The following is a 72,089-nucleotide window of genomic DNA, read 5'->3' as shown; positions in this document are numbered from 1 at the left end:
TGCTTTGGGTGTAAGGTTTAAGAAGTGACCTCCTAATGCTAGGTCTTAAAGATGTTTCCCTATATTATCTTCTAGGATTTTTATGGTACTGTCTCTTATATTGAGTCTTTGACCTACTTTGAGTTAATTTTTGTATAGGGTGTGATAGGGGTCCTCTTTCATTCTTTTGGATATTGATACCCAGTTCTCCCAGCCTCATTTGTTGAAGAGATGGTCTGCCCCAGTTCAGCGGAGTTGGGGGCTTTATCGAAAATCAGTTGACCGTAGATCTGGGGGTCTATTTCTGAATTCTCATGTTTGTTATGTTTTATCTATAGTTTCTATGTGGTTGTAGGGATTAGTAGCTCTCCTTTGACTCACCCCACCAGGCTGCGGGACTATTCTGTGATTTCCACAGCATACTTTCTCCTCCTTCTGCCTCTACTCTTGAATTTGTTCAGGTCTGCTTGTTTCTGTACCTCCTCAGATCTAGATACTTCATTATTTACACAAAATTTTCAATCACACCAATTACATCTATATTTTTAATAATTTTCTGAAGTTCTATGGCACCATAGATGTAAGAGAATCTCATTGTAGTGCTCATTGCCATGTTGTTTCCTCCAACCTCTTTCATCTTTCTCCCTCTCAGCCACTCCCCCTATGCTCTTACTTCTCCAGAAGCTCATACTCCCCTCATATCTTTTTCTATACCAGGCATGGAGAGATTGAGTCTCTTAGTTGAAAGTAGACCTCACCTCCCAAAAGTGGATCTGTTCTCCAATTCCATGGAAATTCTGGGTGGACAAGATTTTCTCTGTCTTTAAACTTTTATAAATCATACAGAGGAGGGAAAAGGCAACAGCAAACATTGTTAAAAGATTTTTTTATTGAGAAAGCTGCAATGAGTCCATAAACAATAAAGAGAATAAGTTATTATCAGCTTTAAGGACTATTTTGACATGCTTTTTCACACACAGACACACATACAAACCATAGAATGTATTTATTCATTTAACAAATACTTATTAAGCATTTAATAAGCAATGTGCTGGCCTCTGGGGATATAATTAAAAACACAACTATTTAATTTTCTCCCTTCCCTAATAAACTACAAATCTTGGTAGGGCAGTGACTGTGTTTTGCTTATTCACCTCTGGAACCCAAATCTTAGCAATGTGCTAGCACTTAATATTTATTGAGTGAATAAATGACTGATTATATGACTAAATGAGGTATGTTGAAAAGAGAAAATAATACAAAATTGTTCCTTGATCCAGCATTTATAAAAAACTAATAAAATATGGGTAACTTCTACTTGCACAGTCATAATAACTTCTATTTGTTTCCTCTACTTTCCCCCAGTCACTTTGTCCACTCTTGGCTTTGTTTCATTGCCTGCCCATCCTGAGCTTATTGACTACCTTTCTGAAATAGTCTCTTGCCAGTGTACATTGGACAGTGATCATTGGATGTGATCAAAATCCAACATATTTTTGCCTCCTAGAGACCCTTTAAAATTATTTAGGGGAGGTAGATCTTTCTCTGACACTGAAAAGAAAACTTCACAGACCCTATAACTATTTCTTAGTTTAGGTAACAGACAGTCCTATGGTTATTTAAAGTCACAAACCATAGTCTCAATTCAGAAAGTAAAATTGTGCAGTCCAAGATATTTAACGTCACTTCAACCCTCATTTAAAAGTAAGGCTTCTGCTTAGTCAATGTAGTAGCAGGCCATATGCCCTTGTGAAATGGATGGGTCTCTTTCTCTCCTTTTGCTTTCACCCTCCAACTAGCTGCTGGATGGCTTTTTTAAAGTGTAATTTACATACAGTAAAATTCATCAATTTTTAAGTGTACAATTAATGTTTTTTGACAAATGTGTAGTCATTTGAATACCATCACAAAAATGATATAGAATATTTTCATCATACTAAAATGTTTCCTCACTCTCCTTTGCAGTCAATCCCTCCTGGCCCCTGGCAATCACTGATCTGATTTCTGTCCCTACACTTTTGCCTTTTGTAGACTTTCATATACATGGAATCATATAGCATGTGGTCTGTTGTATCTGGCTTCTTTCAGGTAGTATACTGCTTTTGAAGGTCATATATGTTGTTGAGTATCTTAGTTTTCCAGGCTGCTATGACAAATATTACACAATGGGTTACCTTAAACAAGGAAATTATTGTCTCACAGTTTCGGGGACTAGAAGGCTTGCCTCCTCGCAGGGATGGTAGCATTCTCATGCTGGCTTATTGCTATACTTGTCATTCCTTGGCTTGAATTTCTCCCCTCTGTCACATGGTGATAATCTCTCCTTTCTCTTCCAGTTTCCACTGACTTTTGGCTTCCAGTACCACTTGTTGAAAATATTACCCTTTCCCATTAATTAACATGGCACCTTTGATAAAAATCAACCAGCCTTTAAGCGTGGGTCCATTTCCTAACTTTCTATTCTGTTTTAGCAATCTATATGTCTATCCTTATTCCAATAACAGACTGTCTTAATTACTATAGCCCTACAGGAAGTCTGGAAATCAGAATTTTCCAAAATTGTTTGGTTGTTTGTATTTCTGTGTAGATTTTAGATTCAGATTGTCCATTTTTAAAATAATGAAAACTTGCTGACTTTAATTAGGGTGGCAATGAATCTATAGATTAATTTGGAGAGAACTGACATCTTAATAATAACTGAATATTTTAAAACATAAACTTAGTATCTCTCCATTTATTTAGCTCTTCTTTGATTATTTTCATGAGACTTTTGTGCCTGTGAGTACAAAAGCTTGCACATATTTTCTTGAATTTATCTTTAAGTATCACATATTTTTTGATGCTCTTGCAAATGGTATTGGTTTTGGTTTTTTTAACCTTTTGTTTTGAAATAATTAAAACTTACAGAAAGTTGCAAGGATAATGCAAACTCTATACAAAAGAATTCCAACACACCCCTACCTCCCTCAAATATCCATTTCCACCAACTTCAATATTTTGCTACCACTGATGCACCATTCCGTCTATCCATCTGTGGTGGTTTGAGCTGTATGTACGTCAAAAATACATGTTCTTAAAGTTAATCCAATCCTGTGGCTGTAAACCGGTAAGTAGGACCTCTTGATGAGGTTACTTCAGTTATGGTGTGTCCCACTTCAGTCAGGGTGGGTCTTAATCCTATTCCTGGAGTCCTTTATAAACAGAATGAATTCAGACATGAGAGAAAGAAAGCCAGGGAAGCAAGAAGCTGAAATCAGTGAAACCTGGAAGAAGGGAGAGACCAGCAGACACCATCATGTGCCTTGCCATGTGACAGAGGAGCCAAGGATCATCAGCAACCAGTCTTCGGAAAGAAAGCATCACCTTGATGATGCCTTGATTTGGACATTTTTTCAGCTCAAAACTGTGAATGAATAAATTTCCCTTGTTTAAGCCCATATCATGGTATTTGCTTTGAGTAGCCTAGGAAACCATCCATCATCTATTCATCTATCATCCATCCATCCATGTCTCCCCATGCCAAACACTTGAGACAGGCTACACACATTATACTCCTTGAACACATACTACCTTCATGCACATTTCCAATGAACAAGGAAACCCACACATGCAATCACTGTAGGGATAGTTATCAAGTTAAATAATTTTTTCATATAAGGTTAACATCCTATATTTCAATTTTTTCTTATGTCCCAATAATATCTGTTTGAGCCTTTTCTCCTCCATTCTTAGATCCCATCCAGTATCATATATTGCATCTAACTGTCTTTATCTCTTTTTAGTTTTTTTTCTTTCTTTTTTAATTATAGAAACATATACACAACATAAATCTTCCCATCCCAAACCCTTCCAAGCATATCATTCAGTGGGATTATTCATGTTCACAATGTTGCCATACCCTCACCACCATCCATTACTATACCTTTCCCTTCACCCATCCCAAAAAGAAACCCTATGCTCATTTGCATTAACTCCCTATTGCCCTTGCCCTTCATTCCTGGTAACCTGTACTTTACTTTCTCTATGAATCTGCATATACTCTGATGTTTTCTTTGTGATTACCATGGAGCTTCAATTTAACATCCTAAATCTGTAACTTTCTTGCTACTCTGATACCAACTTAACTTCAATAGCAAACATACACTGTTTTTCCCTACCCCTGCATCCCCTCACATTTATGTATTTCTTGTCCCAAATTAGATATTTATAAACAATGAACCAAAAACCATTGATTTATCCATACATTTTGTACATTTTACTTTTAGATTCTGTAGGAAGTAAAAAGTAGAATTACAAATCAAATTAAAATAGCACTTGTTTATATACATATAGTATGTCATTATCTTACTGGAGATATTTGTTTTTTTTTCATGTGGTTTCAGTCAATTGTCTAGTGTCCTTTATTTCAACCTGCAGAACTCCCTTTAGTATTTCTCGTAGGGCTGGTATAGCAGTGACAAAGTCCTTCAGCTTTTGTTTATCTGGGAATGTCTTAATACCGCCTTCATTTTTGAAAGACAGTTTTGCCAGATACAGAATTCTTGGTTGGCAATTTTTTGCTTTCAGCACTTTAAATATGTCTTCTTGCCTCCATGGTTTCCAGTGAGAAATAGGCACTTAATCTTATTGAGGCTCCGTTTATGTGACACGTTGCTTCTTTCTTGTGGTTTTCAGAAGTCTCTCTTTATATATGGCATTTGATAGTTTGCCTATAACATGGTGAGTTGGGTTTATCTTGTTTGGAGTTCATTGAGCATTTTGAATGCATATATTCATGTGTTTCATTAAATTTGTAAAATTTTCAGCCATTATTTCTTTGAATATACTCTGTCCCTTTCTCTCTTTCTTCTCCTGCTGGGACTCCAAAAATGCATATATTGGTATGATTAATGCTGCTCCACAGGTTCCTCAAGCTCTGTTCACATTTTTCACTCATTCCTGTTTCTGTTCCCCACACTGATTATTTCACTTGTCTTCTCTTCAGGTGAACTGATTCTTCTTTCTGCCAGCTCCTATCTGCTATTGAACCCCTCAAGGAAATTTTTAATTTCTGTTACTCTGGTCTTCAACTCTGGTTCTTTTTCATAATTTCTCTCTCTCTACTGATGTTCCCTTGGTGTTCATCCATTTTCCTGATTTCCTTTAGTTCTTTGTCCAGGTTTTCCTTTAGCTCTTTGACCATATTTAGGACCATATTTTTCAAGTCCTTATCTGGTATGTCCCAGGTCTGACTCTTCTCACTGATGGCTTCTAATGCTTTAATCTTCTGGGAGGCCACCATTTCCTGTTTCTTTGTATGTTTTGTAATTTTTTTGAAACCTAAACATTTTGATTTTAAGGTGTTATCACTGGAATTTAGGCTCTGAGATGTCCACTCCTTCAGCTTGTATCCAGCTAGTGTTATGACAGAGCTTTCCTTGAATGTCAGGAGCTAGCAAAAGAAAAAGGAGGAGGAGGAGGAGGAGAGGGCAGAAGAGGAGGAGGGGAAAGGCGGAGGGGAGGAGGAGCAGGAGGGGAAGGGCAAGGGGAAGCAAAAAAAAAGAAAATATCTTTCCCAGTCTGTGTATATTGACCTTTGTGAGTGCTCTCCTTCAGAGCTCATCCATGCAATTAATTTGGAGAATGCTCACTCACAGACCAAAATTTTATGGCCCAGGGACACAGTGTATTAGTGTAATGAATCAGTACTATCACCATATCATTTGGGTGGGGGGAAGGCAGCCCAGAAAAACAATGGAAGGGGGCAGGGCAGATGAAGGAATACATCCAGGGCATTCCTAATTATCGTTTCTGACTTAGCTCAGGTGACCCTCCTCTAGAAGGCATTACAGACTCCCCTACTGGGTTGGTTGCCTGTCATCTATGCCCCCATACTGCCCCACACATACGTCTCACATTGATGCTAAAATGTTCAGGGATCTGTTTCTGTGTCAGTATCTTACGAACGTGAAAGGCGAATTGTATCATATTCATTTTTTTAATTTAATAAATTTTATTTTGAAATAAATTCAATCTTACAGGAACAGTTGCAAAAACAGTACAAACCCCATACATAGAACTCCATCACACCCCGACCCCCTCCCTCGATATCCCGATCCACCACCTTTAACATCCTGTCACACCATTTCTTTCTTTCCCCTCCCTCCCTCTCTCCCTCCCTCCCTATCATCCATCATCTATTGCTCTGTCTTCTGAACATATGAGAGCAAACTGCACATATCTTTGAATAAACAATATAATTCACATATAACTTCCCCATGGACAAGAACATTCTTTTATGCAATCTCACTAAGCGCAGCTAAGAAGTTCAAGAAATTCAACACTGATATAAAGCTTACATTCTATATTTCCTTTTTTTTTTTTTTTTTTTTTGTATCCCATCTGTGTCCTTTTGAGCCTCCTCTCCTCCATCCTCAGATTCCATCCAGGATCATCGTTGGCATTTGTCATCTATTTAGACTGTCTTTTTTTTTTTTTTCCAATTGTGGAAACATATATATAACCTAAATCTTCCCATTCCACCCCCTCCCTACCATTCCATTAGTGGGATTAATCACATTTAGAATGTTGCAATGCTATCACCTTCCCACCATCCATTTCTAGAAGCTTCCCTTCACCCCAAATAGAAACCCTACTCTCATTTCTTAACTCCCCATTGCCTCTCCCCCCACTTCTCAAAACCCTTACTCTACTTTTCATCTCTATAGTCATATTCTCTGATACTTTGTGTTTACCATGGGGCATAAATTTAACATCTTAAATCTATAACACTCTTGTTTTCTTTGGTACCAACTTAACTTCAATATGACACATAAACTATGTTCCTATACTCCATCATTCCCCCACCTTTATGTTGTTCTTGTCAAAAATGACATATTTTACATTGAGTCAAAAACCACTGAGTTATCATTATAGTTTATGTATTTTAGATCCTGTAGGAAGTAAACAGTGGAGTTATAAGTTCAAAAATACAGTAGTATTGGTATTTATATTTACCATGTGATCTTTACTGGAAATTTTTATTTCTTCATGTAGTTTCAGTCGATTGTTTAGTGTCCCTTCTTTTCAGCCTGCTTAACTCCCTTTAGCATTTCTTATAGGACTGATTACTGGTGTTGAAGTCCCTCAGCTTTTGATTATCCGTGAATGTTTTCATCTCCCCCTCATTTTTATCCTCCAGGTGTTTCTGAATTCTCCAAGTCTCTGATGGTTATTGACTTCTATTTGTATTCCATTGTGGTCAGACAATGTGCTTTGAACAAATTCATTTTTTTTATTTTATTGAGGCTTGTTTTTATGTCCCAGCATACGGTCCATTCTGGAGAAAGATCTGTGATCACTAGAGAAGAATGTGTGTCCCGGTGACCTGGGATGTAATATTCTATATATGTCTGTTAAAATTCTCTGTATCTCTCTCTTCTTTCTTTATTTCTCTGTCAGTAAGGCTCCCTTTAGTATCTGAAGTAAAGCAGGTCTTTTATTAGCAAAATCTCTCAGCATTTGTTTGTCTGTGAAAAAATTAAGCTGTCCCTCAAATTTGAAGGAGAGTTTTGCTGGATAAAGTATTCTTGGTTGGAAAGTTTCCTCTCTCAGAATTTTAAATATGTCATGCCACTGCCTTCTCACCTCCATGGTTGCCGCTGAGCAGTCACTACTTAGTCTTATGTTGTTTCCTTTGTATGTGGTGAATTGCTTTTCTCTTGCTGCTTTCAGAACTTGCTCCTTCTCTTCAGTATTTGACAGTCTAATCAGAATATGTCATAGAGTGGGTTTATTTGGATTTATTCGTTTTGGAGTTCGCTGGGCATTTATGCTTTGTGTATTTATATTGTGTAGAAGGTTTGGGAAGTTTTCCCCAACAATTTCTTTGAATACTCTTTCTAGACCTTTACCCTTCTCTTCCCCTTCTGGGACACCAATGAGTCTTAAATTTGGATGTTTTATGTTATCTATCATATCCCTGAGATCCATTTTGATTTTTTCAATTTTTTCCCCATTCTTTCTTTTGTTCTTTCATTTTCTATTCTGTGGTCCTCCAGGAGGCTGAGTTGTTGTTCAACTTCCTCTAATCTTGTATTAGGAGTATCCAGAGTCTTTTTAATTTGGCCTATAGTTTCTTTAATTTCCATAAGATCTTCTATTTTTTTATTTACTCTTGCAATATCTTCTTTATGCTCTTCTAGGGTCTACTTTATGTCTTTTACATCCTGTGCCACGCTCTTCTTCATGTCCTTTATATCCTGTGCCATGCTCTCGTTGCCTGTCTGTAGTTCTTTGATTAACTGCGCCAAGTACTGTGTGTCTTCTGATCTTTTTACTTGGGTGTTTGGGTTTGGGTTCTCCATAATGTCCAGTTTTATCATATGCTTTAAGATTTTCTGTTGTTTTTGGCCTCTTGGCATTTGCTTTACTTGATCTCTGTCAGTACACTTTATCTATCTAACCAGCAGATGGCATCCGTGAGTCACCTATTCCCCTCAGATCAGTTCTCCCCCATTTGTCTTTGTGGTGTGTGGGGATCTGATTCTTGTGGGGTCCAATTGGTGCACTTAATTTGGGTGTGTTGTTGGTGCTGTCCACCCTGAATGAGGGGCGTGTGTCTGAGCAGTTAGGGAGGCAGGGCAGCTTTAATAATCAAACCTCCCAGGTGTTCCTGGAGATTTAAAGCTGTTCTTTAAAGTCCTTGGTATTGGCGTAGGTTCGCTGGGATTTCTAAGTGGTTCCCCGTTCCCTGCTGTGCTCTTCCAGGATCTCTGCTGAGGGAGGGAGGGCCATGCCACGTCAGAAGTGTGTGCTGGCCTCCAGGGAAGCCCTGGGATGCCAGGCTGTACAGGGGCGTTCCCAGCCTGCTTCAAAGATGGTTGAATGGGACGCGTTAACTTCCCCCTTTCCGCACAGCTCCGCCCTCCCAGCTCTGAGACAATCAGCCGTGGGCGTACTAAAGGCCACTGTCCACAGTGGATATTGTGGCATGTGTGCGGTGCTGCAGGAAAGACTCCCTGTCACACTGGGTTTCTTGGCGTGGCTCTGTGCTGTGGGTTCGGCCCCAGGCAGGAGTGCCCCTGCCCACCAGGGAGATGGCTGCAAGTCATGTGTTTTTTTCTCCTTTTGGCTCCCCTTTGCTCCCCTGGGCCCGATACAATCAGCAGTGGGTGTGGGAAGGGGTATCCTCCATGCCAGACACTGAGGTGTCAGCCCAGCCCGCTCCCGTCGTATCTGCAGCTGCTCCCAGGCTTTTAGTTATTTATTTTTTTGAAGAACTAGTCCATCTCCAAACGCCAACCCACCGTTTCCCCACACCACACCATGGCCAAGGGACTTTCAGCCAACTCACTCACTCGTTTCAGAATGCAGACTCCTGGTTTCACCAAATGCATGGTCCCTGTAGATTTAGCAGACCTTGTCTGGCTGGTGCTACTCTGGAAGTGGTGTTCTGGGTCACTTTCTGGTTTTTATCTAGTATTTTTCATGGAGGTGTTTTTTTGCCCTGTCTCACCTAGCCGCCATCTTAGGTTCTCCCCCATATTCATTTTTATAAACAAACAAACCAATAAGGAATGGGTAAATTTATATAAGATTTTTAGAAAATTAATAGGTGATTACTTCAAATAACTGACAAGTGAATTTTATTTCTAAAACTCTAGGTATAAAATTCACCATTTCAAACTTTCTTTGGAGGCAGTATACTTAGCCTAATACATAAGAAATTCATAATCACTAATGAGATAATACACTGCTAGTTTCTCTTAGAAGTGATTATTTGAGGTGAGAACATCTATATAACTGATCTGAATGTATGTAATATTTAAAATCACTTAACTGACTCAATATTATGAAGAAAAGCATGTGAAAGAGTTACAAACAAACTCCCAAATTCCTATTATGCCTAAGAATTTTCTATACTCAGTCCATTTGATGGCATGTTAACGAAGAAAATAAATAAAATTCCAGTTCAATGATAAAGGCATTGTCTGCCCTCCACAAAAGTGCAGGATAGGGTTGTACTTTTCCCATCACTGTCAAGGAATATATCAAATACATAGAAAAGATGAACAAAAGGTAAAACAGAATGAAGAGAAACTTGGTAAAATTGAAAAACAATGTGCAGTTCTCCCTCTGCTGGCTCCTGGCAGTATCACTTTTCAAAGGTCTGTTCAAAGGCCCAAATAATTGTTCTTAACATGGAATTCTAAAAATCTTTAGAATTGTGAATCTAAATAAGCCCCCAAAGCCAAGGCACCATCACCAAAGCCATCAATACCTTCTCTCCCTATCACTAATAGTGACTAATAAAGACAAGACAGAACCAGTAGAATCTAGCGGCTTGACTCCCAATTTTCCTGGAGAGCAGTCAAAAGAAGAGTGATATATACTATATTTTTTTCTGGTTTTCTGGGAATTTGATCCTAACTTATAGATTGATAGGCAGCCTGTCATACCTGTGGCAACATGCATTTAGGGTTGGAAGACCTGGGTCTGAGTCTTGGGTTTCCCAATTACATTCTAGTTGTGCAATCTTTACCAATGGTGGCTTACATATTAGTTGTGTAGTATTACGCATTCTAGAAATGAATTTTATCAACTTCTAAATGAAGAGACAATGCAACAGAATTGCTAGATCCTTTTCTAGTTCTAATATTTTATGATTCTAAGTGCTGTTGAATTAAAAAAATTTAATGACTTATTTCTGCTTTTTCTTTATGCCATTTGGGCCCGTCCCAGACACAAGCAAAATGGTTGAAACCACTCCTGTAAATCATCAGCTTCCTTTCTTGATGCAGTGCCCAAAACACTGTGGACACCCAAATGAATCTTAATTGATACAATAATGATTATGATGGCAATGAAGAGCCCTGGGATTTTAAATTGAGCCAAATTCTTTCCTGGTTATATGGCTAGTATTTTATGCAGCAGCTGTGAACAGATCTGTATCTCCTTTCCCACGCCACCCCCACAACAGTCTGAAATCTTTGCTTTAAATGATAACAAGAAGAAGAGATTGTCTGTCCTCCTGTCCAATCACAATTTAAAATTCCCATATCACATTTCTTTAAATGAATTGACCCTTAAATATTGTTGCAAGAAAGAAGGAGGGTACAAGGTGGGTGAGAGGAAAGTCAGGAGATACAGATTTAAATAGTAACTTCACTTTCCAGTTTAATACCATTTTTCAAAACTGAAATAATAGCATATCATGAATCCAAAAACATGTGTAAGTGTCTCTAGATATAATTGGTGGCACATAAACAGTAGAAAGAACAATTAGAGCCATGAGTTGAGAGCTTACTATGTGCAGAGCATATGTAATACATAGATAGATAGATAGATAGATAGATAGATAGATAGATAGACAATCTCAGGTATTCCTCAAAACAACTCTATAAAGTATATATTATCTCAATCTTACAGAAGATTTAAAGCTTAGAGAAATAAAGCAACTTTCACTAAAAAGTGACACAGCCAGGATTTGAATCCAGGCAGTCTTATTCCAGAGCCCACTTAATTAGCATTTTGTTTTGTACCCCAAATGGGGCATTGAGTCAAGTTAGTTTTAGAAAACAATTACTAAAACACCCACCAGTATAACTAAAATGAAAACCCACAAGAAAAACATAATACCAAGAGTTAGCAAGCACAAGTATATTTTGGAAGGAGTATGTATCGATACAGCTTCACTGTAAAAACTTTTTGGCAGTATCTACTCAAACTGAACATACACATAGCCTATGATCCAACAGTTTCAATACCTGCTACATACCCAAACAAAAGTATGAATATATATTGTTCCGGTTTGCTAATGCTGCCATTATGCAAAAATACCAGAAATGGATGGGCTTTTATAAAGGGCGTTTATTTGGTTACTAAGTTACAATCTGAAGGCTATGAAAATGTCCAAACGAAGGCATCAACACAAGTATACCTTCACTGAAGGAAGACCAATGGCATCCAGAAAACTTCTGTTAGGTGGGAAGGCCCATGGCTGGCATCTACTGATCCCAGGTTGTGTTCCAGCTCCACTTTCAGTTCTTGCGCATTCTTCAAAGTGTCTCTCTTGACTGCAGCACTTCCTTCTGTATATGAACACTTTTATATGACTCCAGTGAATCAATTAAGACCCACCCTGAATGGGTGGGGTAACAACTCCATGGAAATCATCCAATCAAAGGTCTCCCCCACAGCTAATTGAGTCACATCTCCATGGAAACAATCAAAAGTTTCCAATCTAATCAACACTAATACATCTGCCCCACAAGACTGTATCAAAGAACATGGTGTTTTGGGGGACACAATACATCCAAACTGTCACATATATGCACCAAAAGACAGAATGTTCATAGCAATATTATTAGTAAAAGCTCCAATAGGAAACAACCAATGTCCATCAACAGCATGATGGATAAATAAAATTCTGTTACCTTCATATAATAGAAGTACAAAGCAGCAAAAACAAAGAAGAACTACTGTTACATGCAACATGGATGAATTTCACAGACATAATGTTGAGCACAAGAAGTCAGACACAAAAGAGCCAACATTCAAAGTTCAAAAACAGTCAAAATTAATCTATTGTAAAAGAAGTTAGAACGGTGGTCACTTTTGATGACTAGTGCTAATAACTAGCAGGGGTCATAAAGGAGGCTCCTGGGATAATGGTCATTTCTTATCTAGGTGGTTGTTATACAGACGTAAAAATCCATTGAGATACATACTTAGGACTTGTGTACTTTTCTAAAATATGTAAAAGTTCAATATGAAAGCTTACAGAATGAAAAAGAAAACAATAAGTAAGAATCTATGCTCCTTCAATTCTCATATCCTCTTTCAGAGTGCCATGCTAAATTATCCTGAACTCTGGACCTGCTGCATGCTAATGTCTCAAGTTTTTCTTAATTCTCTATTGCTTTGCACATCCTTGTCTTCACACAGAACTGCTCCACTAGCTGATATCGTAAACTCCAGTTCAATGCTCTGACTACAACTGCTTATTCTTTTAACTTTATCATTGCCTTCACCTCTAAAGGTAAAGGTATTTTTATTTTGAGAGTTCCAGTTCTCCTCTCATTCTCACAGTCCATCAAATTTTCCTGTTTTATTTGTTTGTTTGCAGAGATTTATCATTTCAACAATTCCACTCACTCAACCAGTAGTCCTAGGCTCTAGGAATATTACAGTAAACTAAACCAACATCATGTCTCCTCCCATGATTCTTACCATCCAGTGACATCCTTTATAAAACCCTACATTCCCCTGTCCCTTGCTTGTCCTTCTGATGCAACTGAATTAATCCAATTGTTTGTCTTTACTGCTCCCACCCAGGGACAGCTAAACACTAGCGGAGAATTTGAAATCTTCAGATGTCATAATTGATATCTCTACGTATTCATGGTCTCTAACTTCATCTAGACCCTAAATGCTGCTCTTACACTATGTCCCTTTTTAGCTATCTCTTTGTTTTCCCTAATCTGTAATTGAAATATAGTATTTCATTTACTTTAAAAATGCAGGCAACCAATTATGGTAGCATATTAGCAATGCCCCTAGTTCTGCTGTGGTACTAAAAACTAATAACTTGGGAAGGAAAGTGCATTCACGGGAGGAGGAGAAGTATTCCAGGGAGGACAAGGATCTCAGATGGCAGCATAGAGAGGAGTGGAAGTTAGTTAGTCCCCCTGGAACAACCGGAAAAAAAAAAAAAAAAAACAGAAACAACTAGTAAATAATCCAGAATAACTGCAGGGGGGACAAACATGACCATCCACTCATCATACACCAATCTGAATTGGGAGGAGTGCCTGAGACCACAGTATAAAATCTGTAATTAAAAACTGCAGATCAAAGCCAGGAGACCCCTCCCCCCACAGCCTGAGCTGCAAAGCCTCCTGGTGCTAGAGAAGCTCTCTCCCAGCAAGTGAATATAGCTCAGCTGAGCTCCAACTGGGGTTTTCATTAGCAAGTGTGAACTGCTCACTATGAGCTACAAATCCCCAACAAGCAGACAGAGGCTTTGGGTGACGACAGACCTTGGAAAGCCAGAGGGTCACCACAGACTAGCCCTGAAATGGACTTTCTGTCCCTTTTTCAGCTCAGTGGAGAAAGCCTCAGTCATTTTCAGTTACCAGCACTCTGATCCAGACAAGGGTGGAGATAGCACAGGCAGAGAGAGACCACTGAATTGCTCATGACCACCCCCTGGGGGCCTATCTTCTCTAAGAAGAAAGGGGTGGGGCCCAGCTCTACTACCTGCCTTCCATTCAGAACCAGACCCCAGAGCCTGGGGGAAAACAGCCATGGGACACACCTCCTTACACTAGTCTGGAATTACAGGCTGACAGGCACCACCTGCTGGGCAGAAAAGCACAGTGACCTGAGGCATCACAGGGTGTACCAATTTTCTAAGACACACCCTCAAGGAAACCAGATACTGAGTATTTCTTCCTTCTGGGACCTGAGCCTATTCTGGTCTGGGAAAACCTGACTGGGGTAACCAAAGAAACCATGCCTAGACAACAGAAAACTAAAACCTACACTAAGAAAAGTGAAGTTATGGCTCAGTCAAAGGAACAAACTTACACTTCAACTGAGATACAGGAATTGAAACAACTAATAATAAGTCAATTCAAAAAGAACTGGCGAAAGAGCTGAACCATATAATGAAAACACTGGATGTACGTAAGGTAGAAATTGAAAGTTCGAAAAACCAACTGGCAGAATCTATGGAAATGAAAGAAAGGCACAACACAAGAGATGAAAGACACAATGGAAATAAACAACAGCAGATTTCAAGAGGCAGAAGAAAACACTCAGGATCTGGAAAACAAGGCACCTGAAAGCCTACAAACAAAAGAACAGATAGAGAAAAGAATTGAAAAATACGAACAGTGTCTCCAGGAAATTAAGGACAAAATGAAAAGCAAAAATGTATGTGTCATTGGTGTTCCAGAAGAAGAGAAGGCAAAAGGGGCAGAAGCAATAATAGAGGAAGTAATCAATGAAAATTTCCCATCTCTTATGAAAGACATAAAATTACAGATCCAAGAAGTGCACCATATCCCAAACAGAATAGATCTGAATAGGCCTACACCAAGACACTTAATAATCAGATTATCAAATGCTAAAGATAAAGAGAGAATGCGGAAACCAGCAAGAGAAAAGCGATCTATCACATATAAAGGAAGCTTGATAAGACTATGTGCAGATTTCTCAATAGAAACCGTGGAGGCAAGAAGGAAGTGGGGTGATATATTTAAGATACTGAAAGAGAAAAACCACCAACCAAGAATCCTATATCCAGCAAAACTATCCTTCAAATATGAGGGAGAGCTTAAACTATTCTCTGACAAACAATGACAGAGTTTGTGAACAAGATACCTGCTCTACAGAAAGCACTAAAGGAAGCACTGCAGACAGAAAGGAAAAGACAGGAGTGAGAGGTTTGGAAAACGATTTTAGGAGACAGTAGCACAGCAGTATAAGTACATTGAACAAAGATGACTGTGAATATGGTTGAAAGAAGGCTGGAACCATGTGGGACACCAGAACAAAAGATGAACGATAAAGACTGGGACTGTGTAACTCAGGGAAACCTAGGGGGCTCAACAATTGTAATAAAAAGTACAAATATGTTTTTACATGAGGTAGAACAAATGAATGTCAACATTGCAAGGTGTTAAAAATAGAGTGGGACTGGGGGAAAATCCAATCAATGCAAACTAGGGACTATAATTTACAGAAACATTGTATTATGCTTCCTTTAATATAACAAAAGCAATATACCAAAGCTAAATGCATATGGGGGCAGGGGGTGGGGGAAGGGGAAGGGTATGGGACTCCTGGCATTGGTGATGTTGTCTGACTCTTTATTCTACTTTAGGTTAAGGCTATCTTTCCTTTTGTTGCTTTCTAGCTATCAAGTTTTGTGTTGTTTTTAGTTTGTTTCTTTTTTTTCTCTCTCTCTTCTTTTTCTTTTGCCCCTCTGCCTTCTTCGACTCTTCCTCCATCTTTGAGGAAGAAATGGAGATGTCCTTATATAGATAGTGGTGATGGTGCTGAATACATAAATACATGACTATACAGGGAACCAATGATTGTTTACTTAGGACGGAATGTATGGGGTGTGAACAAAACCATCTTAAAAGAAATGGGTTGATGAAGGAAACTTGAGGGCACTACATTGAGTGAAATAAGACAGACACATAAAGGCAAATATTGCAGGGTCTCACTGATATGAACTAGTTATAATATGTAAACTCATAGACATGAAATATGTTACTAGGATATAGAACGAGGCTAAAGAATGGGGAGCGGTTTCTTATTATGAGCAGCATGTTCAACTAGGGTGAACTTAAATGTTTGGAAATGGACAGGGGTGATGGTAGCATGTTGTGAGAATAACTAACAGTGCTGAATGGTGTGTGAAGGTGGTGGAAAGGGTAAGCTCAGAGTCACACGTCACCAGAAGGAAAGCTGGAGGTTAAAAGATGGGAATGTATAAACAGGGAATCTTGTGGTGGACAATGTCCATGATTAACTATACAAATATTAGAAATCTCTCTCACGAACTAGAACAAATGTACAACTAGAACAAATGTATTACACTATAACTAGAAGTTAATAATACAGAGGCATATAGGGAAAAAATATATACCTATAGCAAACTATATACTACAGTAAGTAGTATTTTAACATTCATTCATCAACAGTAACAAATGTACTATACCAAAACTACGAATCAATAATGGTTGGGGGCATGGTTAGGGGTATGGGAGGATCTGAGTTTCCTTTTTTTTTTTTTTGTCTTTATTTCTTTTCTGGAGTAGTGAAAATGTTCTAAAAATTGAAAAAAAAAATTGTGTTGATGGCTGCACAGTTGTATGGTGGTGCCATGGGCAACTGATTGCACACTTTGGATCTTTGGATAGTTGTATGCCATGAGAACAATCTCAATGAAATATATATATATATATATAAAACTAATAACTTGGTCATTGATAGAAATCACAAATATTTTTGTATCACATTAAGTTGCTACAGATATCTCAAAATGTCATTTATACTCATCATACCATGAAATTATGGTAATTATTAGACCTGAATCCAGACCATGCTATTTTAAACATTAAAATAAGCATTGTAGTATTCTAAAACATGTCCACAAATTTTTTGACACTTCTCCCTTCAAGAGGTGGTGGCTATGTTCCCTCCCCTTGAATCTGGACCAAGCTTAGTGACTCACTAAAAGAATGCAGCAAAGTGACACTATATGACCTGAAGGGCTATGTCAAAAAACGAAAAGCAGTTTTCACCTTCCTTGCTGGAACAAAAATACTGGTAGCCCTGAGCCACCATATAAGAAATCCAACTACCCTGGGCCACCATGCCATGAGAACCACCAAACTAGCCCAAGCAGACAGACCACAAGGAGAGGCCTAAGACAACAGGAAGAGAGAGAGATGCACGCCCAGGCCCCAGCTCTTCTTATGTTGATTGGGAGAGACTAATAAGTGCCCATTTCAAGGTCTCCCTACTTTGGCTGATGGGAACACAAACTATTCCCAGCCTTGTATAAGCAACAGAAATTGTTGGACCTATTACATTTTGAAGTTTCTTTCCCCATCCTCTTGGAGTTTCATCCTTCCTTATACAGATCAGTACACAGCCAAAGGTACAAGGGAACACCTCTGCAGATTTCTAAGACTCTCTCTCTCTCTCTGTGCTGCTTCCTCCTCTCTGACACCCATGAGCCCATCCACCTCCCTGAATTCCCATTTTCTGACTCCTCCATTTGATGAAACCCTGGTCTCTGTTTAGGCTCTCCCTCCCCACTCTGTGCCCTGGACATTGCCTCCAAGCAGTAAGCTTGGTCATTGTAGAGTTTACCTCATTTGTTCACCTTCTCTCAGAGATCACAATTTGGCATTGCCTATTGTCCAAGGTTGAAAACCAGTTGTTTCATATTATGTCCAATTTCTAGCTCTTTCCAGTGGGAGGTCAATTCTTCAGATGCAGAAGTCCAAATGTAATTGTTAAGAATTGAATTTTGTTGTCTTATATGAAAATTCATTCTCAAAGTTACAAAAAAAAAAACAAACCTTCATATATTCTGGATTCTACTCTCATCAATTCACTGAAAGGGCTCTTATACCACCATCTGTGACAACCTTATTACTATAGCTTAACAAACACATTTCAGTACTTTTCTTACATGACCCTCTGCAGCTGTGCTGTCCAATATGGTAACCACTAGTCACATGTGATTACTGATCACTTGAAATGTGGCTAGTCCAATTTGAGAGGTGCTGGAGGTATTAAATATACACAAGATTTCAAGATCTTAGTATGAAAATAAGGATGTAACCTATATCGTTAATAATTTTTATATTAATTACAAGTTGCAATGATGTCTTAGATATATTGGGCTAAATAAAAACTACTTTTAAAATTAATTTCTTTTTAGGAATTTTTGTTTCTTTTACTTTTTTAATGACTACTAGAAAATTTACAGTTATATATGTGATTTGCATTATACTTCTATTGGTCAATGCTGCTCTACAGTATCCTCTTCTGCTGATAGAGCCTTGCTTTAAAATCTCTCCTTCCTTGGTTTGTGGAACTCTGCTCTTCACTAATTTTCCAGCTACCTCATTGTCTGTTGTTTCTCAGAGTTCTTTTCTGTTGGAGACTTAGATCAGCTGTTCTCAAATTTTAGTGTGCTGCAAAATCACCTGGTTATTTTCCACAAATGCAGATTTTTGGACCTTATCCTCAAAGATTCTGATTTAGTAGACAGGCCTAGGTTACGGAAATTCTGATCCATTAAACTGGAATGAGGACCCAGAAATGTTTGTTTGCTTTCAGCACTCTTTCATTTTACTCTATGTACTACCTGGGTAACTCATCCTCTCACAAGGATAGAACTACCACTCACATACTAACACTTCCCTTAACTCTTATCTTCAGCTCAGATTCCTCTAGTTTCCTGACCCTTCCTTCCAACAGCCTATTTTGCATCTTTACTTGAATGTCTCAGACTTCACATATCTAATATTTAATTTCTTGTCTCTATTCTCTTTCTTTCATCCTTCTACTTATGCTAAGTCTAGAAGACATTCTCTCCTTCTTCCTCACATCTACATCAAATCAATTACAAAGTCCAATTTTTTTCCTTGCTTAACTTCTATCTCCACCTTCTTAATTCCCTTATTTCAGGGTTTCTCACCTGAGCAATACTGAGATTTTGAACCAGATAATGCTTTTCTCTGGGGGGGGGGCTGCCCTGTGCATTTTATGGTTAGCAGTTTACCTGTTCTCCACCCTAGGTACCAGTAGCATCCTTCTAGTTGTGACAACCAAAAATGTCCTCAGACATTGTCACATCCTCGCAAGGAATAATCACCATTCACCCCATTCGTAGTCATTGCCTTAGTATTTTGAGGCCGTCATCTTTACTCTGCTCCATTAAAGCAACAGATTCTACCTGGCCTTCCTGCCAGGACTGTACCTCTCCCCCCATTCTCCACAATCCTTACCGTTTTCTTCAGGATCAAGTCAGCTTCCTGACTCCAGCCATATAGAATTTCTTGCAGTTTTCTTCAGGATGGGTGAAAGTCATAAGAAATGTCAACAATAGATAGTAAGTAAGCTAGTAACTTATGATATAAATATCAAACTCCTAGGATTTTTTAAATATAGAAAATGAGTAAGCATGTACTTTGTGAAACATGGGCAGAATTGTGTTAAATATGCACAGTAAGTTAGCAAACTATAAGCCATGCCAAAGTTAAAATACATAGAAAATCCTATGGAACAGAGGGGTCACATAGAAAGGGGAAGAAAAACTATGCTACAAATGATCATGCCAACTCTGGGTTGACAGTTATGTCACCCCTAAATCAGCCACCTATTGTGGACACCAGTATAGTCCCACTTGTGCTCTATTCAATAAATACCAATAAAACCCATGGCTGTTAAGCAAGCTAATTAGCATGCTACAGCTGTGGCCAGTTATACCTGCCCTGCACCCATCCAACAGAGCAAGTGCATGCCATTGACCCAAAGCACTCTCCACCTGTGTGCCTCCTTGCTAAAAACGTCAACTCTAATCCTCATAAGCATATCATCAGTGGAGAAGATTGATGTGACAGGACATATGAACACTGCGTAACTCATAATTCAGGTGGTGTTTTAGTTTCTCAGCTGCTAAAACAAATACCATACAATGGGTTGGCATAAGAACAGGAATTTATTGGCTCATGGTTTCGGAGTCTAGAAGGCTTGCTTCCTCCTGGGTATCTTCTGGCTGGCCAGCAATCTTTGAGGGCCCTTGGTTTTCCATCACATGGCAATGCATCTGACGGCCTTCTGCTTTATCTTCTAGGTTCCATAGACTTCCAGCTTTTGGGTACTTGCCATGGCTTCCCTTTTTGTGTCCAATTTCCTTTGTTTATATGGACTTCAGTAATATTGGATGAAGTCCCACCCTCATTTAGTTTGGGAATAACATCTTCAAACATCGTATATACAAATGATTTCACACCACCAGGACCAGGGGTTGGGACCTGACATGCATTTTGTGGGGAACACAGTTCAATCCCCAATGGGTAGTGTTGTCCTTCTACATGATTGCATGCTATCCTAAGTTAAGTTATTCCGACTTTCTCCCTGTATCTCACTAGATACTTAAATTGGTTCAATATGCCAAGTTATTTGATCATCTTAATTTGGTCTGTGAATCTTCTCACTGTCTCCTACCTCTAGGATAGCTTACCTAATAGTTTACATGGAGATCACCACTGCATCAAGTTAGTTTCCCACATGACAACTCAATTTAAGCATTAATCTCCTTCCAGAAGACCTGCTTCCTAGCATGCCCCTGCATTGGTACTGCTCATTTCATCCTATGCATATCAGTATATTTTTATTATAGCATTTATCAAATCACACTGTGATTAACTGTTCACTTCTCTGTCTCTTTCCCCAATCTGTGAGCAACTTGAAAGCAGGGATAAATTTTATTCTTTTTGTCCCATATCACTTAGCAAAGTGCCAACCACAACGTAAGGATTCACTAAAAGAACTATTTAATGCAACCTCCTGCAGGCAAAGCTGCAGGAATTAGCCATTATGTTTTTGCCTTTCTCCCATTACCCAGTTCTAAGATTAAAGAGCAGCAAAACCCTGCCTGGTTGTGGAGTACCATGGAGGTGGTGGAGAAGACCTAAACTCACTCCAGAAAACAACTGTTAAAACTTGGGCCTGTGTGGACCTTGTCTTATTTGTCTATCTCACATTTTTTACTTGTTAGTTAAAACAACAACACTAGTTCATTTGTTATTTCTTCTTCCACCATCTCAAAATGGTTAAAGGCTGAGACCCACAGACCTTCAGTCTAAGGGACCTCTAGCTTTCAGTGATTGCAGAGGAATAAAATCGACTTTAAAAATTAATGCATGAGGACTTCGGGAAGATGGCAAAATAGGATAGGTAGAGCTCACTCTTCCATTGCAGAACAACTAGAGAAAAGGCAGAAAACAACTGAGATAGCAGTTCCAGGATACGGGTGACCAGAGAGGGAATTCAACATTATATAAGGAGGACTGGATAAAAAAGCGGACAAACTACAATGGGAAGGTTGGGGTGAGTTTGCTCAATCATTTCCACAGCTGGGACTTGCTGCTACATGCCAGCCAGATTGGATGGCAGAGGAGCAACTACCCACTTCCACTGCCAGCTGGGGAGATCATCCCTCTCAATCCCGCAGTTTGGAGTTCCTGATGGGAACCCAGGAGCCAGCAGAATCGTTTTATCCACATACAGAGAACTTGGTGTGGTGGCCCAGTGTCTACCCCCATCCCTGAGGCAGGCCGCTGCAGTCACCTGGTTTTGAGGGAGAGAATGAGGGGCTCTCCCCCGGAAGGAGAGGGGAGCATAAAGCAGAGCCGATCTGACAGTTGGCTGGTGAGAGAGACACTGTGGGTCCTGCGGCCTCCATCCTTTCTCCATGGAGGCCCAGAGCACTCATTGCATGCATGGGCAGAGAGGCAGGGACAAAGGAGGGAACTGTGCTGCAGCACCAGAAGCCCTTCTCCCACCCCCAAGGCCCATGGTTGCACAACAGCCTGGATCTTGCAGGCCGGTGAAAAGCAGAGCACTCCTGAGCCAGCTGCGGGCTGGGGAAGTTGAAAATCTCAGTCTCAGAGCCTGAGGTTATGCCACGCAAGAGCCTGGGAATCACCAGAGCCATTATGCCCACAAGTGGGGACTCAACCAAGGTGCACAGTGCCCACCTTCACCCCCAGAGTTGGCAGCTTCTGGGGCACACAAAAACCTGCCATCTTGACTGGAGTGTTGCCTGGTCTGTTCCCACCCACTGGGCTGCTGTAGTTGGGGAGAGGCGGGGTTGTGGGGAATAAGTGTCCCAAGAGTGCCATCTGCTGGGAAGACAGGGAAAGCACACTCAGGCAAACTGCTTTTCTGCCCAGCCTTTAAAAGACTTCCAAAAAGGGTTGCACTTCCTGTGTGAGGCCTGGGCCTTTGTTTGGCTGGGAATTACTGACAAACCAAGTGCCAAAGGAGATTTTCAATGCAATCCCAAGCAACTACAAAATCTTAGATGAGTGAGGGAAATCCACTTTCAAAATGACCTTATCAAGATAATCAAATGCCAAGTGTTCCAGTTTGCTAATCCTGCCATTATGCAAAATACCAGAAATGGACTGGCTTTTATAAAGGAGGGTTATTTGGTTACAAAGTTACAGACTTATGGCCATGCAAATGTCCAAACAAGGCATCAGCAGTAGGGTACCTTAACTGAAGAAAGGCCATTGGGATCCGGAAACCCTCTGCTAGCTGGGAAGGCACGTGGCTGGTATCTGCTTGCTCCTAGGTTGTGTTTCAAAATGGCCTTCTCTAAAATGTCTAAGCTGCAGCTGCTCTGAATCCTTCTGTTTGTGAGCTTTTATAGGGCTCCAGTAAACTAATTAAGACCCATGCTGAATGAGAGGAGCCACACGCCTCCATGGAAATAATCTAATCAAAGGTATTACCCACAGTTGGGTGGGTCACATATCCATAGAAACAGCCTAATCCAAAGATTCCAACCTAATCAACACTAATACATCGGCCCCCACAAGATTGCATTATAGAACACGGCATTTGGGGGGACATAATACATCCAAACTGGCACACCAAGAAACCAACAAAAAATCACAAAGCACATGAAGACACAAGAAAATGTGGCCAAGCCAAATGACAAAATTAAAAAGCTGGAGGAGACACAGAATTTGGAACAACTAACCAAAGATGTTCAAATAAATCTGCTAAATAACTTTAATGGCTTGGCTAAAGATGTAAAGGATATCAAGAAGACACTAGAAGAGCATAAAGAAAAATCTGAAAGAATCAATAGAAAAATAGCAGATCTTCCTGCAATGTAAGATACTATAGATCAAATTTTAAATATACTAGAGACACACAACAGCAGTTTTTAAGAGGCAGAAGAAAGACTAGGCAAACTAGAGGATACAGAGCAACTGAATTTGAATGCATAAAAGAATAAATAGTGAAAAGGATGGAAAAATTTGAATTGGAGCTCAGCGAAATGATTGACAACACAAAGCACACAAATATAAGAATCATTGATGTCCCAGAAGAAGAAAAGCATAAAGGGAGATAAGTGGGGAAAAATTCCCAACCCTTATAAAAGACATAAATACGCAAATTAAAGAAACCCAATGAACTCCACATAGAATGAATCCAAACAGACCTACTCAAACACACATACTAATCAGACTGTGACGTGATGAAGAGAAGACAGTCCTGAGAGCAGCAAGAGAAAAGTGATTCACCTCATACAAAGGGGAGTCACATAAGACTAAGTGCTGACTACTGAACAGGCACCACAGAAACGAGAAGACAGTGTATCATATATTCAAGATTCTGAAAGAGAAAAATTGTCAGCCAAGAATTCTTTATCCAGCAAAGATGTCCCCCAGAATTATAGAAGAGCTTAAAATTTTCACAGATAAACAAATGCTGAGAGAATATGTTAACAAGAGACATACCCTGCAAGAAATACTAAAAGGAGTTCTGTTAGCTGAAAAAAAGACAGTACACAGAGGTCTGGAGGAGGGCAGAGAATTGAAGAGTATTAGTAAGGGTAACTTAAAGGGTAACTTAAAAAGAGAGGAAAAAATACATCTGACAAATAAAAACCAAAGGATAAGATGGTGCTTCATTAAGAGCAATAATCATTATTTCTCAATTTTTTGTGATTACCAAGGGTCCACATCAAGAGGTCTTGCTCTATTCATATGTATCTATAAAATATCAGAACCTGTTGGCATGAGAGTAAAACTTTGTCCCAATAGCATTACCCTATTTGGGCAAACTGTAACTCAAGAACTGCCTTTACAGTAACAATTTGAATGTAAATGGATTAAATACCCTAATTAAAACACCCAGATTTTCAGACTGGATTAAAAAACATGATCCATCTGTGGGAACCCCGGGCACAGGGCATTCCCCAAGGGCCTTGAGGACTATACACAGCAGCTTGTTTGACCTAGGTCAGTTAAGGTTTGACCTACTCTCCTTGTAAAATCAGGTGCTAAGTGTAACATATCCCTGAAACTACTTCCTCCCTGAGATTCCCTGAGATACTGTTATCTACAAGATAATCTATAATCCTCCCCTCCTCTCTGTTGATTACAGTCAATCTCCCCTACATTGCAAGACCCCCACTCCTGCCTTATGCTCTCATACCCATTGGAATGTTGAGCCTTATAACCAGCTTATTCAGCCCCTCCAAAGGGCGGAGTATCTTCATGTTGAGCTCTCAAGCTGCCGCCATTCAGAGCATCTCTGAATCCAGGCAACATGACCAACTTCCATTTCTTCCTTGTAAGTAAGCCCTGAATAAAAAGTTCATGCCTCTGAACATGCCCAGCGTCTTCTATGGCCTCCAGGCAGCAAAGGTCCATTTGGGCCGTAACATCATCTAAATGCTGTTTACAAGAGATTCATCTTAGACCCAAGGATGCAAATAGGTTGAAAGTGAAAGGATTGAAAAGATATCCACACCACACAAGTAGTAACCAAAAGAAAGCAAAGATAGCTATCTAAAATCAGACAAAATACATTTTAAATGCAAAGATGTCAAAAGAGACAAGGAGGGACACTGTATATTAATAAAAGGGACAATTCACCAAGAAGAAATAACAAACATAAATGTTTATGGACCCAATCAAGGTGCTCAAAAATACATGAGACAAACACTGGCAAAAGTGAAGGAAGCAATAGATACTTCTACAATAATACTGGGAGACATCAATACATCACTCTCTTCTATAGCTAGAACAACCAGGCAGAGGATCAATAAGGAAATAGAGAATCTAAACAGTGTGATAAATGAATTAGACCTGATGAACATATAAAGATCATTGCACCCCAAACACCAGGATATACATTCCTCTCAAGTGCTTATGGTACATTCTCCAGGATACATCATAGGCTAGGGCACAAAACAGTTCTTAATAATTTTTATAAGACTGAAATTATTCAAAGCACTTTCTTTGGCCATAAAGGAATGAAGCTGGAAATCAATAACCACCAAAGAACCAGAATTTTCACAAATATGTGGAGGTTAAACAACACACTCCTAAACAACCAGTGGGTCAAAGGAGAAATTGGAAGAGAAATCACTAAGTATCTGGAGACAAATGAAAATAAGAATACAACATATCAAAACCTATGGGATGCAGCAAAAGGTGTTGTTGAGAGGGAAATTTATAGCTCTTAACACCTACATTAAAAAGGAAGAAAGAGCTAAAACCAAAGACCTAATTGAACAACTGAAGAAACTAGAGAAAGAACAGCAAACTAACCCTAAAACCAAGCAGGAGAAAAAAAATAACAAAGATTAAAGAAGAAATAATTGAACTGGAGGTTGAAAAAAACAATAGAGAGAATCAATAAAATCAAAAGTTGGTTCTTTGAGATCAACAAGACTGACAAACTCTTAGCTAGACTGACAAAGTCAAAAAGAGAGAAGATGCAAATAAAATGAGAAATGAGAGGGAGGTCATTACCATTGACCCCTCAAAAAATTAAAAAAATCATAAGAGCATACTATGATCAACTGTATCCCAACAAACTGGACAACTTAAATGAAATGGACAATTTCCTAGAAACACAAAAACAACTTATACTGACTTGAGAAGAAATATAAGACCTCAAGAAACCAATCACAAGTAAAGAGATCCAGTCATTCATCAAAAATCTTCCTACAAAGAAAAGCCCAGGGCCACATTCCGAAAAGAACTGACACCATTCCTGCTCAAACTCTTCCAAAACATTGAAGAAATGGGAATACTACCTAACTCATTTGAAGAAGCTAACATAACTTTAATACCAAATTCTGATAAAGATACTACGAGAAAGGAAAACTACAGGCCAATCTCCCTAATGAATATAAATGCAAAAAATTCTCAACAAAATACTTGCAAATAGAATCCTACATCATATTAAAGGAATTATACACCACAACCAAGTGCGGTTTATTCCAGGCTTACAAGGGTGGTTCAACACACGGAAATCAATCAGTGTAATACAACATATAAACAAATCAAAAGGGACAAATACATGATCATCTCAATTGATGCAGAAAAAGCATTCAACAAAATTCAGCATCCTTTTCTGATAAAAATACTTCAAAAGGCAGGAATCAAAGGAAACTGCCTCAATATGAAAAAGGGCATATATGAAAACCCACAGCCAGCATCGTACTCAATGGTGCAAAACTGAAAGCCTTCCCCCTAAGCTCAAGAATGAGATAAGGATGCCCACTGTCACCAGTGTCATTGAACATTGGGCTAAAAGCTCTAGCTAGAGCAATTAGGCGAGAAAAGAAATAAATGGCATCCAAATCAGAAAGGATAGAGTGAAACTCTCATTATTTGCAGATGACATGACCCTATATCTGGAAAATCCCAAGAAATCTATGACAAAGCTACTTGAGCTAACAAACAAATTCAGCAAAGAGGCGGGATACAAAAGACATGCCTGACAAGAATTAGTAAAGGGAGTTCTGCAGGTTGAAAGGAAAAGACAGGAAGGAGTGGCTTGGAGTAGTGTGAAGAAAAAAGGATCTTTCAGCAAGGGTAACTAAAAGGGTAAATGCAAAATCCAATAGTACTGTAACCCCAATATACAATTCTACTCTTCCCATAAGAATCAAAATACAATTGAACAAGAAAAAGGCATATTTCCTGATAATGAACACCCAAAATATAGAGGTAATATGAGACAACAAAACCTAAAGAGGGGAAAAAGAGGACTATGGGAGCAGAGAAAGTGTATGCTACTGAAGTAAAGGTGGTATCTTTTCAATTTAGTAGGTTATAGATGTAGCTTGTGTAATATAAACCCCAGGGTAGCCACAAAGAAAGTATTTTAAAATGATACAGAAACAGAAATGAGAAAAGCGTCATTCAGATACATCACAAAAGATCAATTATACAGAAAAGGAGGTTGCAATAAAGGAAAAAGACAAAAAAGTAAAAAAGTTATGACAAATAAAAACCAAAGGACAAAATGGTGAAGTACTGCCTTTATAGGAATAACATTGAATGTTAATGGATTCAACTCCCCAATCAAAAGACACAGATTGGCAGAATGGATAAAAGATATGATCTAACTATATGTTGTTTACAAGAGACTTGTCTAAAACCCAAAGATAAAAATAGATTGAAAGTGAAAGGATGGAAAAAGATATTCCATGCAAACAGTAACAAATGTGAGCATGGGTAGCTAACCTAATACCATACAAAATAGACTTCAAGTCAAAAGCTGTTAAAAGAGGCAAAGAAAGATACTATATATTAATAAAAAGGACAATTCACTCATAAAAACCAATAAATCATAAATATTTATGCACCTAACCACAGTGTCCCAAAATACATGAAGCAAACACTGGCAAAAGTGAAGGGAGCAATAAACCACCTCTATAAGAATAGTTGGAGATTTCAATACACCAATCTCATCAATAGACAGAACATCTAGACAGATCAATAAAAAAACAGAGAACTTCAATAAAATGATAAATGAACTAGACCTAACAGACATATACAGAACATTGCACCCCAAAATAGCAGGATATAAATTCTTCTCAAGTGTGCATGGATCGTTCTCCAGGATAGACCACATGTTGGGTCAAAAAAACAAAAACAAAACAAAACAAACAAATAAAAAAAAAAATTTTAAACATTGAAATTATATAAAGCATCTTCTCTGACCATAATAAAATAAAGCTCAAACTTAACAGCAGGCAGAGAAATGGAAAATCCATCAACACATGGAAGTTAAATAAAACACTCTTAAACAATCAGTGGGTCAAGAAAGAAATTACAAGGAAAATCAGTAAATATTATTTTTTATCTTTTAAAAAATAAACAAAGTTTATTAAATGCTTCTATTGAATATGTTTAGGTAAAATATCTTATTCAGTTTATAAAACCAAATACCAGTGTCTTAGTATTAAAAACAAGAAAATAATTTAACTAATTTTCATAGTCCACACACCCTAAAATGCAAAACAAACATAATAGAGAGCTTATAAACTGCAAGTTTGGGTTTCACAGAAAATAGTAGAAGGTTGACACACAGGCATAGTTAATCTTAAAAATGTCACCCTCTATATTAGGATTACAAATAAGCAGATTATATGTAATAGAACAAATAAGCAGATTATATATGTAATATATATTTCCAAAAATTAGATATAATCCTATCCTAAATACAGACTCAATACTATAACAACATTTTTTAGCTAAGGAGAAATGAAAATGTATATTTGAATCTTCATATTTAGGATATAAATTTGAAATGTACACTTCACCTGAAGCAACAGTAAAGGTAAAGAGCATGTCTTAGTCAAATTAAAACAATAAGACATACTTAACAGACTGGAAAAATGTCCCCTTAAAACAATCTTTGTAAAAAGTTATAAATATTCCCAACTCTTTCATTTTAAAAGATTGTCATCTAGTTAGGACCTTTTTTTAAAGACTAGATACCCAATACTTGCAATGCTTTCTGAGAAAAGGCTTTTTGTCCTATCTCAAGGTAAAACAAAAAATTTAATCCACTTATATTCAATAAACAAATATCTTGAGATGAATGAAAATGAGAACACAACATATCAAAATTTATGGGATGCAAGGAAGGCAGTACTGACAGGCAATTTATAGTCCTAAATGCTTACATTTAAAAAGGAAAAAAAAGAGCTAAAATCAAAAACCTAGGTGCACACCTGGAGGAACTAGAAAAAGAACAGCAAACTAAACCCAAAGCAAGCAGGAAAAAAGAAATGACAAAGATTAGAGAATAAATAAATGAAACTGAGAATTAAGAAAAACAATAGCATTAACAAATCCAAAAGTTGGTTTTTTGAGATCAATAAAACTGGCAAACACTTAGCTAGACTGACAAAGAAGAAAGCGAGAAAATGCAAATAAATAAATCAAGTATGAGAGGAGGGACATTACTACTGACCCCACAGAAATAAAAAAGATCATAAGAAGATACCATGAACAACTGTATGCCAAATTAGACAACCAAGATGAAATGGACAACTTCCTAGAAACACATGAACAACCTACATTGACTCTAAGAGAAACAGATCTCAACAGGCCAATTACAAGTAGAGATTGAATCAGTCATCAATATCCTCCCAACAAAGAAGAGTCCAGGACCAGATGGCTTCACAGGTGAATTCTACCAATCATTCCATGAAGAATTAATACCAATCCTGCTCAAACGCTTCCAAAAAATTGAAAAAGAGGGAACACTACCCAATTCATTCTATGAGCCAACATCACCCTCATACCAAAACCAAATAAAGATACTACAAGAAAAGAAAATTAGAGACCAATTAGTCTTATGAATATAGACGCAAAAATCCTCAACAAAATACTGGCAATTCAAATCCAACAGCCTATTAAAAGAATTATGCACCAAGATCAAGCGAGTTTTATCCCAGGTATGCAAGGGTGGTTCAACATAAGAAAATCAATTAATGTAATACACCACACTAACAAAATGAAGGGAAAAAAACACACGATCATCTCAATTGATTCAGAAAGGCATTTGACAAAATCCAGCACTGTTTCTTGATAAAAACACTTAGAAAAAATAGGAACAGAAGGAAAATTCCTCAACATGATAAAGGGCATATGTGAAAAACCCTCAGCTAACATCATACTTAATGGTGAATGACTGAAAGTCAACTGCCCCCTCCCCCACCCCAACCCCAAGATCTGGAACAAGACAAGGGTATGCTCTGTCACCACTATTATTCAACATTGTACTGGAAATTCTAGCCAGATAAGTTAGGCAAGAAAAAGAAATAAAGGCATCCATATTGGAAAGGAAGAAGTGAAGCTTAACTATTTGCAGGTGACACAATCTTATAGACAGTAAGTTCTGACAAGTCTACATCAAATTTACTAGATCTAATAAATGAATTCAACAAAGTGGCAGTGTACAATAACAACAAACAAAAATCAGTACTGTTTATACACAACAGTAATGAGAAATCTGAGGAGGAAATCAAGAAAAAAATTCCATTTACAACAGCAACTAAAAGAATCAAATATCTAGGAATAAATTAAATCAATGATGTAAAGGACTTACACACCGAAAACTACAAAACTTTGCTAAAAAAATCAAAGAAGATCTCAATAAATGGAAGGGCATTTTGTGTTCATGGATTAGAAGACTAAACATTGTTAAGATGTCAATTCACCCAAAATCATTTACAGATTCAATGCAATCCCAATCAAAATTTCAACAGTATGCTTTGCAGAAATGGAAAAGCCAAATACCAAATATATTTGGAAGCATACGGGGCCCCAATAGTTAAAAAAAAAAAAAAAAAAACAACCTTGAAAAAGAAGAATGAAGTTGGAAGACTCAAACTTGCTGACTTTAAAGCTTATTACAAAGCTACAGTGGTCAAAATAGCATGGTACTGGCACAAGGAAAGCTATATAGACCAATGGAATCAAATTGAGTTCCCAAAAAGAAACCCCCATCTGCAGTCACTGATTTTTGACAAGGCTGCTAATACACTCAACTGGGAAAGAACAGTCTTTTCTACAAATGGTGCTGGGAGAACCAGACCTCCACATGCAAAAGAATGAAGGAGGACCCCTATCTCTCACCATATACAAAAATTAACTGAAAACGGATCAAAGACCTACATATAAGAAGCAGGAATGTCAAACTCCTAGAATAAAATGTAGTGAAGCAACTTCAGGATCTTGTGTTAGGCAACGGTTTCTTAGACTTTACACCCAAAGCACAAGCAACAAAAGAAAAAAAAAATAGATAAATGGGACATCACCAAAATTAAAAACTCTTATGCATCAAAGAATTTGTCACCAAAGTGAAAATACAACCTAATGAGAGAAAATATTTCGAAACCACATATTCAATAAGGGTTTAATATCCAGAATATATAAAGAAATCCTACGGCTCAACAATAAAAAGACAACTCAATTTAAAAAATAGGCAAATAATTTGAATAGACATTTCTGCAAAGAGGATATACAAATAGCTAAAAAGCGCATGAAAAGACGCTCAACAACACTAGCTATTATGGAAATGCAAATCAAAACTACAGTGAGATACCATAGAATGTTTACTATTTAAAAACAAAAAGTCGCAAGTGTTGAAAAGGATATGGAGAAATGGGAACATTGATTTATTGCTGGGGGGAATGTGAAATGGTGCAGCCAGTGTGAGAGATAGTTTGGCAGTTCCTCAGAAAACTGAGTACAGAAGGACCATATGATCTGGCAATCCCTCTGATAGATATATACACAAAAGAATTGAAAGCAGGGACTTGAACAGATATTGCACACCCATGTTCATAGCAGCATCACTCACAATTGCCAAAAGATGGAAGCAACCCATTGTCCATCAATGAATGAATGTATAAACAAAATGTTTATATACATTCAATGGAATATTATTCAGTTATAAGAAGTAATAAAGTCCTGATACACACAACAACATGGATGAACCTTGAGGACATTATGCTGAGTGAAACAAGCCACACACAAAAGGACAAATATTATATGATCTGACTGCTATGAAATAATTAGAATAAGCAAACTCATAGAGTTCGAATCTGGAATATATGTTACCAGGGGCTGTATTGGGGGTAGCAAATAGGGAGTTAATGCTTAAATGGTGCAGAATTTCTATCTGGGTTGATTATAAAGTTTTGGAAATTGTGGGTGATGGTAGCACAACAGTGGGAATATAATTAGCAGTTGTGAATTACATATGTGAATATGGTTAAAAGGGTAAGTTTTAGGTGGTATATATGTTACTAGAATAAAAATTAAAGGATAAAACAGGACTGTACAACACAGTGAACCCTAGTGTAAACAATGGACTATAGTTCATAGAATTATAAAAATTTTCTTTCATGAATTATAGCAAATGTACCACCCTAATGCAAGGTGTTAACAATAGGCAAGTATTTGGGGGGGGGAAATACACCCTAATGTAAACTATGGACTATAGTTAATAGTATAATTGCAATATTCTTTCATCAATTTAACAAAGGTACCACACTAATTCAAAGTGTTAACAGGGGTGTGTATGGGAATGCTGTATTTTTTACATATTTCTGTAACCTATAGCTTTTCTAATTAAAAAAAAATTAATGCATGCCTACTCCATAGCAGACAATAGGTTTATATGAAAGATACTGTTTCTTCTCTCAGAAAATTTAGTCATCTTCCTGAAGGCTGTATTTTACCCAAAGCAATAAAGATCACATTTTTATAGTTTAACATAAAATAGACACAATTTAGAATATATTTCTCTTGAATGAAAGAAAAGTGTGAGACCTTTAGAGGTCCATTTTTTAAATTTAATTTTTAAAATTTTTATGCAATTTTATTAAGATATATTCATATACCATACAATCATCCAAAGTGTACAATCATTTGTTCACAGTATTGTCATATAGTTGTGCATTCATCACCACAGTCAATTTTGAACATTTTCTATACTCCAAAAAAAAACACACAAAAAAGAAAAAGAACAGCCAAAACATCCCATACCACCCCCCTCCCCCATTATTCATTTAGTTTTAGTCCCCATTTTTCTACTCATCTGTCTATACACTGGATAAATGGAACGCGAGCCACAAGGTTTTCACAATCACACAGTCACACTGTATAAGCTATATAGTTATACAATCATAGAAGCCATTAATTTTAAAATATTACCAATGTATTATGAATTTCTTGGATGATTAAAACTAAAACAAAAAATTAAAATGATCATCAAAATACTAATATTTATTGAGCTCTTTCTTGGTGACATAAAAAGGACTTCATATATATAATGTGTGTGTGTGTATATATGTGTGTGTGTATATATATATATAAAATCTCTTCTACTCATGATGTCATCTCTGTGAGGTCAACATTATTAGTGCATTTTATGGATGAGAATATTTTTCTCAAGCCTAGAGAGTTTGGCTCAGGTCAAACAATTTGTAGGATTTGATTATAATTCATCTGAATTGTAAGTCCATGACCTATTTTTTTTCAATTTTACTGAGATATATTCACATACCATACAATCGTGTTCACAATACCATCATATAGTTGTGCATTCATCACCCCAGTCTATTTTTTGAACATCTTCCTTGTACTAGAAAAAGTGAAAATAAGAATAAAAAATAAACATAAAGAACACCCACCAGAGTGACCTCTCAACTCCATTTGGAATCTCTCAGCCAGTGAAACTTTTTTCCTTTTGTTTCGCATCCCCCTTTTGGTCAAGATGTTCTCAATCCCACGATACCAGGTCCAGATTTACCCCCTGAAGTCATATCCCACGTTGCCAGGGAGATTCACTCACCTGGGTGTCAGATCCCACGTGGGGGTTGGGCAGTGAGTTCACTTGCCAAGTTGGCTTAGCTAGAGAGAGAGAGAGAGAGAGAGAGAGAGAGGGAGAAAGAGAGAGAGAGAGAGAGAGGGGGGCCACATCTGAGAAACAAAGAGTTTCTCAGGGGGAGACTCAGGCACAATTATAAGCAGGTTTAGCCTCTCTTAAGGGGTCCATTTTTGAGGTAGAATTTCTAACGCATTTCACTATCCTTCAGGGTGTCGCAGCCCAAGAGGGCCATGCCAGTCCGGAGGCCAAAGAAAACAACAAGCATTTTCTGATACATGAACTTTTATTCACGGCTTACTTACAGGGTGAGATCATGACGGCTCTCTCAGGCCCGGCAGGAGTCGCATTCGCAGGGAAGACGACAGAGCAAGGCAAAAAGGACAGAAAGTCATTTATGAGAGTTTAAGACAAAGGCCTTCTTAAGGGTGGGGGGAGCATAGATGCAGCAACAATCACTCTGACCTGGGGGGTGGTGCAGGAAGGACTAGAATTACACTTGAACAATTACATTTTGCTCTTTTTGTGAGACTAAGAGCCTCTCACTTTGGTCCTGCTGCCCATAAAGTTAACATTTTAAGGTCAATTTACCCTTTTTCTCTTTACTGGCTTAGAAAGACAATAGGTTAAACTTTTAGCTGCCTAGGTCATACAGACTGGTGTGCACTAAAGATCTGCAGGCCTGTTTTGCTCAGCCCACCGGTTACTACAAGGGGTTAGGGGTTTGGGGGTGAAACGCTGGGTATCGTGCACAAGTTTAGAGATTTGCAAATACAATTCAAGCTGGCAGAACCTGTATCTTGTAGAGACGGCCTTCAAGGACCTCCCAAATACCTAATTTCTCAGAAACATCCATAAAGCCGACTTAGGGTCGGAAGCAACTATTACCTCACCTGGAATAATCTGCAGTTTCACTCTACCCCGCCTTCCTCGCCCCGGATACGGCCAAGCTCGGTTCCGCTCTAGGCTGCCCACAGGCGTCTCTTTATGGTAACGCTGAGCCTCTCTAGCCCTATCTCGCCGTCCTCTCGGTGGTACCGTGGCGACGATCTGAGAAACGGCCAGCGAAGCCTAGCCTGTGTGGACGCGGGGACCGCTTGAGCTGGGACGAAGGGGATTTAAAGCTAAGGTGGAAAGGGTCCGGGGAGGCTGGGGACGTGGCGGGAATAAAGGAAGAAGTGGGGCGTGGAGACGGGGCCCGAGATGGGTCAGGAGCCCCGGCGGCGTCCCGGAGTACCTTGAGGGGAGGTGGGAGAGGAGGCCCGGAGAAGTAAGGGGGTTTTCAGCTGCCCGCGGCGGACATCCTGCCGCCTTCTCTACCTGTGCGCGTGCCGTCCCTCTGCTCCACAGTTCGCGTACGGCTCTTTGTGTCGAGGCCCATTCCGCTTCTGTCGCCTCCGCGGGTTGTCGCTTTTTTTCACGAGGCCCGGATCCGGCAAAGTTCTGACTTAGGCTTGTACTACTTGGTGAGAGGGGTTGTGGCCTAGAACCCTGTTTACATCGTGTATCTCTCTCGTATCTTTCTTTTTTTTTTTTTTTTTCCCCTGTCAGAATTCTCTCAGTCCTAGCTCTCTTTGGTTGAGGCTGGAGACCGAATAGTGTTCATTTTTCCATCCTGGTGCCATGAACACAGTAGGTGCTCATTGGACAGGACGTATCTGGTGACTCGAATCATTTTGATTTGTCCTGTGAACTGGGGGCGTAATGCATGCGACCACTACAGGGTTGAGGCGGGAATGATGCAGGGCCCTGGGAGCATAGTCACATTTATTTTGGGAGACTCAGCTTCCCTGGTGTGAGATTCTGTCTGGCAGTTTCTGAACTTACAGTTTATTCATTCAGAAAACGTTTAAGTGTCTACTGAAAGCCCCTATTGAACTAGTTAGAGAAGCTACAGCTGTAAACCGGACAGGACACGGGTGATTCTTTTCCTTGCTCTCACAGCTTAATCTATAGGCAAAGACTAATTAGTAACTAGGCTATGATGAGTGCTATGAAAAAGGAAGTCCCTGGTGAAGACTAGCAAGTAACAAAGAGGTGATGAGTGCAATGAAAAGGGAAGTCCCTGCAGATATTTGCACTGAGTGATATACAAAATACCACATAGCTCTTTGCCTTCCAGCAGTTGAGACCTAATAAGGAAAAAGTTTAAATACTCTGTAAAAGTTGTGCACGCACTGAGTAAGGAGAGCCTATAACGATAGCTTTTGCGTAAGACTTCGCCAAAAAGGTGAAAAAATAGGTGTTCACGGAAAAATGTTATTCTTCAAAAATAAGTTAGCATTGCTTGGCACAGAAAGAAACGGTGACACCAAGGAGAGTAAAGAATATAAAGGCATATGGTGTAAAAGGACTTTGTAGGTAGTAGTGTATTTTGACCCTGAAGTATGTGGCTTTTGAGAAGAGTACAGACTATTTTGTAGTGGGTGAAAGTTTTAATCTCAGTGCTTACAGTTTACTTTAACAATCCGTGATCCAGTATCTATAGTGTTTTATTATTGTTTGGAAATTTTGTCCCCACCCAGGATAGGGTGTTTCCCCTTGGTCTGGAAACAACCTCAGTTGTTGAAATCCTTCTTGTGCTCTCTTTGGCGTTTAAGTTTAAAGACCAGAGGAATAGGGACAAATTGTAAATAAGGTTTGGAAATCTGAAGAGCTTGTTAAATTGTTCCAAATCTAACCTGAAAGTACACTGGACAATGTATTGTACTCTGAGGAAAGTGCATTGGGTAACACTAGAGTAAGCCATCAAGGCCTAATCAAGGGAGATTTAATCCTTTAACTTATTGTTTTGGAATTGTTCATATAAAGTAAAATTAGGTGGGGTTTTTATTATTACTATTATTCATTCAGGAAATAATTGAGTGTCTTTATTATGCCCAGCTCAGTAACTGCAGCTCTAAACTTCAGTTTCTTCAACTGTAAATGAACTTACCCAAGGTGGTTGTGAAGATTGACATGATGTTTGCACTTAGTATTGTATCTGTTACTTACTTACTACCAGCACTCTAACCAAATCTTTTAAATGGTATTGTGGACTATTTTTGTTTTAAATTCTCTTTATCTTTCTTACTGGAGCTGGGTCTTCTTGCAGATTGAGGTCAAATCATCTTGGCTCTTTAATATTTCTATAGTGGCATTCTCAAAGTGTAAATAGTATTTAAATATAATGAGGACAAAAAGGTTAACAGCTGCATGAGGCATGACTTTTGTATGTGTCAAAGTTCATAACTAATGGTACTGATTTGGGTGGTAAGAGCAGATGAAATGATCTTAATTCCATTAAATGAGAAATAATATGGGGAAATGCTTTATAAATTATAAGAGCCTATAGAGATAAAAAGGATCATGAAAGGGAAAGAATCTTTTATGAATTGACCTAAAAATTCAGTAAATGTCTTTCTTGTTTGGTTAAAGTTCCTTTAATACTGCTTTTCCTACTAATTAGGAGACTGGTGAAGTAAAAAGCTGTGTTAAGGGAAAGCAATACATTGCATTGTAAATTGCTGCACCTCCCTTACAAATTTTGGAGGAAAAAATGAGTTCCTTCATCAGTCCCTGTCTGCCGAGGGCTGGCCTAACCCTCAGCAACAGGCAGGGTCCTGATAGGGGGGCTGGAGTCGGCGAAAAAACGAGACAGACACCTTGTTGTGTCCGGGTACGAAGATGAAATCTCCGACCAAGCAGAGCATCAGAGCTTTATTTTTATAATTTTCTGTAACATACGCACTAGCATTTAGGCAAGCAATACTAGAATAGTTTGGCTAAATTTTAGACATTATTTATTCTTACACAGTGATCAGTGGGCTAGCAGGGACAGATTCCTTGAAGCGTAGCAAGACACAGTGTTTGGGCACAGGCATAACAGTTCTTATTATTTAGTACCAGGCAACCTATAACTATTTTTTGTGTTCATGTTTTAGAGTCTGCTAGTCATTACCTTTTTGTTTCTTTCAAAGCTTGGGAAGGGGGATTTTGAGGAGAAAGGGTGACCTATTGTTTTCTAAGAAAGGAGCAGGCATTTTCACTACGCTGACGCTAATGCAGGGTAAGCTGCTGGCTCATTAATGTAGCTAGGTGTGGGAGCATTCCACCACCACAGAGCCCAAAAGATGTCAAATGAGAAAAAGAGGCAGTATGAATATAAGAAACAGCAGCAAGAAACAAATTCCTTTTAGGCAGGAGTCATAGGTGCCACTCGATGCTCCGCCTTGCGGAACGGTCACCACGACATGTACTGAAGGCCCAGCGACCGTGCCACTAGGCCGACTGCCGGGTGCTGAATTGGCTGCCCACACCTGTCTTCCTCTGCTATTGTTGTTGGTGTTCTGCTTTGACAGAGAATAGATTTTTGACTGTAAGGACACTGCGCTAGTACCCTACACATTGAGTTATTAGGAAGTTGCTAGAATCATGGCCTTGTATGAGTTCTCTCAGCTTCCTCCATCTATAGCTAGCCTACCTTCCTTTTAGGCTGGTAATGGGTAGTAAGAGATAATGCCTAAAAATGCATTTGACCTTTATTCTAGTTTCTGACTCTAACTTTGCAATTCTAATTATTTCATATGACTGAGATTGCTCAACATAATCTTTTCAAGGCTTATCCATGTTGTTACATGTATCAGAACTTCATTCCTTTTTACAGCAGAGTAATATTCCATTGTATGTATATCCCACATTTTGTTTATGCAGTCTTCCATTGATGGATATTTGTGTTGCTTCCATCTTTTGGCTATTGTGAATAATGCCAGTATTAGAATGTGCAATTTTGTAGAATCTGAAATTAGAATACAGGTTACCAAGGGCAAGGGTGGGGATGGGGAATGGGAAGTTAATGCTCATTTAGTACAGAGTTTCTTTTTGGGTTGATGGAAAAGTTGGATAATTAATGATGGTGATGGTAGCATAGTATTGTCAATGTATTTGACACCTCTGAATTTTATACTTGAAAGTGGCCAAAATGGTTAATTTTAGGTTATATATGTGGTTACCAGAATAGAACTGTACAACACAAAGAGTGAACCCTCATGTAAACTATGTGCTATAGTTAATAATAAAATTATAAATTATGTTTCATAAATAGCAACAAAGTTACCATACTAATGCAAATATTAATAATAGGGAAAACTCTTGAGGAGATATATGGGAATTTTGTTCTTTCTGCATGATTTTTCTGTAAACTTACAACTGTTCTAATAAAAACAAAATTTAACTCATTTGAAACTAAAGATGTAAGGTAAGACTGCATGATTCCCTGAACTAGCAGTGTTCAAATTATGTGAGGACAAAATACTTGTGTTTACTATCTAAAGTAGTAGAAATGGAATCTAACAAATCCTTTCTGTATTTATTTCAGTCTCTCTTGCCTCTTCTGGAGGTGCCATGAAAATATTAAATGTTAATCTTAGCATTGCAAAACATACTATATTTGGATACTACAATATAGTGTTGGCAGTTCTAAGGCAGGAAAAGGTCTGAAATGTAGGATATTTTTAAAAGAAAGGTATCTTTGCTATTTGAAATAGAAAATAATTAAGAATACAAATGAAATTCATCCAAACATCCATACTAGAAGACCTAATTCAGGAATTAAATAAATGTTGTTATTTGTAAATCTTATATCTCTAAGTGTAGTTTTGAAAGTACTTGAAAACCTGCATCTCATTTGTACCATGTTGAATCTTGCTAAGGGGAGAAAAAGTAATTCAAATTAATGAGGTCTAAACGAACAAATTTGTTGGCATTCAATTGCTTGTAAGAAGGTTTTTTTCCCTTCCACAAAGAGAACTAGGTTTTTTATACTGGTCAAAATGATTACTTGGGGAAATTAATCTTTTCCTATGTTAAAAGATAATTTTTCCAAAAATATAACTATAAAATAAAGACTCTTATACAGATAGAAAATGAACATGTGTTAAAGATTTTTATTTAACTTATTACTGATGATGGAACAGGTAAGAAGTTATACCAGTTCAAATGACAATCCAAAGAATAGAAACATTGAAGAGATTGGGAATATTGAAATAAATGTGCAAACCTGGCTTCTACATTTGGGGAGGAAAGTTGAGTAAACCTCCATTGGACAGAGTTGTAAAATAATTCAAAGGCAGTGAGCCTACATTTAATCAGAATGTGATAATTTGGATATGCTCTCAACAATGCAGTTTTCCATTGAAGCAGATACTTTTCTCTATACCTATATTATCGATTTTAAACTACCACCACCCCACCCCCACCCAGCAATCTTCACTAGTGTCAGCCTTCCTGGAAGTCAAGTACACGTCTGTGTGTGTGTGTGTTTTTCTTGTTCTTTTGATATGCTCTATAAAATACAGAAAATGCTTGGTAAATGTTTAATTGGATTGATTGAAGCAGGACATCTCAAACTGTAATGTGCTTATGTATCAACTGTGGAACTGTTTTTTTATTGTGGATTATGAGTCAATGAGTCTTGGGCTGCCCCTGACATTCGGCATTTCTAGTAAGTTCCCTCCTGATGCTAGTGCTGGTCCATGGACATATATATAGGAGTGTAATTAAGGAAGGGATTAGATAGCTAATCATTATGGAAGAACAAAGCACCATAACTACAGATGAAGGAAGCAATATGGAGCTGCTGTACTATCACATAAAGAAAATAAATAATTTTTGGCCACATTGCCAAAACACAGACCAAAAAGAGCAGTTGCTGGGAAGCAAATCCAAAAAGCTCTACAACAGAACTTTAGCTAGGGGAAAAAAAGGACAAAAAGAGCTTGAAGGAGGACATTGAATATTACAGAGTAGGAGCAACCAGAAGGTATAATTCTTAGAAGCCAGACAGTGACCACTTAAGATCACTGCCTGAAATTTTTGCTCCTTGAGCTAGCTGGACTTTTCTTTGGCAGTATATGAGCAAACTACCTAACAGTAGATCAGGAAGCTAACCTATCTAAGCATTAAGCTGCCTTGACAAAGGTTGTAAAGTTAAGGAAACAGTCTACAACTCCATCCTCATTTTTGACACCAACTCCAGAATTTGGGGATCCCCAAGGCCATGCTCAAGATTCCGTAATTCCCCGAAAGGATTCACAGAACTCACTGAACTATGTTATTTTCTTGGTTATGGTTTGTTACAGTGAGAGGATACAGATTAAAATCAGCCAAGGGAAGAGATTAATGAAGCAGAGTTCAGGAGAGTTTCAAAATGTAGACCTTCCAGTTGTCCTCTCCCGGTGGAATCATGGACAACATTAACTCCTGACAACAATGTGTGGTAATAGTAATATGCACAGAGTATTGCCACCCAGGGAAGCCTACTTGAGCCTTGGTATCCCGAGTTTTTGTTGGGGCTTAGTCACCTAGATATGGTTGGCCACTCACATAGCTGAACTCAGTCTCCAGCCCTTGTGCAGGTCGAGCTGATTCTGTGTGACCCAAAGCCTCTGTCTTAAACCTCATAGTTCTGCAATTTGTCATGATCCAAGGCCCTGGGTAAACAGTGATACTCTTTATCAGGCAGGACATTCCAGGGGTTTAGAGATTACTTTCCACGAGCTGGGGGCAAATACCAGACCTCTCGTTGGGCAAGGTTAAATTCTTTACTATCATAGCTGTATACACTTGTACTATGATAATTACTCAAGTCAGTGGTACAGTTTTTACCATGATAATTTACTCAAGTCAGTGGTACAGATATGCCACTGACTTTTAACCATGTGTAAAATTTATTTTTTTACTGTAACTGACAATTACTTGTCTTCTATCAAATAGGACATTTTTAAATTTTAAACCGAGCAGGTCTCATAATTTGTTGATAGAGTTCAGCTTTAAAAAAAATGGTAGACTGTTGTTGGAAGCTGACACCAAAGTAAGATGCAGAATATGCATAGTAAAAATAGGGTTGCCAGATTTAGCAAATAAAAATATAAGATGCCAGTTAGTTTGATTTTTAGATAAATAATAAATTACTTTTAACAATATTTGGGACTTCATTAAAATAAAGACTATTAATTCAAACTTACCTGAGTGTCCTCTATTTTATATGGCAATTCTAATAGTAAATGTTCTACCCCCAACAGTGATACCTGAGTAATGACTACTTAGAAAATAATACAATAGTGTAGACAGTTTAATCTGCAAGTGTTCCACCAAAAATTCTATACTCAAAAGCATGCTGAGAGCTCAAAATGGCTAAAAACTACTGTTTAACAGAACGGGATATTTTCAAAAAGTGATGGTGTCGTGATCGACTTGAAAAAGATATTAACTCTATATGCTTCAACTAAGGCTCCAGGTTAATTATTGGTTTTAGGTTAGTAGAAGAATTTATACTATTATGAAAGATGTTCAAGCAAATACAAAAAAATGATTTAGTAGAAGTCAATTTCATTTCCAAATTTCCAGGAGCATTTAAGATCACTTAGAAATAAATATTCAACTTGACTGGCACATGTTACAGAGTGCATTGGACAAGTCTTCTGAATTGTGTAGGAATTCAGCCAAGATGAAGGACAAATAAATCCTAAGAACAGTGACCCTCATGAACCTGGGAAATTATTCTCTAAAGGGTAAAAAATGAATTATTATGGACAGATAGGGTTTCTAAAATATTTTTTTTTAAATCACAAGATGTTTTTCCTATCAACTAGGGTCATTGTAGCCCAAGTTCTTTGGACATTATATAGATTTGTGATTACAAATTAGTGATTGTTACTTAACAAATATTAAGAACTCGTGATGCTTAATAGATATTAAGCACTAGCCATTTCTATGATACACTCTTGGATAGTTAATCAACTTTCCTTCTTTGAATTGACTGTTAAGCCAGGTCAGAGCCAGATTTGTGCCCTATATCTGCAAAATACATTACGGCATGGTGGTTTTTTTTTTCTTCGTGTGTGTGTGTGTGTGTGTATGTGTGTGTGTGTTAACCTTATTTCTGGCTTCCTCTTATTTTCCACTCCTTAATTTAGCTTAACCCAATTTTCTGTTTAAAAAAAAAATCTAATTGGTATGAGAAGAGCCATCTTATCTGAAGTGATTGGGACCTATTTGGTTGTTAAATTTGTAAAGTTAGTTAAATATAGATTAAAAGAAGATAAAAATACTGTTTTAACTAGCCTTAAAAAATTGTAAGTTCAAATTGTATCTTATTTTTTCAACTTTAACATTTTAACCTAAAATACAGAGAAGTAATTTATTCACTATTTTTTTGTTACATGAGGCCAGGGTCTTGTCTTTGTTATGATTTTACAGTTTTAATTTCTTTCTTACAGGAAATACATCAAAAAAGTTTTAAGATTTCTAATCAGTTTTTATTAAATGAAGCAAAGCTTAAAAACACTTGGAAAATTGTAAAATCCTTCCAGATTCCACAGTATCCTCTATCGTCCAGACTTCAGTAGTTCACATCTATTTTCAAACAATTTTCAGTTGTTTCCTAATACCTTGAGTCTTTTATAAAGAATTCAACTTAGTTTTTAATTTGCTTTGAAAAATAATTAATTATGGAAATTTTCTAATAGAAGGTACAGAAAAAATGAGATGTGTACATACCACGAAGCCTTATTTTCTATACATCACTTCAAAGCAAAAAGTTCCTCTGTCCCAGAAGTATACAAAATCCTGAAATTGGTGTTTATTATTCTCATGCATATTTTAAATGTATTCGTGTTTTCATCCATAAACAGTATATACTATTTTGTGTTACATAAATAATATACTATATATCCCTTTCCAATTTTTTCATCCATGATTGTCTTTGAGATTTATCCATGTTGATTTATATAATTCATGTAGTTTGTTCATTTTAACTGTCACGTAGAATTCTCTTATATATATAATCCAGTTTCTCTTCCCTTGCTATTAGGTTATTTCAAACTTTCCACTATCAAAAATAGTGAACACAAAGTCCTTGTATATAAGTTGTGCTCATAGGGAAGATCTTTTTTCTTCTAGGACAGATACCTGGAACCGAAAGTTCGGAGTTCAGGATGTGTATTAATTCAATTTTGTGAAACATTGCCAAAAAATGCTCTAAAGCATTGTACCAATTTACATTCCTACCAATACATGAGGAACATGCAAGATTTGGCCACATCTTAGCCAACATTAGGTTATTAACTTTTTAAATTTTTGTAAAACTTATGGATGAGAAATGGTAATTAACTTTTATTTTCCTGATAACTATGAGATTGAACATCTTTGCATGCATTTTTTGCCTATTTATGTTTGTTTATTTTTGTAATTTTTTGGTCATTTTCTCATTGATTTGTAGTCATCAGGAGTTATTTTGTATATTTGGGATAATAGTCCTAACAATACCTTTCAAGTATGGTTTTTTCTTTTTCTCTTCTAGAGTTATACAGAATTTTTTAATGTTTTTTATATAATCAAATGTCTCAGTCTTTTTCTTCTATATGTACTTCCTTGAAAGTTTGAGAAATTCTTCTCTACTGCAGTGTTACAAATTCTTAAATATTTTCTTGTAAGCATTTTAAATTTTCTTTTCATATTTGATTCTTTAATCTACCTAAAATAGATTTTTGTTTGTGAGGAAGAGATATAATTCTGTCTTTTCTTAATTGTTTAACCAGTTATCCCAGCATTTTTTATTGAATCCTTTCCCCACTGATTTATAATACCCGTTGATTTATAATATCACCTCTATCATAGATGAAGCTCTTATCTGTTCATTGGTCTGTTTGTCTATACTATACCAGTACTACTCTGTTTCAATTTTAATAGCTTTATAGTAAATCAATATTAAGTAAGGCAAACCCTCCTTTTATTTTCCTTCAAGATTATCTTGGTTTTGGGGGGCCTTTTCTCTTTCTCATAGACCAGTTTGTTGAAGATCAAGGAGGGAAAATACCTGATGGGATTTTGATTGGAATAGCATTGTATTTATAGATGAATTTCTGGAGAATTGACATGTTTACCATAATAAAAGTTCCCATGATCTATCTCTACATTTGTTTAAGGTATACATTTCATCTTTCAGTTTGATAATTTTCTCCATTAAGTTCTTGCGTATCTTTTGTAAGATTCATTCCTAGGTATCTTATAATGTTTTTGATTTATAGCATCCTTGTCAAATTTTTGCCAGGTGTAATGGTTTGTCTGTTAAACCTCTTATATTTCACATGTAGATACTCATCTCATCTTTTGAGTAATATTTCTAATTTCTTCCTTTTCAATCCTTATACGTTTATTAAATAGAATTAGTATTTAATAGTATTAAATAGAAGAAGTAATAGGCGCTATTATTTAGAGGGCATGGTCTGCCAAACTTCCCTCACTTCTGACACCAACTTCAAGTTTAAGGGTTTCCCAAAACCACCCTCAGGTTCAGTAATTTGCAGAAAGGACTCACTAAGCTATTATATTCATAATTACATTTTTGTTTTTGTTTTTGTTCTTGTTTTGTTTTTTAACAAGGAAAGGATGCAGGTTTAAATTGGCCAAAGGAAAAGACACATAGGGCAGAGTCTGGGAGCATTCTATTGTCCTCTCCAGATGTGTTACCTCCCAGAATCTAGGTATGACAATATACAGTATATTGCCAACCAAGGAAGCTCAAGTGAACTCTGTCCATAGTTTTTATTGGGGCCTCATTTCATAGGCATGAGTAAATTGATTGGCCACATGATTGAACTCAGTATCCGGATCGACTGATTCCATGTGACTCAAAGCTCCCACCCTAAGTCACATGGTTGGTCTTTGTGATGTGACCAGCTGCTACCCTATGTCTTTTGTGTATGACCATCTCCTGCCCTAAACAAAAACAGTTCTATCACATATGACATAGATTACCTCCTAGAAGCCAAGGGCAAGACCAGATCTCTCTTTGGGCGAGGCCAAATTCTTTACTATACCCACAGGTATTATTGTATAGTTCTGACTTTACAGGTAGTGTAAATCTAATGTTTATGATTAAATATAATGTTTACTATAAGCTTTTGGTAAATACTTTTCTATTCCTCTTTCTCTTTTTGCTAAGAGCTTTCTTTTAAATGGGTCGTGAACAATTATCATATACTTTTACACTTTCCCAGGTAAAAATTTTGCAGCCCAAATCTGATTCTAATGTTTTCTCTAGGGTAGTCATCACATGAGCTGCTTAGGGAGAGATCGCTAAGCAAAATAAAACGGAAAATCTACTAGAATCAAGAATGATGGATCCCTGTTCAGTTGGAGTCCAGCTTCGTACCACAAATGAGTGTCATAAAACATACTATACTCGTCACACAGGTTTCAAGACTTTGCAAGAATTGTCATCAAATGATATGCTTTTACTTCAACTTAGAACTGGAATGACACTTTCTGGGAATAATACAATCTGCTTCCATCATGCAAAAATTTACATTGACAGATTTGAAGATTTGCAGAAGTCGTGTTGTGACCCATTTAACATACACAAAAAACTAGCCAAAAAAAATTTGCATGTAATTGATTTAGATGATGCCACTTTCCTGAGTGCAAAATTTGGAAGGCAGCTTGTACCTGGGTGGAAGCTTTGTCCAAAATGTACACAGATAATCAATGGAAGTGTGGATATTGATTCTGAAGACCGTCAGAGAAGAAAACCTGATTCAGATGTATGTATATTAGTCTTTTTTTTCTTCGATAGGATGTCTACAATGTGAAATGTCAAACTATCAGGAAATCATTTACATTATTATTTATTATATTCATTAATGTACAACAAATATAAAGTTGGGGAAGTGAAAGTAATTTAAATGGTGTTTCTAAATATATTTCCATATCCCTGAGGTCAAGAATGAGTGATAAAAGAAAGAGGTTTTGGGAAAGGAATAACAGTATGCCAAACACTCCTAAGCTACAACCCCTAAAGCTCAGATATTAGCAGTGGCTTTTAGGACAGTCTGTCAAAGCCAGAACTTACGATACCAAAGTAACTCAGTGGTACATGCCCTCCAGCAAGGGTCTGTATAGCAGGATGTATTCCCCTTTTTCTGAAAAACTTGAAAATTACTATTTTAAAGGAGGATCAGGAAAGTATCTTGCAATAATTGTTTCTTATTTCAGCCTTTCTCCTTTGCTGTTAATCCTGTTCTTGTTTGGGTTTTGAAAATACTGGTGAGTTTCCTTTGCTTCTAGCTCTGAATCGTTATTTGGTATGGTCAAGGCTAATTTTAGGCCTCTCTGTGATCAAAAAGCATACATTTTATATTGCAAAATATTAAGTATTTTGTAGCTCTCTTCCTTGGAAATTGTGTCTTCTTCCACTGAAAAGGTTATCATTCACATATCTACAATGCAGATCATTTAACCATATCAGAACAACTTAAGATTTCCTCTTTGGTATATAGAGTAAGGACAAGGGCATCAAATGAGCACTTCTCAACTTTTCTACTTATAAATAGCCATTTTATATTTTTTGCTGCTACAATTTTTTTTTACTTTCTCCTTTTAGTTATATTAATAAACCTAATTCTAAAATAATTGCATTTTTAAATTATGTGTAGTCTTTTCCTTTTTCTCACCCCTGAGAAGTATGTTTCCAGGACCCACTGTTAGCTAGGTACTTTGCTACTACTTTCACTTTAGAAGTCCTCTCCATCTTATCTATCCTTTGCTCTTATGGATTGTATAACATGAAGCTTTTTTTCTCCCACAGTAACACACTTAATCCCTTAAGCACCAAAATTTTGTTTTGCCAGAGCTTTCCTAAAAGATTTATTATTGCTTCAGGACTTGAAACCATACTACTTTTCTGCTCTTGAAAAATATAATAATGGAACCTTTTCTTAAAAACTCAGGATCATTATTAGGAACCTCAGTTACATGCCTTTGGGTGATGCAGCAGTTTTTCTGCCTGCCTTGCTGTGTTGGCAGCAGCCATTGATTGCAGTGGTCACCATGCCTGTCCTCCTCTGTTTCTAATATGCCAGAGACTAAAATCATATAATGAAGTGTTATTAATAAGTTAACCAATAAACTTCAGATATAGTCCAGAGGACTTTTAAGTTTTGTGGCAATTGGGCTCTAAAATATTTTTAAATTTCTTGTGGGTTCCAGACTGTCTTCCAGTTTAAGGATTGATCTGGGATTAACATTTAGTGAAATATTAGTCTTATTTATTGCCTGAAGTCAAGATTCCAGTTGATCAATGTGTTTTATCTTTATTCAGGGAAGAACTGCTAAAGCTTTAAGGTCATTACAGTTTACAAACCCAGGAAAGCAAACTGAATTTGCTCCAGAAACTGGTAAAAGAGAAAAAAGAAGGCTTACAAAAAATGCATCAGCTGGTTCAGACAGGTAGGCTGTGTTCCTTAAGACCTGTATTAACTTGCTGCTTCACACGTGTATTCCATTTTTTTCTCTTAAGCTTTGAATTTTCTGGGTAGGTATTTTAAATTGGATGATGTAGACTTAGTAAGAACCTCCAAGGATCTGAGTTTTTTTCCATATAAAATTAAGGCTTCCCTTTCAACTCTAAAAAGTTTTTTCTTAAAAGGTAGCAATGAAGTAAACAGTATCCAAAGATACTATTTTTGGTGTGAGAATTAAAATAATTGAAACATACATCTTATAATTGAAATAATTCATTTTGTAAGAAGCATTATGATATGTAATTGGTGTATTTCTGCTTTGTGAGTGACAGTTAAAAGGTATTTAAATTTTATGAAAATGCAAGGTTGCTTTTATTTTTTACATGTCCAAAATAGAAAGGCAGTTATGTTACCATCAACAGAGTAAATGGTAGAACTAAATTGTTTACAATATGACTTTTTTAATTGAGTATTTCTAAAATATAGATTGACAAACATTAGTATAATCATTCAGAATTATTTTTAAGTACAGTCAACATTTCTACATATGCCATTTATTCCATCGCTAAAGGTTCTCCACTGAGTCATTTAAGTATTTTCAGACTAAATTTACTAGAGCCCAGTAAAGAGCAAGAAACAGATTAATTAATTTCAGTAGGAAAATCAATAGTATAGTATACTGTAATAAAATAAGACTGTGTTCACAAAGCAATAAAGAGGCTGATAGCCAGTAAACTAGCCATTCTTATTTTTTAAAGGGAAAATAGTTATAACAGAAATAGGCTTGTTTTTGGACAAAGTTCTTGGCCATTTCTTTACTGAGTTGACTTTTAAATGGACTTCAAGAGGCATATTTAGATTTTTTTGATTTGTCCCAACAAGGTCTCTTCTCACATGGAGAAGATGTATTACTACTGACTGTAGAGTAGCCTTGAGCCTTGTAAGTTATAAACCACTGTAGCAGGACCTTACTCCTAATTCAAAATATTTCTTTTTCCTTAAAAGTTTTACACTCCCTTATTTTCAATTAAATGTTCAAAAATATTGTATTTGTGAGGTGTAATTCACTGTGCTTTTTTTACAGACAAGTGATACCAGCAAAGAGTAAGGTCTATGATAGCCAGGGTCTCCTGATTTTCAGTGGGATGGATCTCTGTGACTGCCTTGATGAAGACTGCTTAGGATGTTTCTATGCTTGTCCTGCTTGTGGTTCTACCAAATGTGGAGCTGAATGCCGTTGTGACCGCAAGTGGCTGTATGAGCAAATTGAAATAGAAGGAGGAGAAATAATTCATAATAAACATGCCGGGTAATTTGTGGTATCAAACCATGGGGTCTTTTAAAGGTCCGTTCTCTATTTCTAAAATTCTGTGATTCTAAGATATACTCACATTTTAAGCTTGATTGCCAAATGGCCGAGATTTGAAAACCACCTTGATATGCACTAATGTGCTTTTGGGGTGCTTTAAGATTCATTATTTGATGTAAAATTAGGTAGATTCTGACTCAGCTATCAGCTTTTAGCCCATCTGGGTCAATGTAAACAAATAAAGGCAGTCCTTGGTTTGCATGGTTCCAATAAGCACAGATTTTTGGTAACCACAGTTTAATTAAATAACACCAGTCCCCTAACAGCACAATTCAAATTTTAGTTACCATGGTAATTTAACTGTAGTAATTGCACAAAGTACAGATTTTCCTGCTAGCTCTTCAATCCACAAATCACTACATAAATAATAGATGCATATCATGGTCAGTGACCAGACACATCATTTCTTTCAGATTCTGCCAGTGATTGGTCACCTTGCATCTGTTATTCAGTTAACACACAGACAGCAAAGTGTGCGGTCGGATTGTCTCCTTGTTACCCATCTGACATTTTACAAAGTGGATAATTGAAAGAGAAAATTGTCCAGCAAACAAAGGTGAAAGTGCAGCAAAGAAATGAAAAGTTAACACTGGAAGTGAAGTTTGAATCCAACATAAAAGGAATTAGAGAAGATATAGCTGATCATGGAAATGTTGACACTGCTGCCATTGGAGAGACTCTAGATATGCAGCCAGAGGAACTTAGTGAAGGCATATTTATCAGCATAAATGAGGAAAGTGGTTGTGATGAAAGGATGAATATGTTCCAGAGGAAGTGGTGCTGACAAAAAAACTTCACATTAAAGGAAACTCTCAGAAATATTTCACAAGATTGAAAGTACAAAATATAAAACGTTGGAAACTGATCCAAACTTAAAAGAAGTATGATAGTTCGCCAAAGTATAGGAAAGATGCTCACTCAATAACCATAAGATATTCAGTAAAAAGAAGAATGCAAGCACTGTTCAAACTATTTTTTGATTATCTTTTTTCAATGAAATAAAAACACTTTAATTCTCAATATTTCTAGTGTTTTAAATTACAGTATACTAAATATGTTTTGCTATTTTGTCATTTTCTTTTGCATTTGTAACTGATAAGAGTTTTTAGTATTTTGAAAAAAATCTTTAAAGGTCACAGAACAACCATAATTCTTCCCATTGATTATTAAGATTGCTTTGCATGGCCATTTTTATGGTCCCATACTACTATGCAAAGCAAGGACTGCCTAAAGCTGAGAACTGTGACTTCAGGGAAAATTAATTTTGTTACAGCTGGGTAGTTGAGTGTTAAAAACTGTTTTGGAAATAATTTGTATATCTAAGTGCTAACTCTCCATGTATTCTCCATGTATTCTTCAAATAAAAAAAATTAAATGTTTTAGCTTTGTAAACCCTTCATTGTTTAGACCACACATTCTTGATAAAAATTTGTTCTTGGTGGGGGTGAAAAGAAATCAGTTCTTTTTAGATATAAAGCACATATTTACCATACCTAAGCAAATATGCATTATATCTGTGGTATTAAAATTTTATGGGGCCAGGCGACTAGGATAGAAAGGTCTAAAAAGGCTCCTTAAGGGGGGGGTGATGAAAAAAAAAAGATAACAGAGAAACACTAGTTAAGACAAAGAATTTAAATAAATTTTTTAGAAATTGAATCTTGATGTTGAAATTTGGATGTGTGTTGCTTAGAGGATGGGGGGGTGGGGCCTTGTGGTATCTTCCATCTTCCTTTCTTTTTTCAAGATGGCTACCTGTCATTGTCTCAAAAGTTTTACCACTTTGGCCATTGCCACTAAATTAGGTTTTTGTTTTATTTTATTTTCCCTAAATACAGAACTTTAGTTTAGTCAAATGAGCTTTTAGCAATTTGAAATATTTTGTAACTACTAAAACTATAAATTTGTATAACCATTATACAAATTGAATTGACCATTAGAGATTTTTGTTCCGTAGTACCACTTTTACTATCTGTTTAAAATGACTGGTATTACTTCTGTGGATTGCCATTTTCAACCATGGAATTAAATGTCATTTTTAAGTTTGTAATTATTTACTGACATGGTTATCAGAAGTACAGTTAGCTTATCAATTCTTTGAATTCAGCTGAGCACCGGCAAAAGAATATTTTAGTTTTATTTTTTAAATCAGATGCTAGGTTGTTTGTATTTTTTTTCCAAATTAAGGTAATATTATAGAGAATACAAACACAGACTTCAGTTTTATCTGAACTTTCAAGATCATTAGGCTTTCTTAGTTGCATTATAACCTACTTCATTTTTGTTGCTTTTAAGCATGTTGTTAACATTGCTCAGGCTCTTCATAGAGACAAATTAAAATTGTAGGTATTTTTGTTTGTTTGTTTAGAACAGTATTACATTTTTGATAGAATGACTTTTTTTTTAATAATTCAATTTTATTGGGATATATTCACAAACCATACAAAGCATATATTCAGTTATTCACGGTACCATTTATATAGTTGTGTGTTCATCACCAAGATTAATTTTTGAACATTTTCATTACCATGCACACAAAACTAATAAGAATAAAAATTAAAGTGAAAAAGAACAATTGAAGTAAAAAAAGAACACTGGGTGCTCTTTTTTTCTGGGGGGGGCCCCCATTTTTCTTCTCATCCGTCCATACACTGGACAAAAGGGTGTGTGGTCCATATGGCTTTCCCAATCACATTGAGAATGACTCTTTAAAATTCAAGTTGCTATGCTTAAGTATTCCCTAGTAGAACATTTCTGTGTTACTTTTCAGAGTTGGTAATAATTTTTTCAAGGGAAAATTTCTTGAAGAACAGTTTTGCTAATGGTTGTTCATCATGCCCTTTTAGTAGACCAAAAACTTAATAAGCATGCAAAACCTTAACGTAGAAAGGTATATCTGATTTAAAGTATGACTGTAATAAAAGTTGTCTTTTTGGTAAAGTTACATCCCAAAGTCCATTTACTGCTTTTTAATATAAAATTACAGAAATATAGAATACATTGAAATCTTCTAGAATAAACATGAGTCAAGGGGGTTAAATTATTTTAGAATGCTATTGATCTAAAAAAGCAAAAATAAAATAATATGAACACTACTGTGATATCCCCAGGGCCTAGTAAAGGTAAAGAAGGTAATAAAACATTGGTTTTAAGGTAGACATGCATATGTATATTTGAATAAAATAAATGGCACACTGTGTGATCTTTTTCCTATTTGTTTTTTGAAAATATAAAAAAAAATCTTTACCTTTGGAATATCATGCATAGGATTCTTTTATTTTCTAAATTATTATAGTGTCTAGTTTTTTATAACAACCTGTTTACAACCTGACAGTCTATTCTAAAACTCTTTTCCTGGCATGGATTCAACCAAGTGATTTTTAGTAGTTGTATTTTTAAGTATACATATATATAGTGATTTATTAATAAAGAGAGTATGATTTTGGTAATAGCATGGTTCTTAAATTTTGGGAGGTCAAGGACCCCTGTGAGAAGTTGATGAAAGCTTTGAACTATCTCCTCAGAAAAATATATGCATTCATGTACTCACAAATACTCCAAGTTCAGAACTCCTGAGCATGTACTTGAATGCCTGAGTAAACACGAAATATTCTGTAAACCCTTTTTTGATTTTTTTAAATGTGAAGGTGGATGACTAAAGGTTGTTAGGTTTGATTTGTTATATAGTGTTGTCAGTGATATTGTGAATGAAACCATCCGAGTAGTCAGTCCTTTGAAAGAGCTATTCTGCCCTGAAAAATCAGATCCCATTGTGGCCTCTTACTCTCACCCCTCCCACCTCCAAAAGTAATTAAATTGACAAGCCCCTAGCTAGACTGACAAAATCAAAAAGAGAGAAGACCCATATAAACAAAATAATGAATGAAAAAGGTGACATAACTGCAGATCCTGAAGAAATTAAAAAAATTATAAGAGGATATTATGAACAACTGTATGGCAACAAACTGGATAATGTAGAAGAAATGGACAATTTCCTGGAAACATATGAACAACCTAGACTGACCAGAGAAGAAATAGAAGACCTCAACCAACCCATCACAAGCAAAGAGATCCAATCAGTCATCAAAAATCTTCCCACAAATAAATGCCCAGGGCCAGATGGCTTCACAGGGGAATTCTACCAAACTTTCCAGAAAGAACTGACACCAATCTTACTCAAACTCTTTCAAAACATTGAAAAAAATGGAACACTACCTAACTCATTTTATGAAGCTAACATCAATCTAATACCAAAACCAGGCAAAGATGCTACAAAAAAGGAAAACTACCGGCCAATCTCCCTAATGAATATAGATGCAAAAATCCTCAACAAAATACTTGCAAATCGAATCCAAAGACACATTAAAAAAATCATACACCATGACCAAGTGGGGTTCATTCCAGGCATGCAAGGATGGTTCAACATAAGAAAAACAATCAATGTATTACAACACATTAAAAACTCGAAAGGGAAAAATCAATTGATCATCTCAATAGATGCTGAAAAAGCATTTGACAAAATCCAACATCCCTTTTCGATAAAAACACTTCAAAAGGTAGGAATTGAAGGAAACTTCCTCAACATGATAAAGAGCATATATGAAAAACCCACAGCCAGCATAGTACTCAATGGTGAGAGACTGAAAGCCTTCCCTCTAAGATCAGGAACAAGACAAGGATGCCCGCTGTCACCACTGTTATTCAACATTGTGCTGGAAGTGCTAGCCAGGGCAATCCGGCAAGACAAAGAAATAAAAGGCATCCAAATTGGAAAAGAAGAAGTAAAACTGTCATTGTTTGCAGATGATATGATCTTATATCTAGAAAACCCTGAGAAATCAACGATACACCTACTAGAGCTAATAAACAAATTTAGCAAAGTAGTGGGATACAAGATTAATGCACATAAGTCAGTAATGTTTCTATATGCTAGAAATGAACAAACTGAAGAGACACTCAAGAAAAAGATACCATTTTCAATAGCAACTAAAAAAATCAAGTACCTAGGAATAAACTTAACCAAAGATGTAAAAGACCTATACAAAGAAAACTACATAACTCTACTAAAAGAAATAGAAGGGGACCTTAAAAGATGGAAAAATATTCATGTTCATGGATAGGAAAGCTAAATGTCATTAAGATGTCAATTCTACCCAAACTCATCTACAGATTCAATGCAATCCCAATCAAAATTCCAACAACCTACTTTGCAGACTTGGAAAAGCTAGTTATCAAATTTATTTGGAAAGGGAAGATGCCTCGAATTGCTAAAGACACTCTAAAAAAGAAAAACGAAGTGGGAGGACGTACACTCCCTGACTTTGAAGCTTATTATAAAGCCACAGTTGCCAAAACAGCATGGTACTGGCACAAAGATAGACATATAGATCAATGGAATCGAATTGAGAATTCAGAGATAGACCCTCAGATCTATGGCCGACTGATCTTTGATAAGGCCCCCAAAGTCACCGAACTGAGCCATAATGGTCTTTTCAACAAATGGGGCTGGGAGAGTTGGATATCCATATCCAAAAGAATGAAAGAGGACCCCTACCTCACCCCCTACACAAAAATTAACTCAAAATGGACCAAAGATCTCAATATAAAAGAAAGTACCATAAAACTCCTAGAAGATAATGTAGGAAAACATCTTCAAGACCTTGTATTAGGAGGCCACTTCCTAGACTTTACACCCAAAGCACAAGCAACAAAAGAGAAAATAGATAAATGGGAACTCCTCAAGCTTAGAAGTTTCTGCACCTCAAAGGAATTTCTCAAAAAGGTAAAGAGGCAGCCAACTCAATGGGAAAAAATTTTTGGAAACCATGTATCTGACAAAAGACTGATATCTTGCATATACAAAGAAATCCTACAACTCAATGACAATAGTACAGACAGCCCAATTATAAAATGGGCAAAAGATATGAAAAGACAGTTCTCTGAAGAGGAAATACAAATGGCCAAGAAACACATGAAAAAATGTTCCGCTTCACTAGCTATTAGAGAGATGCAAATTAAGACCACAATGAGATACCATCTAACACCGGTTAGAATGGCTGCCATTAAACAAACAGGAAACTACAAATGCTGGAGGGGATGTGGAGAAATTGGAACTCTTATTCATTGTTGGTGGGACTGTATAATGGTTCAGCCACTCTGGAAGTCAGTCTGGCAATTCCTTAGAAAACTAGATATAGAGCTACCATTCGATCCAGCGATTGCACTTCTCGGTATATACCCGGAAGATCGGAAAGCAGTGACACGAACAGATATCTGCACGCCAATGTTCATAGCAGCATTATTCACAATTGCCAAGAGATGGAAACAACCCAAATGTCCTTCAACAGATGAGTGGATAAATAAAATGTGGTATATACACACGATGGAATACTACGCGGCAGTAAGAAGGAACGATCTGGTGAAACATATGACAACATGGATGAACCTTGAAGACATAATGCTGAGCGAAATAAGCCAGGCACAAAAAGAGAAATATTATATGCTACCACTAATGTGAACTTTGAAAAATGTAAAACAAATGGTTTATAATGTAGAATGTAGGGGAACTAGCAGTAGAGAGCAATTAAGGAAGGGGGAGCAATAATCCAAGAAGAACAGATAAGCTATTTAACGTTCTGGGGATGCCCAGAAATGACTATGGTCTGTTAATTTCTGATGGATGTAGTAGGAATAAGTTCACTGAAATGTTGCTATATTATGTAACTTTCTTGGGGTAAAGTAGGAACATGTTGGAAGTTAAGCAGTTATCTTAGGTTAGTTGTCTTTTTCTTACTCCCTTGCTATGGTCTCTTTGAAATGTTCTTTTATTGTATGTTTGTTTTCTTTTTAACTTTTTTTTTCATACAGTTGATTTGAAAAAAGAAGGGAAAGTTAAAAAAAAAAAAAAGAAAAAAAAGACAAACAAGGAAAAAAAAAAAAAAAAGATGTAGTGCCCCCTTGAGGAGCCTGTGGAGAATGCAGGGGTATTCGCCTACCCCACCTCCATGGTTGCTAACATGACCACAGACATAGGGGACTGGTGGTTTGATGGGTTGAGCCCTCTACCATAAGTTTTACCCTTGGGAAGACGGTTGCTGCAAAGGAGAGGCTAGGCCTCCCTGTATTTGTGCCTAAGAGTCTCCTCCTGAATGCCTCTTTGTTGCTCAGATGTGGCCCTCTCTCTCTGGCTAAGCCAACTTGAAAGGTGAAATCACTGCCCTCCCCTCTACGTGGGATCAGACACCCAGGGAAGTGAATCTCCCTGGCAACGTGGAATATGACTCCCGGGGAGGAATGTAGACCCGGCATCGTGGGATGGAGAACATCTTCTTGACCAAAAGGGGGATGTGAAAGGAAATGAAATAAGCTTCAGTGGCAGAGAGATTCCAAAACGAGCCGAGAGATCACTCTGGTGGGCACTCTTACGCACACTTTAGACAACCTTTTTTAGGTTCTAAAGAATTGGGGTAGCTGGTGGTGGATACCTGACACTATTAAACTACAACCCAGAACCCATGAATCTCGAAGACAGTTGTATAAAAATGTAGCTTATGAGGGGTGACAGTGGGATTGGGAATGCCATAAGGACCAAACTCCACTTTGTCTAGTTTATGGATCGATGTGTAGAAAAGTAGGGGAAGCAAACAAACAGACAAAGGTACCTAGTGTTCTTTTTTACTTCAATTGCTCTTTTTCACTGTAATTATTATTCTTGTTATTTTTGTGTGTGTGCTAATGAAGGTGTCAGGGATTGATTTAGGTGATGAATGTACAACTATGTAATGGTACTGTAAACAATCGAAAGTACAATTTGTTTTGTATGACTGCGTGGTATGTGAATATATCTCAATAAAATGATTAAAAAAAAAAAAGTAATTAAAAGCTGAGTCACAATGTAGAAAACTGAGATGCCTTATCTGGACTGAGCTTTGGTAATTAGTAATTTTCTACTTACATTAGGGTTACCATGCTAAAAATAGCTTAACATCCTTGTGCAAAGTTCATGTGTCCCTGCCTTAGTTTTTGCTGACATCTGCTGGTATTGTCAGGAAAATAAACTGTTCTCCAGTGCTACTGTTTCTGTTTAATATCTTCACTTCTAAAGTAAACTATGATCATTAGTAATTACAAAATAACCTCCTGAAAAGGAATATTAAAACATATCCTCAAAGTGAGACAGCTTCTCTTTTAAGCATCCTTAGGTCTTGCCCAGCTACAGTCAACCATTTCAGGTTTTGTTTTTTTAAGAATATGAGCAAGGAAACAGATATACATAGGCACTTATGGATTTCTTTTCATTTATTTTTATTAAGTAGAGATGCTTGGAAAAATAATGCTTTTATCTATTTTTTTAATTGTAAATAGTTGGAAAGGTTTAATAGACTTCTGTATTAAGAGTATATGCCCCAACTTGTATATTATTTGTAATGGTACAGTTGTGGGGATTGACTAATTTTATCAAGGTAATTAGATGTTTTCTAGAAAATAAAGGAAATTTACCAGGCAAAGCAGATTTTTAAACTCAACTGGGTTAATAACACTGCATCTTTACATCACTTTGAATAATTAAACCCTATGAAAGGCACAACTAAAAGGGTGTTGTGATTTTTCTTCTTGAAACCATAATGAAGGAATGATTTCTTTGCGATACACTCAATTATTAGAAACTTTATTTTTTTTATTTCATGTTATTACATGAAAGCAAAATATTTTATTAAAGAGTTGTCATCAACTACCCAGACAATGGTTTCAAAATAAATACATTTATTAAAACTAAAATGTTTGCAAATATTTACTAAAATTACAAAGCCTTCCAAACCTCCAACTTCAACAACTAATGCCTTAAGAGACAGAGGGAGTTTTGGGCTTATGATGTTTATTATAAACTTGGATTGCTGGATGATACTTTTTTTTTTTTTAAACTCATTTATTTTCAGAGGCACATTTTGAGGTGAAGGCATATTTTACTTGAATGAAACTAAGTAAAAAACAGGCGTAGCCTCAGTGTTGCAGAATCTTTATCTGAGCTAGAGAAATCTTTTCTAAAACCAAGATTAGAGAGTATATACTTTAAGATGGGATCTGAAACAATTCTAAATGCAAATGCCTAGCTCTGAAAGTAACCCTTTGTTATCAATGAGTCAATTACATTGAATAATTGGTAAGTCCAAATTAAATTTTGGTTTTATTATCTTATGTTTTGGCACCCAGATTTATGATTGGGCTTCAAGGTATAGTATTTGCTTTTATAGTTATTTAAAAAATTAAATTGGTAATTTGATGGCATAAGATACTGTAACAGATAGTGGCAATACCAGTACTCTGTAAATGGGCTCTACAAGGTTCTCGGTAAAGCACAAAATTTATTTTGGCATTAAGAGAAATAAAATGATCCAGAAATGTTCAGGGAATTGTAGCATCATTAAGTATTTCAGAATAACATCTCATGTCTTTCTCAAAGGTTAGTTAGCCTTTTGATTTGGAGTGGACTTTTCTTATCTTTCAAACTTAGTCTAGTGAGGTCAGGTGAATTATGAAAAAGAGAGTTTATTGTGCCAGTCTGAAGTGATCCAGAAAAAACTATCACCTGAGCTGCTTTGTTTTGTTTTTGTTTTTTGTAGATGAGGTTTTAAAAAAATGCCAACAATCTTCTGGCCATTGAAAGCTTGGTGAGTGTAACAATGCAAAGAAAATTTATGTGTAAAATATACACCTTATTTGGTGTGTACAAATAAAAAGGTTATTCTTGGTTTATCAAAATAATATGATTCATGGCATTCCTAAATTGGTCTTCAAGACTTTTGTATAGAATTTGTTTGAAAGGGAAACATTTCCAAAGTTTTTACTGTTCTGTTCAAAGTTTCTAATTCATCCCCAGAAGTTGGAGTTGAACAAATGCTTATTTTCTCCTTGATGTCCTTTTGTATCAAATGACCACACATAGTTTTATGAGTCATGGAACAACTAAGCATCATTAACATACCAAGTCTCATGCTCTTTGACATACCCACAAACCAAGAAAGGAGTCTTCTCAAATCTTTTTTGAGAAATGGCTCTAAAAGATTCTTAAACAATGCGGCTATAATTCTGCATTTTGTTTTCCCTATGGACTCAACTGATTGGAGTAGGAGGGAGATCTGACCCAAGCATAGCCAGTCTTTATCTTGGCCAGAAGCTTATGACTTGCCAAGTATTAAGTAAACATTGTCCAAATGATGACACTGTAATGAACTGAGTCAATCAGATTCTCTCAGGAATTTAGAGATAAAGGGGAAAGAATTAAGCAGTATGTCTAAGGAGAGATGAAAAGAAAAATTGCTAAAGCACTATAATGGGACACTAGGTTTCTATCCCTAAACCCTTGAGAAGCAACAGCTGCTGGGGTTGCCATTGAGTCAGGAGAGCTGCTGTCAAAGATTAGTACATCAGTTGTATCTTGAAACGCAGTTTCAAAAAAGCCTCGACATAGTCAAGAATCCTATTTTCATATGCACCCTTGCAACAAATATCCCTTAACTTGAGGAAACCTTAAAGAGGGGTTAATTCTTTCACCCAGACTTACTAATACAACTGCCCTTCTAGTTAAGAGAAAAGAGACTAGAGGAGTGTGCTGGTTTGAATGTATTATGTCCCCCAGAAAAAAGCCATATTCTTTGATGTAATCTTGTGTGGGCAGACATTATCAGTGTTGATTAGATTGTAATTCTTTGAGTGTTTCCCTGGAGATATGCCCCACCCAACTGTGGGTGATGACTCTGATTGGATAATTTCCATGGAGGTGTTACCCTGCCCATTCAGGGTGGATCTAAATTAAATCACTGGAGCCATATAAATGAGCTGACAAACAGAAGGTACTCAGTGCAGCTGAGAGTGACATTCTGAAGAGGAGCTGTAGCCAAGAGGGACACTTTGAAGAAAGCACAGGAGCTGCAGATGAGAGACAGTTTGAAGACGGCCATTGAAAGCAGACTCTTGCTCCAGAGAAGCTGAGAGAGGACAAATATCCCAAGTGCAACAAGAGTGACATTTTTGAGGAACTGCAGCCTAGAGAGGAATGTCCTGGGAGAAAGCCATTTTAAAACCAGAACTTTGGAGCAGACGCCAGCCATGTGCCTTCCCAGCTAACAGAGGTTTTCCAGACACCATTGGCCATCCTCCAGTGAAGGTACCTGATTGCTGATGTGTTACCTTGGACACTTTATGGCCTTAAGACTGTAACTGTGTAACCAAATAAACCCCCTTTTATACAAGCCAATCCATCTCTGGTGTTTTGCATTCCAGCAGCATTAGCAAACTACTACAAGGAGTAAAGTTATGCTCCTTCACATGTTATTTTATCCTTGGATAACTCTACAATAGTGGTTCTCAAAATTTGAGCATACATTAGAATTACTTGGAGGGCTTGTTAAAATGCAGTTTGCTAGGCCCCACCCTAGAATTTCTGATTTAGTAGTCTGGAAGGGGGCCAGAGAATGTACATTTCTAGTAAGTTCCCAAGTAAAGCTGTTGTTGCTAGTCTGGAAACCACACTTTAAGAACCAATGCTCAAGCATAAGCAACAAAGGAAAAAAAAAAAGCTAAATTGGACTTCATCAAAATTAAAAACTTTTGTGCATCAAAGGACATTATCAAATAAGTGAAAAAACAGCCTACAGAATGGGAGGAAATAGTTGCAAAGCATTTACTTGATAAGGGTTTAATGTCCAGAATATATAAAGTACCCATACAACTCAACAACAAAAAGACAACCCAGTTGGAAAAGTAGGTAAAAGACTTGAATAGACTTTATCCAAAGAAGATACACAAATGACCAATAAGCACATAAAAAGATGTCAACCTCATTAGCTATTAGGGAAATGTAAATCAAAACTACAAGATACCATTTACATACCCACTTGGATGGCTATTATTTAAGGAGAAAAAACAACAACAACAAAATAACAAATGTCTAGGATGTGGAGCAGAGAAATAGGAATCCTTGTACTTTGTTGGTGGGAATGTAAAATGGTGCAGCTTCTGTGAAAAAAAGTTTGGCTATTCCTCAGAAAGTTAAAAATAGAACTACCATATGACCCAGCAACTATACTTCTAGATATATGTCCCCAAAAATTGAAAACAGAGACTCAAGCAGATACACATCAATGTTTGTAGCAGCATTATTCACAATAGCCAAAAGGTGGAAGCAACACGTGTCCATCAATGGATGAATGGATAAACAGAATGTGTATGTGTGTGTATACACACAAAATGTATTATTCAGCTGCAAAAATGAAGTTCTGATACATTATACAACATGGGTGAACCTTGAAGACCGTGTTCAGTGAAATAAGTCAGACACAAAAGGACAAATATTTTGTGTTTTGCTTATATGAAATACCTAGAACAAACAAATTCATGGTAGATTAGAGGTTACCAGGGGATGGGGCAGTGGGGGGTGGGATGCAAGGAGAAAGGAGGAGTTATTGTTTAATGGGTGCAGAGTTTCTACACCAGTGATTCTCAATCTTGGATGTACATTGGAATCACCAATTGACCATTCTGACTCAGTGTGGAGATCACTCAGAATTCAAGTGGGTTAACTAGTCTCTGTTCCAAAGTGGTTCCCAAATAGCTCCTGATTTGGGAGCATAACCCCTGACTAGAGTTTTTGCTGTATCTGGCTTTAGGTAAGCCAGTGAATATATAGCTCAGTCATCTTTGGTTCCATTCTCTTATTCATATTATCAAATCCATTAGGTTCTTCCTTGGGAAATTCTTGAGTCTGCTTTGGATTTTTGTTTGTATTTGCTTCACCACCCTAGTTAAAGCTCAATCATGTTTTGCATGCCAGATTTCAATTCCCCTTTCTGGTATTAGTACCACAATTTGCCGTTGCACTTCCACACTTACATGATCTGCCCATGTAGTTTAGGTGGGGTCAACCTCACTTTCTGGTTCCAGGGGTGTGTGCATCACCAAGGCCTATTCTTTGAAAGTGCAGCATCCTCTAACTTCAGTGAATGGTTTAAATTTGGACACATAACTCGCCAGGCCAGTCAAAGCCAAGAAGCATCAGCCTTGCAGAAACTAGAGAAAAAGGCATTCTCTGTTTTCAGTGAAGGTTGCTGAACTTAGGGATTTAAGACTGGGACCTATTGGCGGCTACTCTCATCACACTTAAGGAGTGTTTGCCCTAGAATGAAAACAACATAGATGAAAGCAGAACCCAAAGACTAAGAGAAACAGATTATTAATAAGATTTGAGTACCTATTAAGTGAGCCAATTTCTCTTTTTTTTGCCCATGACTGGCTCTTAAGGTGAATACAACATGGTGACCAGATGGATTATTAACTCTACTCATTTGAGGGTAAAAACCACCAGAGCTCAAGGTTAGAATGCCCTGTTTAAAACTCATGTTTTTAGGAACATATATTTTTAAGGAAGGAGAGAAAACCTACAGCCAATTCTTCATCTTCTTTCAAACTTCTGCAGAAGCTTCTCACTGTATAATTCTCATGGACCTTAATTAACTTCCTTTAAAAGACAAATGTAATATGGCCTGTGATAATTTGCCGTAAGGCCCTGAAATTCTATAATAAAAATAAGAGGCCTATAAATAAGACAACAATTTTTGGTATTTTGATTGGTGTTACTTGCATTTAAAGCACTTATAGTGTTAAAAATTGTTTGGTTAAATATTTAAAACTTTCACTCTGAAATCCTTTGTTTCTTAGCTAGAGCTCTGTCCTAGGTCAAATGATTAGAAAATTTTAACAACTGAGTAGGAATTAACTAATTTGTCAGGCATTTAAAAGTATTTTGTTGCCTCAAGTTTGGTGATTTGTAACACATTGCTAGCAAAGTTAACTTTGGACATCAACAGCCCCTGTTTTACCCTCTTGCACTTTCAGGACATTGAAGTCTGTATCATTGAAGGGGAATGTGAGGCCCTGGTTCTCATCAAAGTAAAGAGGGCTCAGTCTATCTTAACATTTTCTAAATGCCATTTCCAATAATAATAGTGCCTAAAAAACCCAAATGCATAATGACTTTGATATTTAATAGTATTTTAGAAAACTGGATCTTGTTAAGCATTTAGGATAGGGATATTTAGATTTTTCATCTTTTTAAAATACTCTAGTATAGGGTGCATTTTTAAACCTTTTTTTTTCAGTTTTGAAATTAGATAAAACAAAGTACAGATTATTTTCTATGTGAATTTCATAGTTTCACGTATTTCTGAGATTTCTGTTCCAAAACCTCCATGTGGGGATATCACTGATTTCCTTTAAGCGGCTCCACAATTTAGATAAATTCTGAGAAATATTTTGTTTGAGAAAAACAATAAAATTGTTTTTATACTTTTTTGCTTCTACGTTGTTGACTTTTGTGCTTCAGAACTTAAAATAGTTGATTCTTTACTGTTATAATTGTGACAGACCTAACAAAAATACCACTTCACACTTATTGAGCCTAACTCTTAGCAATATATTGCCTTTGCAAGATATTATCTCATTTCATCTCACACCTGCCTTACTAAACTGCTACTTTTATAATTTTCATTTTACAGATGTTGAAACTTAAGTTCAAAGAGTTTAGATAACTTGCCTAAAGTCACGTAACTAGTAAATGAAAAAGAAAAGCCCCAAAGGACAAATGCTGACCATTACACTATATTCTTTTTCCTCATTCCTTATACATGTGTAATTCTTCCTATACAGGATTCATTGGAGTATTCGATTCTGACAATTTGGGTAATGTTACAGTTTGGTTACTTAAGGTATGTTCTGTAATCAAAGTTTTTTATCTACTTCCATCCCTACCACTCAGTCACCTCCATAAAAATAGATAGAGAATTGTTCCCAAGCCAGTTCTCAAACTTCCTTCTGCTTCCATTCAGAGGAGTAATGAATGGCAAAGACAGCTTTTAATTGTGTGATGGGGCACATGATTGAATTGTACTTTTGTGCGAACTTCCAAAAATTCATCTCTATGGTATGATGCCCATCCATCCAGAAGGGGGCGATGTTTTACTACAAACTTCCAGTAAAATGCTCACCCTGCTTTGGAGAAGTTATAGACTTAGAATATGAGTTCATAAGGTAACATGGGAGTACTATTTGCTTAACTGCTTTTGGAAAAAAAAAATTCTTCTAAATATTATGTGGGGAAGAACAAAAGTTCCTCTTTCTTACATTTTTATATGAGTTGTCCTTTCAGCTAGGAATCAAATATTCTATTGGAGTACGGATTGTGGTGGGTTATTCTGTAGCCAGTCCATACTTCAGTTGTAAGTATTTGTAATTAAGAGGATGGAACATGGGCTTTGAAGTCAGACAAACATAAGTTTGAATCCTGTCTCTACTTCTTTCTGGCGTTGTGACTTCCCACAAGTTACTTGACTTTTGGAGGTCTCAGTTCCCTTGGGTGTAAAATGTTGGTTGTGATGGTTACATTATGAAGATATTGTGGGGATTAAATGCATGAGGTAAAGAGTCTAATATAGCATTCAATAATGGCAACTTCTTATTCATTAGGAATAATGTTGCCAAATAAGATACACAACACCCAGTTAAATTTGAATTTCACATAAACCAAAAGTAATTTCAGTATAAGTATTTGTCATGCAATATCTGTATGTAAGCATGTCCCAAATATTGCTTGAGATATAAATATACTAAAAAATTATATGTCCAATTTTTATTTGTTAAATTGGTCAAACCTAAACAGAAAACTCTTCTGCGCGAAGGAGACAAAAATAAAATAAAATAAAATTGCTACAATTTGATCTAAGATTTTTAGAATTCTGTTAGTAAAGTGTCTGGCATTCCTAATGTTTAGGGAAATTAATATTGGCAAATTCTAAAATTTTGAATAAATAGCCAATCTGAGCAAAGTTACATGAAATTTTCATATGTGGAGCCTTGATGATTTCCATTCCCCTTTGTTTTAAATACCAACCTTGGCACATAGAACATGCTAAATGAATTTGGTGAGTAAATAAAAGATGGAAAAAAGAAAGAGGTAATAATATAGTTAAGGAAGTATGAACCCAGTGTTAAATCTGGTTTTGCCATCTAATAGGTGTGATTCTACCTTCTCTTTCCTTTTTTCTCCCTGTTCCCAATTAAAAAAAAAAAATCTGTCCCCTTCTTTCTTCCTTGAGTAGGGAAAGTAAGTTTAACCAAATAAGAATAAGGTTTGGGTACTGAAGGAAGGAAAAGAAATAAAGGGACATTTTTTGCTTGTTTTCTCTTTGGTGGGTATCAACTCTGCCACAGCAGGGAAGGCAAAGCCTCAGGGCGTCAGGAAGTGCAGGTCCCATATCCTGGGCCTCACCCAGATGGTGTCCATAGGTGCCAAGGCAGGTGCAGAGTAGAGTTCGCTCTGTGGCAGCCAGTAATGAGCTCTCAGACACCAGGGCAGTAGTCACATGGAAGTTCTCACTGACCTCTCTGCTCCCTGCCCAGCCCCGCTTCCTCGGGGAAATCCTTACCACCCTGAGCCCAGGGGAGAAGTAGCTACAGGTCCTTTCACTCTGCCTGGTGTTGGCCTTTGGACTGGGGACTCACACCATCCTCCCAAGTCATGCCACGTAGGTCACTGTGACTGACAAACCAGAAAATGTAAGTGATGACACTTCTCATGGGCAAGAAATCACTTCTAAATGGCAAATACAGCTGCCACTGGGGCTTAGAATTAGAGGTTTGGTACAACGGCATTTATCTCATAACGGCAAGCTTTGGAAACCATCTAATTTTCCAACGAGAGGAGAACAGTTTAACAACTGACATAATATTTATGTATCTATATGTTACAAACAATTCAATTTTAGGAAAAAATCTAATGACATGGAGCAATACTCATGACATAATATCTAAGGTGGATAAACGGGACGATTCCAAATTTGTTAAAAAAAAAAAAATGCAGTGAGATTCAAAAAGGTTAATAGAACTTATCTATGATTCGATGTTTTTTTTCCTTTATCATACTTTCTATAACTCAGATTTCCTATGCTAAACACAATGATATTGTGTTACAAAAAGGTGGCAGAAGTTGTTGATGTTAATGACCCATAGCTCTTCCTTCTCATTTAGCAGATGAGAGCATGAATTTCATATCTCTTGTAGGACCCTGGGCAAGTCTCTTAGTTTCTCGCATCCTTAAAATAGGAATCATTTTAAGGAAGAAAAACAAACCTTCATGCATTTGTTGTGGATAATTCAGATGATGTATGTAAAACTTAGCTTAGCCTTGTGCTTGGTACAGAGGAAGCATTCATAAACTATAAGGATAATTATTATTATTAAAGAGCAGAACAGATGAGTGGTTACCTAATTCTGGCCCTCGTATCCTCTTTCCTTCCTTCCTTCTTTCCTTCCTTCCTTCCTTCCTTCGAAATATGTATCATATGAAATTGCCGTTTTTGTAGTTCAAAAACATTTGACACTGGCAATTTCATGAGATTTGACGACTTCTTGTTTCAGTCCATCTCAACAATTTTAGGCAAGGAAATGAACCCCAGACCCTACTGGGAAACAGATTCCCAAGAATAAAAAGAAAAAGGAAAGCATGATAGTTTAGGAGTGGATGAAAAGTACAGCATGCTTGGCTATCAGAAACAGTGATTCTGTGTCGCTGTACCAAGGAGGGATGGGCCAGCATACAAAGTCTTGGGTTCTGGTGCATCACAGAGAGGCCCAAGGGGTAGCACATGGTTCCCAAACCTGACAGGAGTGAGATCTCTTGGTTGGGCCATCCAACTCACCCCCCCACCACCACCACCACTGAGACCTGGAGGCAAGAGGAAAGGAAAGGAATTTGAGCCACAACTTCAAGGACTTATGTTAAATGCTTCATTTGAAACTCTTTAACAGTGTTCTTAACAGGCAAGTAAAGTAATATTGGCAGAATCCCTTCAGAATAAAGCTGGAAACAAAGGGCTCCTGCAAACATTTATGCTGCTCTACTTTTGTAGCTAAATGGAGCTCTAGGAAGGCCAAGGCCGCCTGAGCAAATCCTGACCCTGACTAGGTTTTCCAGTGTACCCAGCCCTCCTGCTGCCCATGGGTTCCACCCCACATTGCCTCAAGCACCACCAGATACTATTATTGGATTTGCTGGATCACATTCAAGTGAAACCTTTCAAGAAGTTTCTGAGAAACAGGGTTTGGGGGAAGCTCAAAATATAAACAACTCCACAAACCTAGTATTTTTACATCTAGAATTGGGGGAAAAAATGTTTTATTGTTTGTTACAGGAGGAAATATGTGCTTGGTGCCATGCTGAGTTGCAATCCTTAAACACCATTATGAGCTAGGAGCTACAATTATGCCCATTTTGCAGACGAATGGCAGCTCTGTGAGGTAGTTTTGTTTAATCGCTACTTTTTCCCTCAAAACCTATAACACTGCCTGGCATTTAGTAGATGCTCAGGAAATATTTGTGGAATCAATGAATGAGGTCAACATGCATAATCACACCGCTGGTAAGGGGTGGAGCCCTGTATCACACCCAGGCCAGCCTAACTCCCAGATTCAGTTGCCCAGTTGCTGCCTCAGATTACCTCTTTAACACCGAAGTCCAAAGGGGAAACCAAACTCTGCTGGTGGAGGCGCTTTCCTGTATGGCTCTTAAAGATGGCATTTCCTCGTAAATATCTGGGGACGTGGGGTGATTTCCCCGTGGTTAGTGTTCAGACACTCTAATGATCCAGCACTTTTCTAGTTTGGGGGTATGTTTACCTATCAGCTGCAAAAATCTGAATGCTTCTTTATAACATAATTCTCCAGGCATTCTGTAATGCAGAATGATAAATTAGAAGCTGCTTACCAAAAATCTCTAGATACAGGCAAATGTATTTCTAGTATCATTTAGCAGTTGCTTGAAGGCTTTGAAAGTCTCTTGAAAACAAGTGGCTGAGGAAGTTTCCACTAAGAAATTATCAAGATTGTGACTTGAAAAGTTAAATGTAATTTCTCTACCTTTTAGCCTCTTGTCTATTGGAAGGTGAACAGATTTAGATTGCATTTCTCTGTGTGTGATTAACATCAAGCACCCTGTGTCCGCTGAAAAGGTTCATTAGCTAAAGGAGAACTTTAAAAGGCAGATGGACAACTTCAATTTAGATAATTGTTGGATGTGATGAATGCTCTTCAAATGGGTCTGCATGAGGTGGGGGCGGGGAGGAGCATTGTCTTCTAAACCTTAGAAATGCTCTCAGAACACAGGCAGCAAATATCTGAGTGGAGGAAGCATGACATATGAGATCAGAAGTTCTGAGTTTCAGCTGGGGCCCCATCGCTTTCTAGCTGGATGAGTTTAGGCAAAATCACTCAGCCTTAGAGTTCAGCTTCATTATCTATAAAAGTGGCAATGACCACACCAAACTTTCATGTTGTTTTAAGGATCCAGGGAGATGGCTAAATGTGCCTTGTAAATGCTCTGTACAAAGGTTGGGCTGGCCATTATCATTATGATGACCGTTATTAATAAACAAGTTTTAAGAGAATTCAAAATGAACAAGAACAAGACAGTCTGTTTTTTAGAACCTGAGGTTAATACAATTTTGAGGGCTTCTTTAAGGAAATTAATACAAAATTATAAATAAAAGATGAAGTCCATTGCCTTGGAAAGGTCTTCGTTGGCTTTACGGTCATTGCACCTCTGTCTCCACGAGAAATGAAATGATATAGTGGTCAAGAGCAGAGACTCAGGACTCACACTACCAGGGTCAAGTCTTGGCTTAGCTGTGTGACCTTGGGAAAGATACTAAACCTCTCTGGTTTAGTAGTCATTTTTCATCTGTAAAAGGGTTTTTATCTGGATTAAAGGACTTAAAGTGTGTAGCAGTGCTGACACATAGTAAGAAATGTGTTTTTATCTACTTTCAAGGATCTTTTACTGGAAGAATGGAATAAATATTACTTAAGACAGAATGTGGTGAGTGCTGTAAGAGTGCTATGAGTTCTGGGGATCAAAGAAAAGAGAAGTTGTATCTATTTGGGAGAATCAGGAAAGCCTTCATAAAGGAAGAACAGGCAAGGTTTCAAAAGACAGCACATTCCAGGCAGAGGAAAAAGCCCAATCAGAAGCTTGGAGGTGAGACATGGTTAGGTACATTTGGGGGCACCCTGTATTTGTAGACTAGAAGGAAAATGGGAAATGAAACTGGAAAGGCAGATTGGAGCCATCATCTTAGGGGCTTTGGGTGCCCTGACAAGGAGTTTTCAGGCTGTGGGGGAGGGCGTGGAAAGCTTTTGAGCAGGGCAGAGTCAAGATTAAAGCATGTGGGCTTGAAGAAAAGTAACATGGCAGCATTAAGGAGAAGGGATGGAGTGGTTTCGGTGCCATCTAATCATCCTGGCAGGAAGTCATGAAAGTGAGAGAGGTCCCTCTACATTAGCAACCCAGACAGTTTGGAATATGCCACTGAAACATTGGCAAGGGCAGTCGTTTATTTAAAGTCCAAAGTGATGAAAACTGTCACTTTGTTGTTTTCTCATTTGCTGTGGTTTTCCCATAAATATTGATTGCTGAGTTGAGATTCTCACTCCATTCCATCAATAAGAAAAGTGGAGGAGTTTATGCCACTGAAAGAATGGAATTATCACCCATCCCAGTGCAGTGCCTGGCACTCATATGCTCTAAGCAAAGGGCTGAGAGAGGCTTCTCTGGCATAGAGTGGAAATTTTTCCTATCTCCTCTCAATAAGACAATACTTTGCAAAACTTCTCTTGCTGTCACTTTTTTGAGTATATTTCCTTTGAGGAATGATGTGCTTTCATTCAGCGCCTTGGCATATTAGGTTCCTCCTACCCTGGTAGGGCTGCTGTGTACAGCGCACTGCATGACCTAAACAACTGTATGTGGTGACCCTGCCAGCTGGTCAGTGCCTCATTGCAGAAAACATTTGGGGGGCTGCTCACAGGCATTTCCTCTCTTTTGGGAATGGGCCCAGTTGTTATGTGTCTTGCCTGCCTGGCTCAGTTGTTCCAAGAGTAGGCATCTGACTTCAGCCAAGCCAATCATCATCCTTCCCTGGGATGTTTAAAACTGAAACTATAAGAAGAGAATCAACCTCCCCTGGGTGGTGGGAATAATAGGATTCGAAGATTGGGAATTCACTTCAGCCAGGCTCCTGGCACCTGGTGGAAGACAGTCTGCACTGGAGAGAAGGAAGTAGTGGAGTCCTGGTGGAGTTTTAATCCCTTTTTTGATTTTCATGGAGGGAAAAAACCCATTTCTTCTCCAGGTTAAGTGCCCTTTCAGCAAGTTTCCTCACTTTTCCCCTAAACTATTTCAAGTGGGATTTCCATCACTTTTGGCTGAAGGGTCCTGATTATTATTCCCATGCTCCCTGCCTGTGTTCATCAATCAAAGCTTACTAGACCTGCTTCCCTAACTTTCATTGTCCTAGGGGTTGATTGTATAACCTCATCATTGCTACTACATATTTATACCTCTCCCGCAGAACAATGCTTTAATCCTTAATAAATACAACAAGCATTTCAAAACTGCTTTTCAAATTTCAAAATGGTTTTCCAATAAATATTTCACTTGAGACATAAAAATGCAGGAGACAGGGCAGATATTATCTTCCTCATTTAACAGAATAGAATCATTAGGGCTGTGTAAATTAATTGATTTGCCCAAGTCCCAATCCCCCTCTCCCCCCAGTTATTTTCTACCAGAGTCTGAATTTCAACCCATATCTTTTGATTCTAATTCCTGTGTACTTTTTCCCAACACCTTCTTGCCTTGGGGAATGACCTAGTGCTTAGACTTTTGGATATTGATGATATTCTCTCAGAGGGAGCACATGAGAGAGGAGGATGGTTGTGATCAAGGGTCCTTAGAACTGTCTGGGCAGACAGCTGTCTATCCTGTGTACAAGGAAGGAGATACAGTCCTGTTGCATATGTTTGACTGGACCAAGTGAAATAACACAGGAGCAGGTTTAAGGTGAAGCTAGCAAGGCACGGTGCCTAGGATGAAAAATCTAAGGAGGCACTTACTCTAAGGGCCACGCCAGTCCCTGTACTGACCCTGTAACATTACTGAAGTTAGAGCTGCAAGATTCAGACTCCAGTGGTATGTGAGAAGCCTCCTAAAATACGGACACTTCTTTCAGTGCTGGGAAGTGTGTTGGGAGGAAGAATCACAGAACCAGAAGCAGACCCTGGTAGTAAACTCTGTCTTGCCTAGTATCCTCACACCATTGCCCTAACACTTTTGCTCCGTGCCTGCATGCATATTTAAGTCACTTAACTAACCGTGCTCTCAAGAAACTTATTTTCTCACTCACCCTGACTTACAAATGTCCTAAAACGTAGACTCTCAGGTGAAGGAAAATTACAATCACATTCTACTAGAAACCTATTAGAAGCTGAACAGATACTTAAAATCAGTGTTTTTAAACCTAAAGTAGATCTGAGAGATATTCTATTTCAAGTTGGATTCCTGTCGCTTTTGACCAAACAGTCCCAAATACATACCCATTTTCCTA

The 72,089-nt window shown here is 37.3% G+C and overlaps 1 protein-coding gene across 5 annotated transcripts; it reads left to right on the top strand.

Annotated features, from left to right (window-relative positions):
- Positions 1-34,949: 34,949 nt before the first annotated feature.
- LOC119536305 (ADP ribosylation factor like GTPase 14 effector protein) lies at positions 34,950-50,984 on the top strand. 5 transcript variants are annotated; one of them, XM_037839062.1, is made up of 6 exons: positions 34,950-35,083; positions 46,042-46,535; positions 46,987-47,037; positions 48,092-48,219; positions 49,318-49,542; positions 50,016-50,984. In XM_037839062.1, the coding sequence occupies exons 2-6, from the start codon at positions 46,110-46,112 to the stop codon at positions 50,026-50,028; spliced, it is 843 nt and encodes a 280-aa protein (XP_037694990.1). In that variant the 5' UTR covers positions 34,950-35,083; positions 46,042-46,109; the 3' UTR covers positions 50,029-50,984. The 5 variants fall into 5 exon arrangements, with proteins under 5 accessions (XP_037694990.1, XP_037694989.1, XP_037694991.1 ...); XM_037839061.1 differs by having other exon boundaries at positions 34,980-35,083; positions 46,037-46,535; XM_037839063.1 differs by lacking the exon at positions 34,950-35,083 and adding an exon at positions 38,800-44,918 and having other exon boundaries at positions 46,037-46,535.
- Positions 50,985-72,089: the final 21,105 nt, after the last annotated feature.

Source organism: Choloepus didactylus, chromosome 6, assembly GCF_015220235.1.
Source record: "Choloepus didactylus isolate mChoDid1 chromosome 6, mChoDid1.pri, whole genome shotgun sequence".
Classification (NCBI taxonomy): domain Eukaryota; kingdom Metazoa; phylum Chordata; class Mammalia; order Pilosa; family Megalonychidae; genus Choloepus; species Choloepus didactylus.
This window is presented reverse-complemented; position numbering and strand designations above follow the sequence as displayed.

Bases quoted from the DNA above. Each gene is read 5' to 3' on its own strand.
- LOC119536305 (XM_037839062.1), top strand. From the start codon at position 46,110: ATGATGGATCCCTGTTCAGTTGGAGTCCAGCTTCGTACCACAAATGAG. The intron at 47,038-48,091 runs GTGAGTTTCCTT...ATCTTTATTCAG, and splicing joins TTTGGGTTTTGAAAATACTG to GGAAGAACTGCTAAAGCTTT. The intron at 48,220-49,317 runs GTAGGCTGTGTT...CTTTTTTTACAG, and splicing joins GCATCAGCTGGTTCAGACAG to ACAAGTGATACCAGCAAAGA.